The 72,089-nt window shown below is 42.7% G+C and overlaps 1 protein-coding gene across 1 annotated transcript; it reads right to left on the reverse strand.

The window, feature by feature from the left end:
• Window positions 1–6,899: 6,899 nt before the first annotated feature.
• On the reverse strand, window positions 6,900–41,255 carry TMC2 (transmembrane channel like 2; the record flags this gene model as incomplete). The annotated part of the gene is made up of 20 exons (XM_082755356.1): window positions 6,900–7,159; window positions 8,281–8,401; window positions 10,002–10,080; window positions 15,019–15,144; window positions 16,885–17,124; window positions 18,031–18,098; window positions 19,566–19,694; window positions 20,707–20,859; window positions 21,755–21,934; window positions 23,667–23,855; window positions 26,242–26,389; window positions 27,328–27,470; window positions 32,068–32,166; window positions 34,194–34,300; window positions 34,614–34,695; window positions 35,625–35,715; window positions 36,978–37,130; window positions 38,568–38,883; window positions 40,851–40,898; window positions 41,210–41,255. The coding sequence occupies 20 exons, from the start codon at window positions 41,253–41,255 to the stop codon at window positions 6,900–6,902; spliced, it is 2,778 nt and encodes a 925-aa protein (XP_082611482.1).
• Window positions 41,256–72,089: the final 30,834 nt, after the last annotated feature.

Below are 72,089 nucleotides of genomic sequence, written 5' to 3' on the forward strand. Positions count from 1 at the left end.
AAGATAATCTGCTCCATGAGCTTCCCTGGCACTAAGGTCAAACTGACAGGCCTATAGTTTCCCAGGTCTACCCTCCGGCCCTTCTTGTAGCTGGGTGTCACATTTGCTAGCTGCCAGTCAACTGGGATCTCCCCCAGTAGCCAAGACTGTTGATAGATGATTGTAAGTGGCTTGGCCAGCTCCTCCACCAGTTCTCTCAGTATCCTCAGGTGGATCCCATCTGGCCCCATTGACTTGCGTACATCCAAGTGCCGTAGCAGGTTGCCAACTATTTCCTCATGGATAGTGAGGGTCACATTCTGCTCCCCATCCCCTTCCACCAGTTCAGGGTACTGTGTATCCAGAGAGCAACTGGTTTTGCCGCTAAAGACTGAGGCAAAGAAGGCATTAAGCACCTCTGCCTTTTCCTCATCTTTTGTAACTAAATTCAGTCCCCTCCCCTCCCCCCCCCCCCCGCATCCAGTAAAGGATGGAGATTCTCCTTAGTCATCCATTTTGTGTTGATGTATTTGTAAAAACTTCTTGTTGTCTTTAATGGCAGTAGCCAGATTGAGCTCCAGATGAGCTTTGGCCTTTCTAATTTTGTCCCTGCACTGCCTCGCAACATCCTTATAGTCCTCCCGAGTGGCCCGCCCTCTTTTCCAACCTATCCTTTTTTCTCCTAAGCTCAAGCCACAATTCTCTGTTCAGACAGGCTAGTCTTCTTCCCTGCTGGCTCATCTTTGGGCACATGGGGACGGACTGTTCCTGCGCCATTAAGATTTCCTTCCTGAGGAGTGCCCAGCTTTCCTGGACTCCTCTGCCCTTCAGAACCGCCTCCCAAGGGACTGTGTCAAACAGTGTCCTGAACAGCTCGAAGTCGGCCCTCCGAAAGTCCAATACAGTGGTTTTACTGGTCCCCTTCCTGGCTTCTCCAAGAATGGAGAACTCCATTTCATGGTCACTCTGCCCAAGGCAGTTTCCAACCACCACATCTCCCACCAGTCCTTCCCTGTTTGTGAAGAGGAGGTCTAGTGGGGCACCTCCCCTGGTAGGCTCACTAACCAGCTGAGTCAGGAAGCTATCTTCCACGCTCTCCAGAAACCTCCTAGACTGCTTTCTCTGGGCTGTGTTGTGCTTCCAGGTTATATCTGGGAAGTTGAAGTCCCCCCAAGAAAAAGTGCTGACGATTTTCCAACTTTTGTCAGCTGCCTGTAGAATTCCTCATCAGTCTCCTCATCCTGGTTCGGCGGTCTATAACAGACCCCCACCAGGATGCTTCCCTTGTTGGCCTTCCCGCTGATCCTAACCCATAGGGAATCAACCTTATCATTCCCAGTCTCGAGTTCCACAACATCAAAACACTCTAATATAGAGAGCCACACCACCACCCCTTCCGTGCTGCCTGTCCTTTCTGAAGAGCCTATAGCCAGACATTGCAGCACTCCAGTCATGAGTGGTCCCACCACATTTTCGTGATGGCAACCAAGTCGTAGCCTGCCTGCTGCATGATGGGTTCCAGCTTCTCCTGTTTGTTTCCCATGCTGCGTGCATTAGTGTAGATGCACTTCAGTTGGGCCATTGCCTTCTCTCCCAGCCTTGCCATTGTTACCCCTGGCACAGCTCTAACAAGCCTTGTTTCAGCCCTGTCCCCCTTCTTACCTACTTTAAAGCCCTCTCAATGAGCCCCACCAGCTCCTGGCCTAGGATCCGTTTTCCCCTTAGAGATAGGGACCTGTCTGTGGCCATCAGGCTGGGTGCCAAGTAAAGCACCCCATGGTCAAAAAAAAACAAATTTCTGTGTTGGCACCAGACTCTGAGCCACATGTTTATCAGGTGGGCTTTCCGTGTCCTCTCTGTACCCCTCCCTGCCACCAGAGGGATGGACGAAAACACCACCTGTACTCCCGCTCCATCCACTAACCATCCCAGTCCCTTAAAGTCCCATTTGATGGTCTTCAGGCTTCTCTCTTCAGCGTCATCACTGCCCGCCTGGACTATTAAAAGAGGATGATAGTCAGAGGGGCGAACCAGGTTGGGAAGCTTTCTGGCAATGTCCCTAACCCTGGCCCCAGGGAGGCAGAAGACTTCCCTACGGGTAGGGTTGGGTCAACAAATAGGTTCCTCTGTTCCCCTGAGAAGGGAGTCGCCCACAACAATCACCCTTCTTTCTGTCTTGGTGGAGGCAGTCCTGAGACGTGGAGTCGACTTCCTCACCCTAGACATCCTCCTGGCTAGACTTTCTACCTCTTCCTCACCCACCGGTCTCTCAAGCTCCAGGGCCTCAAACCTGTTGCGTAAGGGCACCTGGGAAGGTGGGGCCAGTAGGGGGGTGCATCGCCTGCGATGTCGAGCAGGGACCTGTCTCCATTCCTCCTCAACTCCTAGGTCCCCTCCCTCTGCCCGACAGCAACAGGGCAGGGGGTCCACCTCCATTTGGGGTGTCTCACCCCGGTACCTGTCCTTCAGGCCCTGTAGGGAGTCGCTCCACAAGTCTGTCTCCTGCTCACACTCCCTGATATCCCTCAATCTCTCGACCTCCTCCTTGAGTTCTGCCACGAGGCGGACCAGGTCGTCCACCTGCTCGCACCTCATGCACACAGTCTCTCTGCCCCCCGCAGGTGGTAGCGACAGGCTCAGGCACTCCCCGCATCCAGAGACCTGAACTGCCACAGTTTTGGGCGGGCAGTCGGTCTGGGTGTGTGCAGACTTCCTGGAGAGAGCACTGTGCCTCGTGGAGACCATTGCAGACTAGTTAGCAGCAGGCCGCCGTTAGAGGAGGTGTTCGTATGGGCGGGGGGGGAAACGCTCTGTCCTTCCTGTTCGCCCTGCCTGCGCGAACTGCCGCGCCACTCCCTTCTGACGCGCCCCGCCCTGCTCGCTGTGCTCCCCAGGGGCGGCTTTTGAACGGCCGGGGAGGGGGCGTTGCTGGCTCTGCCTATGCCTAGTTCACCTCCCTCGCGAGGGCTGCCTGGCCCTGGCGGCTCCCTCGAGTGGGCTCGATGCCGGAAAAAAATAGCCCTGCCTGTCCGATCCCCCGCTCCGCTGCAGAACGCGTCTGCCCCGGAGCCGATCTCCTCGGCAAGTGAATCTTTTGATGTGAATCTCCATATCTCCATAGTTCACCCTATTTGCTTTGCTCACAGGGTGTAGCTACAAGCACATTTGGTGAATAACTTTTGATAGCAGTGTTGTCCTTAGTTGACCTGCATATTCTGTACACTGTAGCTTTCATGCTTTCTTAGCAGCCTGAGCTGCACTTGCCACTGTACTGGATCTGGCTGGGATGGAGTTAACTTTCTTTGCAGCAGTCCCATACAGTGCTGGGCTCTGCACTCATAGCTAGAACAAAGTCCTAGTGCTGCCCAGTTAGACTCTTGGGACAGGAGGCAGAGAGGGCTGCACTTCCCACATTTCACATAGTAGCTATGGTTAGGAGCTATGGCACCTGTCCTCCTACAGTTCTTCTTACTTAAAGAGTTGCAATCAATGGCCCAATGTTCACGTGGAGATCAGTAATGACTGATAACCCCTCAAGGGTTAGTACTGGGACTGACACTGTTAAATCCTTTGTTGGTGACATGGATGGTGGGATCAAGTGCACGCTCAGCAAGTTTGCTGATGACATCAAGCTGTGTGGTGTGGTCGACACACTGGAGGGAAGGGATGCTATCTAGAGGGACCTGGACAAGCTTGAGAGGTGTGCCTGTGTGAACCTCATGAAGTTCAACAAGGCCAAGTGCTATGTCTTGCATCTGGGTTGGGACAATCCCAAGCACAAATGCAGGCTGGGAAGAGAATGTATTGAGAGTGGCCCGAGGAAGACCTGGGGGTGTTTGCTGATGAGAAGATGAACATGAAACAGCACTGTGCGTTTGCAGCCCAGAAAGCCAACCTTGTCCTGGGCTGCATCAAAAGAAGCGTGGCCAGCAGGGTGAGGGAGGTGATTGTTCCACTCTGTTCTGCTCTTGTGAGACCCCATCTGGAGGACTGCATTCAGCTCTGTGGCCCCTAGCACAAAAAAGATGTGGATGTATTGCAACAAGTCCAGAGAAGGGCCATGAAGGTGATCAAGGGGCTGGAGCACCTCTCCTATGGGGACAGGCTGAGGGAGTTGGGGTTGTTCAGCCCAGAGAAGAGAAAGTTCAGGGGAGACCTGAGAGCAACCTTCCAGTACCTAGAGAAGACTATATTTCTTTTTGGTTTTGGCTTTGTACATTTTGGGGTTTAGTTGTGGCCTTGTAGGTTTTTCCCTAAATTATTCCTGTGGATTTTGATATGGATTGTTGGGGGATTGGTGGTGCCTTTTCTGTTCAGGTTTTTCCCTTGGATTTTACAAAGCTTTTCCCTTGGATCCTGCTTTGGATTCTGGGGCTTTTGTAGTGGCTTTTCACTAGTTTTTTTTTCCTATGATTTTTCTGTTGGATTTTGCAGGTTTTTTTTTTTGTTGTTGTTGTTGTTGTGTTTTGTTTGTTTGTTTTTCTGTTATCCCCTACAATTTTCCCATGGATTTTGCATTGGAATTTTGGTGTTTGGTGGTAGCTTTTCTGTAGGGTTTTCTCTCAGATTTAGTTTTGGATTTTTGCAGTGGACTTTGGGTGCTTGGTAGTGGCTTTACTGTAGTGTTTTCTCTTCAACTCTGCCCAAGACAGCCCCTGACCACCACATCTCCCACCAGTCCTTCTCTGTTTGTGAAGAGAAGATCTAGCACGGCACTTCCACTAACCAGCTGTGTCAGAAAACTATCTTCCACGCTCTCCTTCATCTTGTTCCCTGTCTCATGTGGTTTGTTTCATTATTGTTTTTTTATTGTTGTGGAGGGGTTGGTGTTTTGGGGGTTGGTGTTTTTTTGTTTGTTTGGTTGGTTTTTAAATATTTTTTCTCTTTTTTTATTCATTTGTGTTGATGGTGTGAAGGTGATGATGTGGGGGTTTATTAGGATTTATTGAGTTTTTTGGTTTTTCTTTTTTTTTTTTTCTTGTGGAGCAGAGGGTGCAAGGGTGCACTGTTTTTTTTTTTTGTTGTTGTTGTTTGTTTGTTTGTTTTTGTGTGTGGTTTCATTTTTTTTTCTTTATTTTATATTAATCAATTCCAGTTCCTCAGTAACATTGAGCAGATGGTCAATCTTTCAACACTCTGACTGGTCACTGTAGTGGGTTTATGTGGCAAGGTTTTGGTAGCTGGGGGCCATATGGGTGGCTTCTTGTAAGAAGAATCCATAAGCTACCCCATGTTAGATAAGAGCCCTGCTGCTGGCCAGATCCGAGCCAGTAAGTGGTGGTGTTTGTGCCCCCATGAGAGCATATTTAAGAAAGGAAAAAAAACCTGCTGCCACCCAGCAGCTGGGAGAGTGAAAGGAGTGAGTAACAGCCTTGCAGGCACCAAGGTCAGTGAATAAGGAGGGGGAGGAGGTTGCTTCAGGCGCTGGGGCAGAAGTTTCCCCATAGCCTGTAGAGAGGACCATGGTGAAGCCGGTTGTCCCCTTGCAGCCTGTGGTGAATGACCACGTGGACACCAGGATATCTTTAGGGATCAATATCTTCAACAATTTTATTGAGGACAAGCTCCCTTCTTATACCATTATCTCTACAAGCAGTCTTTCCCACTAGCTATTTGTTGGTTAACAACTTTGCCCAGCAACAGCAAACATTTAGCAACTTCCATGTCTTAAGGGTTGGAGAACAAGCAGTTTGAGACAGCAAGGGGTCTCCTGAATCACCATACTTTGTTCCTTCTAACTTGTTCACATTCCTCATGGCTTCATCCTTGAGTCCGATGTTATCACCAACCACAGAGCTTCTTGACCCTCATGGCATCATGGCGATACTCCCACAGCAGCCCATGGGTCCCATGGCAGAGCAGATCTCCATGCTGTAGCCCATGGAGGAGACCCTGGTGGAGTAGGTGGATGTGGCCTGGAGGAGGCCCATGGAGAGCAGGAGGAGGCCCCGGGCTGGCACTGCAGCCCGTGCAAAGGAGCCCACGCAGGAGCAGGGGGTCTGAAAGAAGCTGCCACCTGTGGGGAACGCATGCTGGAGCAGTTTGCTCCTGATGGATGGACCCCGTGGTACAGACCTATGTGTGATCTAGAACTCTAGTGATCTAGAAGGAGTGATCTTGAGGGAGCAGCAGAGATAAAGTGCCCATGCTCCAGAGACGAAGAAGGGCTTTGTCATGTAATCAGGCAATTTTAGTCTCTCAACTGTGCTGTGTAATCTTACTAAATCAGAAGTCATATCTAGGAATTGAAATAATGAAGCTACTGTGAGAAGACTGTAAAGAGGAGCAGAGTGAGAACCCAGAGAAAATGGTGGAGAAAGTGTTGCACAGCAGAGCTGAAACAAAAGGGTGAAAATTTGGAGTGCATAGACAGGAGCAAAGCTATCAAGAAGGACAATACAGCTGACAGCCTCCTTTTGTGCTGCTCTGTTAGGAGACCTTTATTCCCAGTACTGGCTGCCATGCAGCTGGAAAGGGATACTCACTTTTATAGACTACTTAATTCCTCAGGTAGGGACAGCAAAAAATCTTTGTTGAACTGACAGGTAAACTCATATTGTTTTTATTAACTGAATAAATATTTAAAGGGTCTGACAGATGCTCACTCCACCAAGTGTGTTCACCATGCAGCTGTTAGTGGCCACAAGGTCATTTTCTACATAGTAATTTAGCAACGCTATGACGGAGTTCCAGTCCAACCCTCTTCCATTCCCTTTATGATCAAAACAAGCAATAAAGGGTTGCAACTTCTAAGAACTTTTTTTTTTTTTTAAAAACAAAACATTTTTAGATAGAATCAATGTTGGGTAGATACAGATCATCATGAGTGGACCAACATATAGTAGTCATTTCTTGCAAAAACTACTCTTGTTTATGCAACACCTCTATTTTAATGTCAAATAGGAACAACGTTGCTGAGCTTATCGAGCAGCATGTGAGTAGCATGGATGTCCTCTCCCCCTTCCAGGGACTAGTCCCAGTGGGTGCGCCCCTGGCCAAGGCTTGTCAGCATAAGAGTAAGGTGCCCAGATGCCTGGTGTCGGTGGCCGTGTCACAAGCAAGTGTGGTGGCGGGATGAGCACTGCTCTTCTCCCACCAGACATGGGACTGCCATTCAGGACTTCTGCTTTTCCTTGTTTCCCAAAAGGGATGACTTGATCAGGAGACTCTATTTTCTTACCTAGAGTAAAGATTATGACTGTTATTTTCCTGAAAGCAAACAGTGCTTTTCTTTCTTTTCCCCAGTGGATGCTGTTTTTTCTGCATGCAATAACCTGTGTCTTGAGCACACCTGAGCATCTGAATGAGGAAACCATAAATAAGGCAGTTAGTCCCTGGACAAGAGCCAGTAAGTCCTCTTTGCTGGTTCTCATTGATGAATTTAAAAGACATAAGTCCTCCTAACTGTGCTGGTATATGTGGCCCATGTGGTGGTCACAGACAATTGCTGATTATAGTCTTTATTTTCAATACACCCACAATGCTGCAAAAACTATTTCAATTTAAATGAATGCTGTGGATCTGCTTCCAGGAAGAATCTGTACTGGGTTGGTCCAAAATTTCCAGTTCATTTTGGCCTCTCTAAGAAACAGCTATCCATCTAAATGCAAGGTGGTTATGATGGTACTAATTTACTTTCCTCATCTGCATTGATATAAATACAACACCTTTTGCATGTGCTGCACAGTTTTTTACAAATGAGAGCAGGAGGCTTTGGCAGGTCCAAGGCAGAGAATGGAAGAAAAATTTCTTTGAAAAATAAATCTCTTTTTCAAGACTGCCCTGACTCTGGTACCAGTGCTGTTTTCTGCACATTTCTGACCAGCCAGGGACCCCCTCATCAGAATTTACCACATATATCTATTTGCCCTAGGACCAAAGCAGTCATATAAAAAGCTTCCATCTCATTCATTACAAGTTTTTCAATGAAAACCTTGATTTGTAAAAGAGGAAAAAAAGTCACACCTGGCTTAATTCATCAGTCCAGAAACAATGTTGAAACTTCATTCTTTTAATGGGTTCTTGGTTTCATGACTGGCATGACTAGTAGCTGGGATTTGGATAAAAAATTTTGTGTGCAACCCCCATGCCTTGATAAGCCTGTGTGACACACACTCTAGTCTAAAAACATGCCTTTCCTGGGTGGATCATGGACTTCTGTAATTGGACAAAAACTGTGCAGTTATACTTATCTGATTCCTTTCAGCCTTGTACTACCCCATTTTCTCAATCCTTCCCAGTCACCATTGGATGACAAAGGGGTTCTTATCAGGAAGGTTGTGGGAGTTGTTTAATTTTTACCTTCTGCTTGTTTGGGATAGATTTCAATCTTTGTACTTGGTGCAAGTAAATCCTCCAGATCTTGCATCATGGAATTATTGTTGGTTTTGTTGTTTCTCTTGTTTTTATCCTCTTCACGTTGCTGCATCAATGAAAATCATTTGGTTTAGTTTGAAAGTGAAGATCTAATCTGTGAAATGGTGGCCTGATGTCATACTTGGCCTGGCTATGTGGTTTTGTTGTTAGGAAAGTAATGTATTTGCCAAGTTCAAAGTGTTGCTGAACCTTGGTCCAGTGACCTAGGGTTAAAAACTTTTTATGGAAAGAAAGTACACCCCAGGCAGGACCAAGAACCTTAGAAGAGATGTCTCTGCTCCTGTTAGGGCAAAGCACTTTCTGATAATGTGTTTTATATCTACCAGACCTTTGGATTTCTGCAGCTGTCCATTTGTCCCCATGGGAGTTTTGGTTTGTTTCAAAGTTGCATTTTAGGTGGTAGGTAGGAGTACCAGTGATTAAAAAACAAACAAACAAAAAACAACAGTGGATGAGGAAGAAGGGAGGAAGGCACAACAGCATGGTGATGAAGAGTAGTATAAGGCTATCTTTGTTGTTTGTTTGTTTGTGTGTGTGTGTGTGTATTTAGGTCTTCAAAAGATTTCCATCTGGATTACAGAGAGAGAGGAAAAACAGGGAGCTCTTCCTGCTCTGGACAGGAAAGAAGAGGTAGGGACAAGGAAAGAATAGGCTTCCCTCTCTTATGCAAAGAGAAAACCCAGATGGATGCCACTCCAGCTCCACCCCTCATCCCAAGAGTTAGATCCCCATTGGAAGGTATTGCATGATGGAGCCACAGTGTCCAAAGTGACTCATGGCCTAAATACAGCTGAGAGGTTCCAAACCACAGAGAGGCCTCTGTCCCCTTGGACAAACCTGGCAGTCATTTGAACAACCACAGCAAATCTTGCTGAGCTCAGTGGGTTGTCATACAACAGTCTCTGGCAGGGTCCAGCAACTCTGAGGGAGACCGCTACCACCAGACCAGCACAGCCCTGGTAGCATTCTTGGTCATAGCTCTGCTGTTTCTCGTTGAGGCTAATTATCTGAGCAGAGCTAGCTCCAGTTCGGCAGATGTTCTGCTTCCAGACCTGATTCATGTTAGTTCAGGCATCTTTGCATCATAGTCCTCTGCATGTTGCAACCTCCCTCAATTCTGAGTAACAAAAGGTCCAAATCCTACCCTGCAAATTCTAGTCACCTCATCTGTCTACATCTTGTTTTTCCCATCTATATAACAAAGACAGATACCAGCCTCCTTTGTAAAGTGCTTTGATAATTACTGGTATGAAACATTATTGCCATGTTGTTATTTAGGGCTCTTTGCTCTTCAGCTTGTGTGAAATCAGGCTACTGTTTTGATAGACTTATCATTGTCCCTGGGAAATCTCAGGCTCCAAAACATTACTTGAACTTTGAGGTAACTTATTTTTGTAGGTGGAAAGTGCAGTTTATGGGAACACTCATTATAGTTCTGATGTATAAAATAGCAATCTATTATGGGATGTGGCCACTTTTTGCAGTTAGCCATTAAATGTTATCAGAGTGGAATGAACAACCATTAAATGCATCCTCCCCTTGTGTCACTAATGTGGTCTGAATGAAAAGTAATTTAAAAGCATACGTCTACATCAAACTTGAAGTACATGGTATTTCAAACATGGCTTGGCAGGGCAAGTACTTACCATTTGCATTTTCTTCTTCAGCTCTGCATTGGCGCGCTGATATGCTTCAGACACAGCATTTAGGTAATAGATAGCAAGGCTACAAAAACAAATGTTGCTGTAGTGTTAGGATCGGGGAGAAAGAAAGCTTCATAGAGAGGAAGCATAAAATTCATGGACGTGCTGCTTTCCTAAGAGCACCAGGTGAAGCTTAAAAATCCAAACTGACTTTCTTTAGGACCCATCGCAACCCATATAGTGGGCCTATGTGCACCCAAATATCCCAGGGAGGACTACCTATGCGACTTAATTAGACTTGATTCCTGAGCCTGGATTTCACTGCCACTTACAGAATCACAGAATGGTTTGGGTTGGAAGGGACCTTAAAGATCACCTAGTTCCAACCGCTCTGTCATGGGCAGGGACACCTTCCACTAGACCAGATTGCTCAAAGCCCAATCCAACCTGGCTTTGAATCCAACCTGGGATATTTGGGTGCAATTCCAGAGATGGGACATTCACAGCTTCTCTGGGAAAACTGTTCCAGTGCTTCACCACCATCAGCAAAATTTTCTTTCTTATATCTAGTCTAAATCTCCTCACTTTTAATTTAAAACCATTATCCCTCGTCCTCTCACTACACTCCCTGATAAGAGTCCCTCTCCAGCTTTCTTGTAGGCCCCTTTTAAGTACTAGAATCCTGCTATAAGGTCTCCCAGAGCATTCTTTTCTCCAGGCTGAGCAACCCCAACTCTCTCAGCCTGTCTTCATAGGAGAGGTCCTCCAGCCCTCTGATCAATCATCCTCGTAGTCCTCCTCTGGACTTGCTCCAGCAGGTCCATGTCCCTCTTATGCTGGGGGCTTCAGAACTGAATTCAGTATTCCATGTGGGGTCTCACAAAAGTAGAGTAGTAGAATCACCTCCCTCAGCCTGCTGGTTACACTTCTTTGGATGCAGCCCAGGATATGGTTGGCTTTGAGGGCTTCTGCCCATTGCCAGCTCATGCTGAACTTCTTTGAACCCAACACCCCCTAGTCCCTGTACCTTAGAGCTGCTCTCAGTCCATTCTCCACTCAGCCTGTATTTGTGCTTAGGATTGCCCTGGTCCTGGTGCAGGATCTTGTGTTTGGCCTTGTCGAACTTCATGAGGTTCACACAGGCCCACCTCTCAAGCCTATCCAGGTTCCTCTGGATGGCACCCCTTCCCTCCAGCATGTCAGCTGTACCACACAGCTTGGTGTCATCAGTAAACTTCCTGAGGGTGCACTCAGTCCTACTGTCCATGTCACCAACAAAGATGTTAAATATTTCCAGTCCCTGTACAGACCCCTGAGAGACACTACTCATCACTGGTCTCCACCTGGATGTAGTTGTTGACTGCAGTTCTTTGTGTGCAACCATTCAATTAATTCCTTATCTACTGAGTGGTCCGTCTCTCAAATCCATGTGTCTCCAACTAAGAAACAAGGATGTTGTGCAGGCCAGTGTCAAATTCACTTGGTGGGGATAAGGGCTCAAGTTCACCATTTAAGTTTTACCTACCTCCTCACATGTACTTTTCTCACTGGCTGTCTCCAAGCTACCTTAAAAGATTCAAGGCTTAGGAAAAACTGAAGCTGCCCTGTGGCAAAGTCAGTTAAGGTGGGCTGAACCAGTCTAACAGCTCAGCTCTGCTTAAATAAAAGAAAAACAGCCTGCCTGCCTCTGCCTTGTCTGTCTTCCTCTACACCAGCCATGGCCCTTAGGTCCTTTCTTGATGGTGAGCTCATTCAGCTTGTTCTCTGGAGGAAAATCAATACAGCTGATAAAACATGTGGCTTTATGCTATGTCTTACAGGAGACAAAACAGATTAGTCAAGGAGCTCAGAAAAACAAATAGGAAACCAGGAAAACCATGACAGAACAAAGACCTGCACACTCTCCTGAAAAGTGCATTGCTCAACTCACAGTCTGCCAGTTGCAAGTGAGCAGAGATGGGAACAGAGAACAAGCAGGAACCAGGTGGGAGCAGGCTTTTGTTTTTTCTTCCTCTGCAAAAAGGACATGCCAAAGCAAAGGGAGAAACCAGCCAAGCTTGTGGGCACTGGAAGGCAAGTGGGTTCTGAGAGGGTATGCTGACAGCCGGTCTTTGGTGAGCAGAGAGGGGCATGCTTCAGAACAAGCCCAAGTGTCTGGGGATGTCTCACTACCACCTGATAATATTTAGGTTGTCAAAAATGTCTCCTCCTGCTTTTGTAGAGAGCTTTTATTCTCCTTAATTATAAACATCATCTGCTTAGTGACTCTGGACCATTCCTGGGAAAAGCACAATCCATTCAGTTCACTGCTACTGTGCTTTGTTTTGTTTAAAAGAAAAAATTTAAAAATCTAATATTTAAAAAAAAAAAAAAAAAAAGGAAAGAAAGAAAAGGGCAGACCAAAAAAAAAAAAACACAACGACAAAAAAAAACTTTTGTCTAAAAAATAGTTCCTGACAGTTCCCAAACACAACATATGGCCCAAGCTCAGCATTATCAAATGAGGCTAGAGGATTTTAGTACAGTGTCTTTAAAAGACGTTTAGATGTTGAACTTAGTGATATGGTTTAGTGGAGGACTTGTTAGTGTTAGGTCAGAGGTTGGACTCGATGATCTTGAGGTCTCTTCCAACCTAGACAATTCTGTGATTCTGTGATTCTGTCTGACTCTAAGCACAACAAGGCACCATTTACCATCATATTGGTTTCCACGTGAGAGATTGGAAGGGGATACTCTGGATGGCTTTTCTGGAGACTTTTTTCAGAGGTCTGTCTGGAGGAAATACATTTATTTCCCTTTGCCTAGAATTAAACCAAAACTCAGTCTTGGTGATCTTGGTGATTTAGGCTCTCTGTCCCAACAAAGCCTTTTAGAGTTGTTATTTTTGTTCTTCTGTAAGGATGTGATTTTTTTTTTTCCTTCTACACTCTGAAACTGATTGCTGAGGAAATATAACACCTCCATAATCCTTTGAGGCTACTTGTACCATAACATAAGCTGAAAACTTTTAGAGAGAAGGAAAGAAATCAGGGTCTTGCATATGACTTATAGTCCAGAGAAAATGGTGAAAGAGATGTAAACCTAAGTTTCTGTCTCTCTGTGTGTTGCCTGTCTTCTAGCTAGTGGTGTATGGCTTTTGTAGATGTACAAAGATCATGCATTAAATGTGATTCTCTCAACTGAAAAGTTTCCAAAATGAGAAAAATCCTTAGAAAAAGTACCTGTATGGTGGCTGTAATTCTGTCTGGAACTTTTTCAAGAAAAGTTTACATGCACATAGTAAGCAGTACTTACACCATGCATCTGATGCTGTCAGGACATGCAGGAGCTACTAGCAGCAGACTGTAGGTCTGACTTATTTAGGCACAGTGGAAGCATCAGCTTTCTTTTTTTCTTTTTTTTTTTTAATGGCTGTGACCCTTTCAGTAGCCACACAACTGGAAGTCACGAATATTTAATATCCCCAAAAGCTGCACGGATAGTGTAGCTGGGTGGGAAGCAAGGATGTTTTAGGTAATGTGGACATGGAGTGGTATCTCTTTTTTCAAAGGGAATCAGGGCAGAGACCAAATGGTGTTTTACGGAGAGATGGATCCATGGAAGACTGTTGTGTGGGAGTGAGCAGTAGCCCTCCTCCTGGAAAAGGGATGATGAAAGGAATGTCTTCAGCAGGTAAATGGGATTCATGCTGTTCACTATCCCAGCTGTCAGTGGAGTAAAGGACAGGAGATTGTCACTGACCAAAATGTTATTTTCAACATTCTACCACTCTCATGACACCTTTTTGGAGGGTTTGCATCAAAGCCGCAAAAAATGATTTGCTGCTCTTTTGTAAAGGTTATTCATTTGGGCTGGATTAGTTTTGCAGTCATATCTGCACTTCATATCAGCAGTAGCATCTGTGAAGCCTACAGGACTAGAGCTAATAATTCAATAATATGCTTGGCCGTACTGGGGATGTGACACGAGACTGTCTTCTGTGTGCATCAGATCTGATTTTTCCAAGTATTCTTTTGTCTGCACCAGTTACAGTAACTGATCATTTTTATTTAGGTTAACGTGAGTAAGGAGTTTGAGGCAAGTAGAGGGATGCTGGTTGATTTTCAGTTTAATTGGGATTTTTCTCAGTCTGTTCCTATAAGAAATTCCATAACACATAAACTTGTATTTGATTTAATTCAATCGTATTATCTTCAGTGTAACCTAGTAAAAACAAAGGATCACAGTGCCCAAGAGAAGTAGACCAGACCAGAGGCCCATCTCCAACATGCACATATGCCAAAGGAAGTGTAAGAGAGGCAAGCCTGTGTAATACGCTCCCTGACCCTCTCCACATCTCCATCTGTTTAGCCTAGCATGTTCAAAGCTGTCTGTAAACTTTGGCCACAGCTTTTCCACTCATTTTGATAGCCCTGAAAACCTCACGAGTAATGCCAAAAATATCTTTTAAAAATACAAGTAAATGAGAACTGCCCTGGTCAGGCTGCTGAAGGAACTGAGGATCAACCATGGTTTCAAATGTGGCTCCAAAGCTGAAATGATCTGATGCTACTGAAACAAATTTCAGATATATTACTTGGAAAAAAAAAAAAAAAAGAAAAAAACACATATTTTTGGAACAAGTAATTTTTGAATGCCATGTATTGGCAGTGTTGTAAATACCACCAGCTGTGACAGAAATTGCTTCTCCACAAGGTACCAGGCTGAGACTGTCCATTTAGTTCCTATGAGCTACTGAAAATTTTAGAGATGGAAGCTGTGACTACCACGAGGTCTATGTCAGCAATGTGTTTCATCTACAAGGTTGTGTTTAATTGGGTTAGGAAATTAAATTTCAGGAAATTGGATCGGGCAAGGGCTGGGGAGGGGGGGTCAGAGAGGGGTGGGAGGCAACAAGGAGTGTGGCTGCTTTCATCCAGGCCATTATCTCCGTAGATGTACCTTGCTAAAGTTACAGCAATTTTTTCAACCTCCTTCCATCCCTGCAAGATGGGCATGTAATATTGCAAGGAAAACTTACACCATGAGTAGAATTGCAGGAATGATCAGTCCTGGGTTTGCCACGTAGCTGAAGATCTTGGCAATAAAAAGAGGGAAATCAAGCTCAATAGTCTCTTGAATGACTTCATACATCCTTTTCTTTCCACTGGAAAGAGAAATATTCAGTTAATGTGTGTAGAGAACTCCTGGAGGGATACTTAATGATGATAAGTAGTATGTTTCCTCTCTGCCAGTGAGCGTGATCTTGCTGTTGGCCAGCAAGGATTTTGAAGTAAAAGTTCTACTTAAAATAACTTCATTTCAAATTACATTGTAGTCCATTCCCTTCTCTCCCTTCTTTAGTTATACAAATAATCTCTGTTAAACCAACTTGCCCCAAAAGATAGTATGTTTATTTCAATGTGCAGATCCTTTATGAATTCTGCCTATTTGCCATCCTGAAATGTATAAAAACCTACAGATTGCAGTAACTATACATTTCTGATCAATTTCTTATTAAATGCAGCCTTCTCATAGTAGATGTAATTTTCCATATGCAAATTCCAGCTTTCTGAAATAATGAATCAACTTGAAGAGCTGTTAAGTAAGGACAAAAATAACAAGTTGTGATTATTGCTTAATAGGAAACTCAGTGAAAGAGTCATTTCAAATTGGATTGATAAAAGAGATGAGAGTGTTCTGTGTGAAAGTAGCACCAATCCGTAAAAATTGGGCTGGATTGCATATCGACCTTCTTCCTCAGTATCTATTAATTCAGCCCTGTGAGTGCTATTCCTCATCTTTAAGCTTGCTTCCTTGTGAGATCTTGCAGTCCCTTCATATTCTGCTCAGGAAGGCATTGGATTCCTTCCTTATAACAAAAGTCAATAAAGTCCAAGTGGCTAAGCGGGACTCCAACTTCATTGGCTGCCTTAAACCTAGGAGAGTTAAGTTTTCAGTCAAGTTATGGGTGGAAAGTTATGCTGAGGGGAGTGAACCAGGCTGAGTAGATTTTGAAGGTGTGATTGGGAATTAAAATAGTGCTCTGATTTCAGGTGAGTCATCTCTTAGGGATAGCATGCAGGCAGCAAGTTTCCTGACAGATGTTCGGATATTGCCTGTTGACACCTATCCTTGTTACTTAACAGATGGAATTCTGGTCTCTTGCCTTCTCCCCAAGTCTTTTAGCTTTCTGATGTCGTTCTCAATCAGCAGATGGATAACAATTTGTTCCAATCTGTTTCTTTGCTGTGTCAGACTCCGTGGGCCTAGGAAATGGTGTTACTCAATCAGATTAGACATTATTGGCATGTTAATCCAGTCCACTGAATGCTCTGAACAGTGCTAATTTCGGAGAGAAGGGAAGGAAAAAAAAAGGCTTTTCTTTTTAAAAGCAACAACTCCTCAGGCTCAGACCTATCAATTTCCTGCTATTTTCCATCAAAAATGCAACACAGTTCATGCTGTGGGATTTCTTGGCTCTATGGAAGGTCTTAGGAGGTTTTAGACTCTAGTTTTGCTACCATAATGTTGATGAGAGCCTTAAGGCTGCTCCTGTTGCTTTTTTCCTGGGGGCTGCACCCGACTGTTCCACCCCTGCTGTCCTCTGATGCTTCTCCATCACTGTGTGTTGGGGAAGCACCATCAATCAGGTATCAGAGGAGGGAGTAAAAAAGCTGGGTTTGTAGAGCCTTCCAGAGAAAAGCAGACATGCTCAGTGGAGACCCAGCACCCCTAACAGACTGGGTGTGTCCTGTGGCTTCACATAACTAGGGATTTAACAAGAAAGAAAATGGAGAAGTATTACGTGTATACCATCTTTGCTGAAGACCAGGCCTTCAAACTTCATGAAATTAATCCTTTGTAGCAAAGCCAAAACCATGCATTATTGGTGTTTTGCTAGTACCTGAATGGTCCACAGTCAAAGGAAGGAGGCAAGGACATGATGGTGTAGGCCACAGGCAGGAGGCTGAGGAACAGGATTAACAGTAAAAGTCCCATGTAAAAGTTGTTAGACTTGGATGCTTTGAATACTCGTTCGTGAGGGACATTGCTACTCATGACAGCCCAACATTGAAAATACATGGAGGTTAATAAGCGCAGCACGTTTATACCCACGAGCCCTGGCGCATAGAAGGATCCCATCCTGAAAAGGAAAGGAGAGGAAAAGGTTTTTTGTTTGTTTGTTTGTTTTTGTTTTTTTGTTTTTGTTTTTGTTTGACAGACTGGAAGGATTTTTATTTTCAAAAGAAGAAAAAATGTTGCTAATGTTGTGGAAAGCTTACCCACAACTAAAGTCCGAGCGGGAAGGCTTGTGCTATCTATCTTGTCTTTCTGGAGGAGAAGTTGCCTGCATCCATGTTAATGTACAGTGACCATAAACTGAGGACCAGACAGATCTCAGACCTCAGTGGTTGTAAGGAAAGACTTGCAGTTTGTGACAAAAATTGTTTGGGGATAGCTTGGAATATGTCAAGTAAAGGAACCCAGAAGGGAGTGACATTCTTGAGTCTGCAGATATGTTGTAGTTGAAGATCATTAAATCCTGGCGAAAGAAACCTCACTCCCAGAGGAGGTGTGGGATTTTGTGTGGTTGCCTGTTGACTCTCATTCTGTCATATGATCAGCCTTTGTTTGCCCTCCACTGGGGCAATTTTGGGATGTACTCTCTTGCCTGACATGCTCAGCTGACTCCAGGGCCAGCCTTGTGCTCACAAGTAAGCTCACAGCACCTTGTTCCCAAGCCTCTTCTGATCTCTTCCCCCAGCACGTGAGCCATCTTGAAAGGATGAAGTACATTTTTGTGAAAAAATGATTTTATTAAAGTGAGACTACGGCTGGGTTTGGAAGACTGTTCTTTGTTTCAGTTGATAACAGTTCTTTGACAACTAAGCTGGCATTTTGAGTTTTCTACTTTAGTAGACAAGAGCAGAATGTCCAGCAATCAGAGAAACCAAATCCCAAATGCTATTCTAGCTGGCTTGGAAGTCTTCTGACTACACTGTGGGTCTTTTTTTCAATAATGCAAAAACAAAGAAGGGAAATATCTTACCAAATCATTCCTTGGTTGAAGACCAAACCCAAAACATTGCCGCTGATATCAAACTCTGCATAGGAGGGCTGCATGGGAAGAGAAAGTCTTTGTTTTTGCTAGAGGTACCCGCTATTGCTTGCTGTTGCTGCTGGGCATAAAAATACTTATTTAAATTTGATATAAAGTGATTTCTGGGAGGGCTCCCACTGTGTGTGCACTGCTTGAATAACCAGCAGCTGGGCTGTGGGCTGCTTCTCTCTTGGCTTGCTTAAAATTGGACAAACATATGGAGGTGCTTAGAGTTGCACGGTGTTTATATGTTCTCTCAGTTAGCAAAGTCAATTGTGTACAGAGGAGCCATGGCACAGGACTCGACTTTATACTTCAGCTGGTGTATCTGGCTGCTGATTTGCAGTTTTATTCTGGTAAAATATTGAATGTTTAAACAGCCATAATGATGATCTGGAGGGCAAATGCTACACCAGATATATCCATATCTGTGGGTCTTGTACCAGCAGGCTGCTGCAGAACAGAAGTGGAGAGCCTAGGGGAGAGGAACGTGAAGGAATATATTACCTGGTCAGTGAGAGGTGGCATTTTGCCCTGTTCTAGATAATAGTTAAAATATTGCTTCCTGTGGACCAGCCCTTCTAATGTGGGTGCTAAAGGTGGTAAGTCCAGAACAGGCAGGTCTAATCTATTGGCAGTATTTGACACTTTATAAGTTATTATTCTGGTAGATTTGCCAGTGATGACACTACTGTTCTATGAGTATATGCTTTTCTGCATAAAAACTCAGGTCCAATTTAGCCGCTTATACTATGTAAAGTTTTTTCTGTTTTCTTGAAAAAATATTTTCATTTCAATATAGAACACAAATCTGAAAGATGATGGGTGATGCCCTCATATGTTTGAAATATCCTGTGTAGTATGTCTGCTTTTGACCCAATTTGATACCTGATTCTGTCTGAATCCATCTGTTTTTGTCACTTAAGTGAAAAAATGAACCTTTTTTTCACAGTTTTGCTCTGTATTTGTGCAGCTCCAGTGCTGGCGGCTTTGTAATGTTGCCTTTATGAATACCAAAGAGTTCAGCACTACTGTGTGTTATGCATACATGATAAGGGAAAGAAGAGCTCTTTACTCCACTGCAGCAAAAGTAACACCAACCTCCAGAATAGATCAGAAGACTGTGCTATGAGTAAAACATCTTACTGCCTGCAGGACAGGCAATGAAGATCAAAGAAGATCTTTGAGAAGAGATGAGTATAGAAGGGCCTAATTATTTGAGGTTATAACAACTGAATGTACATCAGGTCAATTTTTTTCAACTCAACTTCATCATTTAAATTCCTGAGGTGGGAAAGATAACTGTGTTTTTGTAGGGCACTTTCTGGGGTGAAAAGTAGTAGTGATGAGTAGTGATGCAGAGACTGCCTACACAGCTTAAATTATCAAACAAGACCAGAATCAATCATTCAAAATCAATCTGTGTCATATTTGAACAAATGGCCCTGTTTCTTCAGCTTCTCATCTACAAGACATTGACTTACAAATCCAGCCTCTAGGTCCCAGCACCAACAATAATTCACAAATCTGACAAAGCAAGCTCGAATAAAATCTCCCACCAGGATGGTTACATAGGTCACCAGGATATCGGACACTGTGAGCCTTACAAACTCCTGCAATTTAAAACACAAACAAAATATTTAGCTCCTATAATTTCAGTAGCTCATTCTGGGAGTGCATTTTATTTATTAATCTATCTCCCTCTATATGACAGTAACCTTCAGAACTGCATGCTGTGAGTAATCTCCCTACTGGTTTTCAGCCACTTGGCAGTGCGAGACCTTCAGTTTTGTGCTTGGGAATAACAAACTCCCTTACAGCTATTAGCCCTGATAGTTGTTAGTATTATTGACTGTGCTATATGTTGTGGCAGCACATAAAATGGAAGCAGAATGCTAACGCTGCAATAAAGCTGTAAAACATGCAGACAAAGAAGGTAATTTTGACAGTGCTGTCAAAGAAATCTGTGCTACTGTGGTTTACATTTGTGAGCTGTTCTTGCAGGTATTTCACTGTTCTGAAGAACTACAAAACTTTGGTGCATGATGAAAGCTGCCCAAAGCAAGAGAGTTGAAGGGTAGGTTGGTGGGGTGAAAGCTGTGGTGCTGAGGACTTAAAGACCACCTTCCATGCATCTCAGGGTGGGTTATCTTCATCTAGCTCTGCCCTTGTTCCCTGGCCTCATGGTGCATTAGTGGTTGGGATGTGTCAGGAGTTCCCTTGGGAACACATCCTCTGTGTCAGGCTTCATCTGTGTACTCCAAAAGCTCTCTGCAATGCAAATCAAATGCAACAATAATTGGAGACGACAGGTTTATTTCAAAGGTGCTGTCACGATCTGAACCAAGGTATGATGTAGGCATGGCCATAGGCTACCTGGACTTTTTTACTCTTTTGAAGAAAGTGTTGGAGGTCTGTGTGTGTTGGGAGTTTTCACAGCCATAGCTTGAAAACAGTGGTGAATTTATCTTGCCTTGGTACTGCTGTGTGAGAGCTGGGAAAGGAGATGTCTTTTGCAAGTAAAACTTAAATCCTGGATATGCTAAAGACATTAACGATAAAAACAAAAACACAAAAACAACACCCAAATCATCCCAGAGACTTACTGCATAACAAATTTCTTACAATGCCGACAGTTGTCTCCCAGCAGGGTCCCCTGGGCACGTCTGCAGGATCAAGGGAAGGTGGGGTGTCAGCACTGCTGTTCCCCATGGATGAATTGTGGTGGCCAAGCAGCATCCAGCGTGTGATGTTCTTCACAACATCTTCTTCATCCAGCTGCAACAGAGAGATACCTCAGCCAAAAATGTAAGGATATGGGGACCACAGAGGGTGCCAATGGGTTCCCCTCTCTACCAGCTACCATCCCTAATACAAGAAACTGCTTAAAACAGATTTGTGACAGCACTGGAAAGAAGAATAGCACAGAACCTTGCTCCCTTTCCCGGGGTGTCAGGGAACAGCCCCTCCAGATCAAAAGAAGCTTGGGGGCACCATGAGTTTTGTGGAATCAGCAGCCAGCTCCCTGCACATGGAGAAGCCAGACCTCCAGCAAAATGAGACATGGTTTGAGGGCCAGGGAGAGCAAAGAGCAGGGCTGCTGCTAGCGTTCATGGAAGAGGAGCCTCTGTGCAGTCCTTCTTTGCTTTGTTCATCATTTTCAGGACTGAACAAGTCTCCCTGATTCCTCCTATTCTTCTCAGCTTAAATCAGGGTCATTTTTTTCTATAAATCAGTTAGACATTTGTCCTTTCCTGCTGTTATCTGCCTGGCGCATACTACCAGGATAATGCTAAAGAGGAGAGGGCAGGGAAAAAGGGTTATAAATCACACCCTTGGGGTATGCATTAATAGAAATTGCAAATAGTGTCAGATGGAAAAAAAAATAAATTATCCTAGTATTCTGTGATTTTAGACGACAATAATAGACAGACCTAGAAGTTCTCCCTTGAGTCCCTGACCTCTGCTCAGCAGCAGGGAGCTCTGTTCCCAGAATCCATCTCAACCTCAATCTGGGACAGATTGATGCTTAAAATGCTTGAGAGCACTGGGGAGGGGTGGGGGGCACTTGCTGCAAAGTGTGGGATTGCCCCTGGTAGCTATGGAGATGTGCTGCACTCACCCTCTGCTCCAAAAAATGTTAGTGCACTTACCTTTTCATCTCAGCCCTTACTTTTTCATTGACGTCATCCATCAAGGCCAACAGGAATGTGTAGAGGTTCCCCAAGAAGAGGGCAAAGATGCGTCCCAGCTGCCACTTCAACCCGATACGCGGATGGTAATTTTCAAGTGCAGCAATAGTTTCAAACAAGGGGGGACAAAACATTCCCAGCAAGGACATCACAATTTCAACCTGCCAAACAAGGAAAAGGTTACTGCTAACAGCAACAACAGAGACTACCTTACAGTGAGTTGTGACCAAAATTAAGTGTGCATGATGACCATTTTCACTGGGGTGCAAGCTGACAAATCTCTTTAACATCAGCAAATGACTTTCCACTAAAGCAGGGTAGCAAAAGTGGAAGCAGCACATAATAGAGAGAAAGTTGTGTTACGTAATAGTGTTCCACTAAATTAGTTTCTGCTCTTCTCTGCTAACAGAGGCCAGTTACAGCAATAAGGTTTGGACCAAGGGACATGTGGAGCAGAGCAGGAGCTGCCAGCAACCTGTCAGCAACTGGCTGGAGATTCTTGAAGGTTTTATGATTAGGAGGGAGCCAAAATGAGCTCAGCTCTTTGGCTTAGTGTGCTGACAGCACAGCAACAGGCTGCACTGGTGGACTGCAGGGCTTGCTCCTGCAAGAGCACTTTTATTATTATCTCAAAGGGATGAGCTCTGCAGAGTGTGTTCCCTGTCAGTCCAAGCTCATGCATGTTTAGTCTTTTAAGTCACTCATACTATTGCCTGCATCAGCTCCTCATTTATTACTTTAGTTTTAGAGTAAACAAAAGACTTAGGTTAAAAAGCAATTAGTCAATGCTAATGTTTATTTGCCATATTTGGCACGTATCCTTTTGCAATAGGCAATTATGGATGTGAATGGAAATGCATCAAGGACTCAGTGTTGCAGCCCAAGAAAATACGTCCCCGTCTCATATTTATTCCTCTGTATGGGGCAAAGTATTGGGTTGCTGTGGTCAGTGAGATCATTGATGTGTCAGCATTAGCTCAGGCACGGTTTGTAAACACTATCTTATTTTTACAGCCATCTAGTGCCTGTTGGCCTGCAGAGGACTGTGTCTGGACAGCCACCAGCAGGTTCTGACTCACGGGTCTCTTGTTTTTTACTTCTGTATCCAGAAAGAACAACAGTACCCAGAATTGTATATATGCAGATCTTAAGTTATTACCAGGAAAGTATCAGTCACTAGATTTTTTGTCTGTTTGTTTGTTTTGTTTTCCCTTTGGGAAAAGTTGACTAAATTAATCAAAGCATTTTGTGAGTTATTTTGCTAATGTTTTCTGAGGAAATTATGAAAATGCATAGGTTTGAATTTGATTTCCCTTTGATATTTAGATACATGGTAATGGAGTACACATTGAAATTAAGCATTTCAATAGATAGAAATAATTTTGTGTGAGTGTGGGGAGAGCTTCGACTTTGAACAGTTCATTCCAAAATAAGACAAATATTTTTGACAACTGACTTTTTTCTACCGATTATGAAATCTTATTCCCATTACTCAGAAGGAATGAAAAAGATCTGAGTTTAACTTCATGTCTGATAATGGACATTTTCAACACTCAGCTTTCTAGTACAACAGAATTTTTGAGCATTAATATATAACTTGAGGTTGGTGTTTTAAAAAATGACGATGTAAGTACTGAAGACCCATTGAGTCTTAATGCAATTTATTGTGAGAGCATTTTCCCCTGCCTACAGGAGCTGTTAATTTGCCCTGAAAACTCTCTGTGAGACCAGTGTGATTCCTGGCTAACACAAGTACAAAGTCACAGAAGGACTTTTGGACCATGGTGGGGAATCCCTCTGCTTCGGATGCCATCCATTTTGGCTGTGGCAATGATTATGCTGATGTACAAGGAAAGTTATTACATCAGAAAACTGGAAGGAAAGTTTCCATACCTCATTCCTTTCATACCACCCAACATTTTGCATTTTTGAAAATGTCTGGGAGCGTTTCACCACAAAGTAAATGAGGTAGCCACTCCCACACAAGCAGCATATGATGAGGATGTTGGCTAGGACCCGCAGGAACCTCCTCAGGTGGATGTTCTCATCTTTGTTGCTTTCTTGCTCATCCACGATAGATTCCTGGAAAAAACAAACAAACAAACAAACAAAAAAAAACAGAGATACTCACAGAATTGGAGCAAGTAAGTTGTAGCACTGAGCCTAAGGCAACATCAGATAGTTTTCTACTTTATAAAATGTAATTCTGAGCTATGATGGCTATATTGAACATGGTACTTTGCGTTGAGCTCAAACAAAGCTCCATGAAGGCATCTCATTTTGCCTGGAAGGCACAAAGTGGCAGACACATCCCATGGCAATAAGGTGGAGGAATGAGGCTCTAAAATAAAACATTTCCTAGCTGAGTCTACAGCTGGGTTGCAAGGCCTTTTGGATGTCACTGCTAGCTCCTGGACAGGCGGTTACACACTGTCATCAGGTCACCTCTTGCAACTCATCTTCACAAAAAAGAAAACCGATCAAGCCTTTGAAATCCGCAGTAGCTAGGCTTTTTCTTCACTCTATGTGTATTTTTTTTTCTGTGGCTAATTCCTGCTCAGTATCCCAAGCTTTAGCTCTTTTACAGTCCAAGAATTGGTTTGTGCATTTTAGCAAAGATCCTTCTGGTTTTATCTGTGTGCAATACTGCTATTAAATTCCCTTTCTCTGGGATTTTACATGAAGTGTTAGCTCTGAACGAGGTTAAACTGGATGAAATTACTTTTCAGATTGAGCAGCTACATGCTGACTGGCAGCTCTTTTATTTATTGCTTTTTCCTTACTCAATCTGGTATGAATGTGTAAAAGAAAGTGTGGGGTGAGTTATTGTTGGAAAAGTTCTTCCATCCTTCAGCAGATGCTCAATATATTTGGCCTTGCTTTGTATGTGTTTTATAATCGCAAAACTCAGTCCAATTTGTGGAGTATTTTGTTTACTTTTTATTTGTAATTTTTTAATTTTTGAAACAGTTTTTGGTTAATGGAGCTCCTAGTAGCCCAAAGGCAGAACATTATATAGAAATTTCTGTTAACCAAAAATAGTTTTGGATTTATTTTTTTTACAGTTTCAAATAAAACTGTTTTTTACAAACTTTGTTAATTAAAAATAATTAAAAAAAAAAGTAAAGCCCTTTGAAAGTAGGCTTTAAGAGCAAATTTTTTGTCAGAAAAAGATTTTACTTTTTTTTTTTTTTTTTTCTGCACTTACTTTCTGTTTTTCATTGGAGAAATCCTCACTGTCTTCCACATTTTGTTTTTACTTGGTTTCCAAAATTTAAAAAAAAAAATCTATTAAATTGTCTTAGAGTTGTTTTCTTTGAACTTTTCTGAGGTTAGGTTAGCCCAGAATTTATGATTAAATAACTACAAATCTGTTATTATCCACTGATATTAGTGGAATCAGTTTGTATTCTTCCAGCATGCTGGAGATAGGATTTCTCATGCTATGCAACATAACTTTAATAGCAGGTAAGCTTTGTCTATTTCTGTATGTATGTATTACCCCCATACTTACATGTGTGTCATCAGCTAAGCAGCGAAATTGTCTTGGAAGTACGAACTTTTCAGTAGTGCAGACAGCAGCTGTGGTGGGTCACAGAGAGCTTGTGGACATTGAAATGGAAATGAAGAAATCCCTCAACTTCTTTGCTGAAATTTTAAGATAGGCTCCAAATGGGACACTTAAACCTACTGTGTTCAGAGAGCCTGAGGTGTGGGCTTCGTGGTGTTGACAACAGGCTCTGTGACACAGTCCTGGGATCTGGGATGTTACAAGAAACACAGGGCAGTTTTGCTGAGTCTTCAAGAGGGTTTTAGCTTTTGTAGATGAGATGTGGTCATGACTGGGGCAGAGGAACAGAAGAGACAAGATATTTTGGAGGGAAAAGCTGTAGAAATTGCCACCCTGTGAAGCTGCTGCCTTCTCTTGTGCTTTGAGTCACAGAGTAAACGCTGCCTCAGGAGGGGGATGGCTGTGGGCAGAAACTTGCCCTGAACTCAGGGGTGATGGGAGAAGAGTAATGAAGATGTGGTGGCCCCCTGTGCGTATGGCCTTGGCTTCATGCTGCAGGGTGGCTTGTGTCCCGCCTGTCCCCTCTGCTGCTCCTGCTGCCCCAAACATTGGGCATGCAATGGCATTGGGTTCCTACAGTTTATATTCTGCCTGGTGCCAAGGAGAAACAGGTGATGGAGAAGTGATGGAGATGGTTAGGTTCTCACATGACCACAGCAGCTATTTTTTCCCACTTAGTGCTCCAGAGGAAAACAATACTCATCTGGTTTTCCAAATCCTAAAAAGGGGCTTGGGGTGATCCAGGGCATTGGAGCTAGACCTGCTATGATTCAGTGTCATACCCTGTTCATTTTGAGAGATCCTGTACAGATACTCAGTTGTCCTTTTAACCCTCTGCAATGGAAGGTGCTGGGAGCATCCCCAGAAGCAGACAGAGAAATGCCAGTTAGGGGTTACCTTGAAGCTGGTGGTGATGGATGCGAACTTGTTGTCTGCAGTCTCTGGGTTGCCAATGAGGTAGTCCCAGCTTGTGAACATTTTCCAGCTGAAAATGAAGTTGTCATCGTCCCCATCTGCTGTACTCTCATTGGCATTGCGTGCCATCCTGTGTAAGGGTATGCACAGTGACAAGGTCAGGTCAAGTGTTTCACAGAGCCACCACACGTCCTTGAGCTTTGCTGGGGCAGCTGGTTGGTGAGGAAGGAAAGTAGGGTGGTCTTTCATGGGGCTTGGGTGTGACTGTTAGGGATATACAGGCCTTATAATAAAACCCATAATGTATAGAAAAACTAGAATAGATGATGAAAGCAGGCAAGGGATTGCTTCCACCACCTTGTGCATGATGAATGACTATTTACAGTGTTTCTGGGCCTTATGGTAGAGTAAATGATAATGGCTATGTTTAGGTAGTTAAGTTTAGTCAAAAAGCACTGGTGCTGTCCAGTACAGTCATTGCAACACAGCATTTTAGTGATATTTTTGGTAGCTGCACAATGTTGGAGTGAAAGAGCTTGCAGCAAATCATTAAAGGAGAGGAAAGGCATTATTCTTGTTAATCAGCACAGGAGCAGATATGGCTTCTATTGTTTCCTCTGTATTATTTGATCCCTGAAATCTTCGTATGAGACAACAGATGCTGCCTTTTCATAGTAAAAATACAGTAAATCCCCATGCCCCACTCCAGTCAAAGACTCAAGAGATTCTTTCCGCTGCATAGCAATAGAGTCTATTTCAATAGCAATACAAATACATTGGCTTATCCTTTCTTGTAAGGGAAGGATAACCTTTGCATGGTGTGACCTCCAGAGAGAGGCAGGGAGTTTTATTTTTGGCTTTGCAGACTGTCTTCACAGTGTGACATGATAGCTGTGGGGCTCACACTGGCTTTCCACATTTTATTTTATTTATTTATTTATTTTAATCAGTGAAAGCATGTGAAAAGGAAGCTTTGAAACCTACTGCAGGTAAAATCCTCCTTCATGTGAACATGAAGGAGGGAACACAGACTTGGGAACCCAGCTAGGAGACACTGGCCTTACTTACGATCTTATAACGACCATCAGACTGTAGCCAAACACACTGATCCCAACCATGAAATATGCCATTGGTAGCCGATATTTCAACCAGCCAATGGTCCGCTGGTTGTTGTAGTAGCCATAGAAGAGTGCTGAGTACTTGATGTACCCCTAGAGGAAAAGCAAACACAAACCTTTGTGTAAGCCATGTGGCTGTTCCTCTGTAGGAAAAAGGTTCATGGTGAAAACTGAACATTTAAAACAAGGAAAATCAGCTTGGCAATTATTTTAGTGTCTCACTCTGGGCTGTTTGCTGCCTTGTCATTTCTGAAAACCATCAATGCACTTATCCTTTTACAAGAGGGAAGAAAGGGATTGCGTCAGAAGATACTGGCTCAAAACTAAAATGCATTTTTTTTATCTATCACTGTTTTATCCTTACCAGAAAAAACTTCTTACTGTTCTTTGTGGCATAGCCCTCCTACTTCTCTAAGTCAGTATCAAACACTCATGATAGAAATGCTGTAGTAAAGAGGCTTTCCACCATGATATGAAAATTTTCCTATCAGCTAAGATGCAGGTGGTGCTTGGTACCCTGTGGATTTAGCTCCTTTTACTTGCTCCTACCTGCAGAGCAAATATAACTAAAGACTAATATCAAAGTATTCACAATGTATTTTCACATTTCTGTGAAAAGCAGAGCTCAGACAACAACAGCTACGTTGTCTCAAGTAGACCTATTTTTTACTTGCAAACTGTGGGGCATCCAGCAAACATGCAGTTCTCCTAACTTGATCTCCCTATTTTTCTCTTACCTTGTACGTGTATCATTGTATATTGTGCCTTTCATCTCATAAGTTAAGTGTAGTTAATCAGTCTGCCCATGATAATTGAGCAAGCTCCCTTCCAATCAAGGTTTTGGAAAAGCAAAATTGAGACATCACTTGAAAACCATATCAAAGGCTGTGCACTGGGTCTAGTTTAGGGACATCCCTGAGTGCAACATCAGCTGCACATCTGTCCTGCACAAAGAACAGTGCCACAGGTACAGGATAGCTTTGTGTGTTTTTCTTCTGGTGCTGCAGGCTGCAACTTGGGGTAATGCAGCAAGCCTGTGGCTGGCAGACCCACAGCACATTGGCTTGGGTTTTGGATCATGTTATTTATAGCATGTACTGGGTAAATGCAATGAAAAAAAATAAAACATGAAACATGAAGATTATGTTTCTGGAAGGCACTAGTGACATTTTTTTTCTCAGATTGGAATCCCAAACTTTCATCTTATTGAAATTGAAATTGTGGGGACTGACAAATTAGTTTCTCTCTGCACCTTATCCAGTATACTCTTTAAACTCCATTTGTGAGGCATGGTGTCTGGTATCCAAGTGAGATTTATTCCTTTCTGCTCCTCTAGGAATCCATGATGTGACCTCCTTTCTGTCAAAGCATGCTTTTCCCCTGACTCCTCTCTTAAAATGTATTTTTTAGACTCACAGTATTGCCTCGTTGTTTTACCCCTGCTCTGAAATATGTTCCCCACTGCACCTCTCCTGTGGAACACACTGGACATCCATTCATTTTCAAAGGACAAGCCTCTGTGAAGGGCTTTGTTCAACATCTGGCTGCAGAGGGCAGTTTTACGTTGTTGCCCCATAGCTGGACATTGTTTCACAAGCTTGCCAGGTGGGTGGCTGGCATCATTTGGCAGAGACCCACAGGATCAAGCTCTTGATGAAAGAAGGGTGATGTAGGTTTATTTACCAAGCCAAAGGCAGGAGACTGGCAAGTGTTGGTAGCTCGTCTTTGATATGATGGCACAGCCTCAGCAAAAAGAAAACTTCTTTACTGATGTGAATGTGATGTGCATGGTTTATTTTCTACTAGAGAAAACCTACAGCTGTAGTTCAGCAACACACCTGTTTGTTTTTTGTTGTTGCTTGTTGTTTTGCTTTTTTTTTTTAAGTAGGGAGGTGTTAATTTAAATGATGCTTCTTGTATTCTTCCATCATGCTGGTCAGATGAGGTTTTTGTTTGCTACAAACTTATTTGAAATGTTGCTAATTGAACCCTGACTGGTGGATTTTGGATTCTGACAAGCAGGTGAAAAGGCTGGAAAAAGGAAACAAAATGGAGCAGATTATCTTGAGTGTCATCACACAGCACTTGCACGGCAACCAGGTGATCAGGCCCAGTCAGCATGGGTTTATGAAAGGCAGGTCCTGCTTGACAAACCTGATCTCCTTCTATGACAAAGTGACGCGCTTAGTGGATGAGGGAAAGGCTGTGGATGTGGTTTACCTTGACTTCAGTAAGGCTTTTGACACCATTTCCCACAGCATTCTCCTCAAGAAACTTGGCTTGGACTGATGTACACTTCATTGGGTTAAAAACTGGCTGGGTAGACAGGCCCAAAGAGTTGTGGTGAATGGAGTTAAATCCAGCTGGAGGCCGGTCACTAGTGGAGTCCCCCAGGGCTCAGTACTACGGCCAGTTCTCTTTAATATCTTTATCAATGATCTGGATGAGGGCATTGAGTGCACCCTCAGTAAGTTTGCAGATGACACCAAGTTAGGTGCGTGTGCCAATCTGCTCAAGGGTAGGAAGGCTCTGCAGGAGGATCTGGATAGGCTGGACTGATAGGCTGAGGCCAACTGTATGAAGTTCAACAAGGCCAAGTAGCAGGTCCTGCACCTGGGGCACAACAACCCCAAGCAGCGCTACAGGCTGGGATGAGTGGTTGGAAAGCTGCCTGGCAGAGAAGGACCTGGGAGTATTGTTTGATAGTCAGCTGAATATGAGCCAGCAGTGTGCTCAGGTGGCCAAGAAGGCCAACAGCATCCTGGCTTGTATAAGAAGCAGTGTGACCAGCAGGGCTAGGGAAGTGATTGTCCCCCTGTACTCAGCTCTGATGATGCCACACCCCGAGTACAGTTTTGGGCCCTTGTGTCCAGTTTTGGGCCCCTTGCTACGAGAAGGACATCGAGGTGCTCGAGCAAGACCAGAGAAGGGCAATGAAGCTGGTGAGGGGTCTGGAGAACAAGTCTTATGAGGAGTGGCTGAGGGAACTGGAATTGTTCAGCCTGGAGAAGAGGAGGCTCAGGGGTGACCTTATCGCCCTCTAGAGGTACCTTAAAGGAGGCTGTAGCGAGGTGGGGGTTGGTCTGTTCTCCCATGTGGCTGGTGACAGGATGAGGGGGAATGGGCTAAAGTTAGCCAGGGGAGGTTTAGGTATGATATGAGGAAGAACTTCTTTACTGAAAGAGTTGTTAGGCACTGGAATGGGCTGCCCAGGGAAGTGGTTGAGTCACCATCCCTGGAGGTCTTTAAAAGATGTTTAGATGTAGCTCTTAGTGATATGGTTTAGTGGAGGACTTGTTAGTGTTAGGTCAGAGGTTGGACTAGGTGATCTTGGAGGTCTCTTCCAACCTAGATGATTCTGTGATTCTGTGATAATGGGATCCTCATCAGAAAATGGGTAGTGAACACAAGTCTGTCCCTGTCAGCTTTCTTGATGCATCAGTACTTGAAGCTTTGTTAATAAACTAGTTTAAATTGCCTGGTTTACATTAGCTTGTCAATTTGTTTGTTTTAACAAACAAAGTTTTGATGGTGTTTATTACAGAAGGACTGGGTCCCATACACGCAGTGCGTGGGCAAGCACCAACAAGCATTTCATAATTGCTTCTAGAAGCAGCAGCTTTTAAACTCAGATCCCAAGATATTGCTTGCAGCAGCATCCCTTCATGCCTGGCCCATGAGGATGGTAGGGGTGAGAGGATAATTCTCTTCCCAAGGCTGTGAGCAAAGTCTGTGGTATGGGAAGGTGTTCCCTGCCTACCAACCAGGAGTGCTGCTTGCATTTCCTTTCTGGATTGCTGGGTTGGAGCAGCTCTTGTTTTTCTTCTTCATTGTGGCTGCCTTTTCAGTCAAAAGTCAAATGTCTCTTGTTCGTACTAAAGACTTTGGTTTTTCAGGATAAAATTCTATGTTTATGATAGTGAGTTGATACAGATGCAATATTTGTTCTATGCAAGCTAAAGATAAAGCAGAAATGTGTTAATTGGGGTCTTTTTCCTTGGAAAAAGATTTTTTGCCTGAGTTCATAGGGCAACTCTATGAAAGTGGTGTAAGTAAGTTGTACCAAGCTCATGACTGGGCAATTTACATTGTGACTGGCTTCTACTAATGTGCGTGCAAAAATGTAACATCAGCTCTCGTGTTTCATTAGTAAAATTATTGTGTAGACTAAAGGGCATGGGGTTCCTAAATCTGCTTTGACTTCCCTCAGCATGGAGCTTTACAACTCCACCGGCCTTAGTGGATTTTATTTTGCCCCATTGCACCTCATTAGCCCCAGAAAGCACATTTTGGGTGGTGTTAGCCAGCTCTGTTGGGATGTGACACATCCCATTTGGACTAAAAGTGCATTTGCTTTGTTCCTGATAAAGCAAGAAATATACACGTGTGTATACAAACACATATGAGATATGCCAGGAAGCACATTTGTAGATGGAAGGATTCAAATCCATATGCATATGTCTTAATACACATATGCTATTTTGGCCAGGAATCTCTGGGGATCTGCACTATGGCATCTGCACTATGGCACTCATGGGTGCGGGCATCTCTTCATCTTTTAGAAGAAAAAGGTTAATTTTTGGTTTACCTCAAGATAAATTCATCCACGTAGCTTCACTAACTTCTGAAGGGTTTTATTATGTATTAAACTGATCTACTAATCTCTTATGATTAACACCCCTGTACTTACCTCAAAATCCCAAAGAACAGAAAAATCCATAGCTGTTGCTTGTTCAGCCCGGGGTACAGTTTTTCTTGGCATGCTCCCGTATGGCATTCCCATCAGGACCTGGTAAGCATTAATAAGAGAGATGTGTGTGATGTATAACACGCTGTAGTTTTTGTTTGTTTGTTTGTTGTTTATGTTCCCTAGTGAGTTGCTTTTGGTTGATTTTTTAATATGTATTTTATTAGTACCTGAACAGCAGTGTAAAATATTTAGAATTAATTTCACCTGAATAACTAGAGGAGTTCCCTTTCCTTGGTAACATTCATTAAACAGGAAATATTTTGCTAATGAATTAGATTCCTCCATGAGCAGCTCCAGTTTCAATGTCCTTGGTTTAGCAAGAGGCTTCTTTGTTTGAATTTCATGGGTCTAATGCAATAAAGGGATTAGTTTTATCTATTTATTCAGGACTTCCTTTGAGAGAAGTCAATAGCACTGGGTTAAGCTTGCAGTAGATTCTGTATTATACAGTCTTGAATTGAAAAATGGTCTCAAGGTGAGGTGAAGGGCAGTTAGGTTTGGGCAAGAAGCATATGACAAAATGACACGAAGAATAGTTTTCATAGCACAGCCTCTCCTGATGACACCATGCATAGCAGTCCTTGCAGCAAGTCCCACAGCTATTGAAGTCCACACAGAGAATGTCAAGGGCTATGGAGAGTTAATAACATATTTACCAGCAGATTCTGGTGTCCGTACCAAAATATGTCAGCATTCCTAGCCTAGAAAGGTCCTAGCATATCATCTATCACTTATTTTTAGGGCTATCTCATTAATTTCAAAATTATTTGTGACTAAATGTTTATCGCCTAGCTACTCTCCATATTGTAACAGCTCAGTAGCAATGAGTAACTTTATGCATACATCAAAAACAAATTATACAAAGCTGTTTAGTCTTCTACCATACACATAGTTCGCAAAACAAACAAACAAACAAAAACACACAAACCACATTTGTATTTTTCAGTGCTAATGGCTATGTCTCTTCATTCTGGGAGGAAACAGAGCTTTTGCTTTTGATAGTGCAAACAACCCCATCAAGGAGAACAAAAGCATAGTCCTCAAGAGAGACTCTATGCTGCATTTTTGCTCCATAAAAATCTGTGTTGAACAGAACAGATGCCACTGTCTGTGTATGGCACAGCCTTTAAAGACTGTACAGAGTAATTTAGACAGAGGTATAATGGCTACATTAAAAAGTTCTTCAATAAGCGACCACATAAAGTTGGCTATTAAATCCTTTTCCTTCTCAAAGTACAGTGAGAAATGCAAAAACTAGAAATATAGCTCATCCTCGTGAATCATCTGAACTAGAAATACAGAAAAGGGATATTTCCCAAACAAACATTATTTGGCAAAGTGCTCAGGACATCATTTGTTACTTCTCTTGATTGCTCCTTTTCAAGAATCTCCTGTGCTCATTGATCTGAAGCCATGGCCCTTGGAGGGCCCAAATGGGCTCCTGAGCCCAAGGTATTGGTACTATCCATCAGAAACCTTGGCAGTTTTTCCAGTGTGACCTTATCCTTGAGCCTGTGAAAGCTCATGCAATGGCATGTTTGTCAAAGCTGGACTCATCAAATCTGGTGAGGATTGCATTGCAGCTGATGGCTCTGGTCCTTCATAATTATGTAGGAAGTGATATGTGAACCTACTTCATTATCTTTGCTGTGATTCATACAATGCAGAGAGGTGAAGTTTGGAAATGTCCCATAATGTCATTGGGGTTTTCTCAATCTATTTAAGAGCACAGTCCATTTTTTATGGCACTTATGGACATGAACCTGTACCTAGGTTGTGTTTTTCACTTTAGTAAAAACAGGAAAATAGCTTAATGTGAGGTCTCTGAGTTCCCATGTGAGCTGCTGGATGGGCAGGATCTTCAGCAACCTTTTAGGTCTACTGATTTCAATGCGACTTTTGCTCCTGTATCAGTAACATCCTTATAAGTTGTTCTCTGTAAGCAATCGATCCTACACATTTCGTTTTCCTAAAGCACTGCCAGTTACAAATCCTTATTTGAGCCAACAATCTCACATTCATGTTAAGCAATGGGTATGATATTACAGAGAGAATTAAGCACTTTCCTCTGGAATTATAACCAATCCAAATATTAAACCAAAAAGGACAAGATTTACACCGTACATCCATCGCAGAAATATGAAGTAGGAAGCAACTGAGGAGCCAAAGTGACCTTAAAGCAGAAGATACGTAATGGTTAGGAGTTGGGGGGGGTGGGAGGAGGGGAACTAAGCTGTCCTCAGCAAGACCTAGACCCGTCTACCCCATAGACCTTCCCTCATATATTGCCGAAGACCCTCCCAATTGTCCCCACTGCTGGTGGAGAAGCCAAAGATCAATGCTGCCCAGGGTATGTGCTCCTTGTGTGTTACTGGTGCCTGGGGTGAGCAGAGATCAGGGGAACTGGAGCATGGTTTGAATGAATGCAAAACTGCCTTTAAAAATGTCTCACTGCCATCACACAGCATGGAGAAACTTCCACTTACTTTCCACTTCTTTTATCTTCATCTCCCAGGGTATGCACTGTGTTTTAAAATTGTCAAAGTCTCTCTTAAATTTCACCCATTTCTGAAACAAGATAATATGGCTGTGAGTAGAGAGGTGCAAAGTGCGAGGCTGCTTTGTCTGGAGGACTTCCTCATGCCAAGGTTTTGCAGCACTGCTAGAAGTGGGTGTAAAGCCCTGAAGACCAAATCAAAATCTCTGGTCTAGATATAGGTCTGATGTTTTGGACTATTTCAGAAACTACCTTCATCTCCAAAGCCCCTCATCCCCCAAGAGTTCACATTCATTATCTGAATTTTAACCCTTCCCAGGCTTTTAGAAAACTACAGTTGTCCAATGATTTTGCCATGTTATAGAGGGGTGGAAAATTCAGCCCTAGCTCTGGACTGAAAGAACTGATGCAGAGATAACTCTTTAAAACAAAATTTAATTTGATAAAATACAGAGCTTGCGTCCTTCGTTATCAGACCAGCATCTAAATTCCCATTGATTGCATCAGCTCAGGTCTGGCTCTGGTTTTCACTTCTCAATATAACACCCATGACAACATGCAACTTGGTAACCAACCTCAGTCTTAAAACACCATCAATGCCCCCCCATTATCTTGTCATTAACTAGCAGGATGATGTTTTACAGGAGTCCATAGGGCAGTGCAAGAGGCATGGCCTCTTGTGTCTTTAGGGGTGCCTTGTCTCACACTTCAAGGTTTCTGGAGATCAAAACCAGAAAACTGTACTTTTTGCTGTTCATCCAAATCCCTCCTTACTCCAGGGAAGGTGACAATGAGATTAAGGTAGGGGAAAATTTTCCTCTGCTCTTTCAATAATCATAATAGAATTGAAGCTGGCTAGTATTTTTTTGAACATGGACAGGAAGTTTTATCCTGACATCCTAGTATCCCTTTTGTCAATTATGAGTTAATAATCTATCAAAAGTATGCTGAATAAATAAACAGTTTCCATGCTTTTCTCTGCTGTCATTTCCATACTTACTTTTGCCATCATCATCTTATATGCATACAACTTTTTGCCTTTCCCTTTTCCCAGGGCTCCTTCAAACTTCTCAACAAAAGCTTGCGCCTCCCTAATTGGAAAATAAACAAGCATGTATTACTGAAAGAACAAAGGGGCTCCTTAGCTTTACACCTCTGCTTCTTTGAACCCAGCATGACTATGATACTTTCTCTCCCCTCGTGCATTGGTCAAGAAGAAAATTATATTTTCTAGTGAAACAAATTCCAAGAAGATGCAGAATTTCCTTCCACAAACAACTCCATAGAGACAGTTTCATTTAGGTTTCTTAGAAGGTAGTAATGATTGCAGTGGTCCAGAAAGGACAAAGGTATGTGATACTGGGTAGAATTTTCACCCTGGTCCTACCCCAAAGGGAAAATATGTCAGAAATAATATTGCTTTGCTCTTTTTCCTTTTATTGCAGAACTCCAGAATCTGAGGGTCATAAAATTTTATTTGTAATGATCTCAGGATCATAGTGTACTTGTGAGATAGAAATGCTGCTTTAATGCAGTTTTCCTGTACAGAGCTACAATCAGATTTTTAGAAATATTTGGAGGTGTTCAAGGCTCCTGATGCTAAGGGAAGATAGAGCAGGTATTGGTCTTCAGGGTGTAAAGGAGTAGCAAAGGCACACAGGGACTGTCCACCTTCACAGCCCTATTATGGCACCTCTGAGCAGCCATTTGGCAAAAGCAGAGTGGGGACATCACCCACATCCATAGGGGGTTGTATGCACCTTACAATGCTATTTTTGAAGTTGAAATTCTTCTTGGGATAAAGGAGGTTTCGTGTGTTTTTTAACCAAAGATCTGGGATTTGCCTTGACATAGGAATGGTTTAAAATGAGCCCTTTCCCTGTTGGCCTGTGGGCAGCAAAGTTATCTGTGCTCCACAAACCTTTGCAAATAATACACTATTTTTTTTCCAAGCAACACCATCTTAGGAAGTCTGAAGTAATATGACACCTTGCCGCTTTGATTTCTGTCTAGCAATGGGCATGAATAAGCAAAGCAGGGCACAGAGTTTGCTTTAACAAGTAGACTGACAGAAGTGAGTCACTTGGTTTTAAATACAAGTGTAGAATGACCTGGTGGTGGATATCAGTTGAACAGATTTGCACCCTGTCTGTTCTCTGGTTACAGAGACTGAAAATCAAATTCCACATTTTAACTCTGATCCTCTGAGCTCAAATGGACTGGCCAGGTTCAGCTGGTCACTTTTTCTGAGGCTGAGGACTTATGATAACAGCAGCAAAAAAATGTAGTTTCTAGGAAAGGCAAAATGCAGCTGACAGCTGGTGAAGACTCCAGGGGTGACGGTTCTTGGTACCTGAGCACTGAGAGCTTCTTCACCATTCGCCAGGGCTTGTTTCTCATGGCAGAAATCAGTTTTTTCCTTTGCTCTACCTGCTCCATCAGCATCGCAAGCTCTTCCTCTGACAGTGATTCCTCATCAAATGAGTTAGAAGACTCAGAGGAAGTACTGGAAGACATGAAATTAACAGCACAAAATTGAAAAATTCACCGTAGTTAGAGGGAAACTCTCATGGGTGGGGTGGGCATGTTGACTCTGGCCCCCATGGGTCCTGGGGCAATGTGCACAACCATCAGCTGGCCTGCCAGTAACAGTCTGTATCCCACAGAGACTGATGTCTGGAGGAAAGGGTGCCCAGCTTCATGGGAAGTCCTTTGCTTGTTTGTATACTGAAATCTCCAGATCTCGTGGAGCAAGATAAACTGAGGGGGCAGTGCCCCCTGAGCATGCAGCACCCACCAGTATGGCTGATCAAGAGCTGATTGCATTCCACCATAACTCAACCAACATAGTGCTTTGGACCATGTTCCAGCTATAGAAGCACTGCCTAGTGCAACAACTGGCTCTGGATAAATGTTTTTCATGCCTGTGACAAGATTTAACAAGGATGAGGCTTGAAAACATGACAGATTCCTTTTAATTTTAACATTTCCATAGACCAACCTGGAGAACATGCCTGGATCTGAAGAATTTGGGCTGAGAAGCAGTAATAGAATCATAGAATATCCCGAGTTGGAAGGGACCCATAAGGATCATTGAGTCTAACTCCTGGTACTACACTGGTCTACCCAAAAGTTTAGACCATGTGACTAAGTGCACAGTCCAATCGCTTTTTAAATTCAGACAGGCTTGGTGAAGTGACTACTTCCCTCGGGGGCCTGTTCCAGTGTGCAACCACCCTCTCGGTGAAGAATGTCCTGATGTCCAGCCTAAACTTCCTCTGCCTCAGCTTAACACCATTCCCATGGGCCCTATCACTGGTGTTTACAGAGAATAGGTCACCTGCCTCTCCACTTCCCCTCACAAGGAAGTTGTAGACAGCGATGAGGTCCCCCTTCAGCCTCCTCTTCTCCAGGCTGAACAGGCCCAGTGCCCTCAGCTGCTCCTCATACATCTTCCCCTCTAGGCCCTTCACCATCTTCATCACCCTCCTCTGGACACTCCCCAACAGTTTAATGTCCTTTTTGTACTGTGGTGCCCAGAACTGCACACAGTACTCGAGGTGAGGCCGCACCAGCGTAGAGTAGAGCGGGACAATCCCTTCCCTCGACTGATTAACGATGCCGTGCTTGATGCACCCCAGGATACAGTTGGCCTTCCTGGCTGCCAGGCCACACTGCTGGCTCATATTCAACTTGCTGTCAACTACAACCCCCAGATCCCTCTCTGCAGGGCTGCTCTCCAGAGAGAGACATTTCTTTAATGAAAGAAAACTTTGGAAAGAGTTTGATTGCATGGCAATTTACGTTAATGTTTTTTGCCCTTGTATCTTTTTTGGAAGAGCAATAATGTATTTGTAGTTCTGACCCATACGCCGCAAACTCAAGGTGTGTCCATACAGCTGCACATCTGTCACCTGGCATGCTACAAGGATCATCAAATTACCTGTTTTTCCTGCCTTTCTTCTGTTTGTTCTCCCCCTCCTTTCCTTTTTTATTTGTTTTTTTTTCTTTATTTTCTGAATTCTTCTGATCTTTAGTAGAAGCCTTTTTGTCTCTCTCTTTTACTTCTGCCTTTTTTCCATCACCATTTTTCTTTTGGTGTGTTTTTCTCCTCGAAGCTCTGTTTTGTCGCGGACAATTGTGTTCCTCTTTGCTTTCATCTTCTTTGTCTCTCTGTGGCTTTTTTCTTTCAAGTCTACTTGCTCTGACAGTTTCCCTGCAGGGCTGTTTCTTAGATGTCTTCTCCTTTCCTTCATCTTCTGCAAGGGATTAAAACAAAACAAGCAAAATAAAATAAAAAACGAACAAACAAAAACACTTTGGAAAACACTTAGCTTTCCATATTGGATTGGCACAATAAAGATTCATTAGAAAAGTGCCAGCAGAATGCCTGCTGCAAACCTGAGGGATGGCAATGAGCAGATTCCTGTTGACCTGATTGGGTTTTGCATTATGCCCTGACCAAGAGCCAAATACAGCACTTTGGTATGCAACTATTTAAGATAGCAAGGCCCATTTTAGCACATCAGCAGCTGATGTGTAACTATGAGTAAATTGGAGCTTAGTTACAAAAGCAAAAGCCCATCCATCAGAGAGCATAAACAGATATCTTCCTGCCCTGTAAAGACTCCAGAGCAGCAGAAACAGAAACTGCAGTCAGTTAAACAGTATGCAATGTGCTGCTTGTTGCAATGTCCTTGAAAGCTCTTTACTTCTTTAAACTTGGTACAGAGGTCTTCTATTTATATATAGAAAAGGTAGTGCTTAGGCAGCACCAGGTTTTGCTTCTATAAGAATATATATAGGTCTATATCCACACAAGGAAAGAAGAACAGGTAATCTTTGATACATGTTTTATTCTCACTGGCATTTCAAATAAGAATCTCATTTGTCCAGGTTAAGAAGTGTCTCCAGTTTAAAGGATTGAAATGAAACATGTTTTTAATTGCAGAATATCATGGAAAACGGGAAAATAACATTTTAAAAACTCCAAGCCCCTCCATCCCTTTTGCCACCAAGTGCATTAAAAACAATAGTAAAGTTTTTCAGGTTCTTTTCACTTCTAATTGTCCACAATCTGACTGATGAATATAGGGTTCTCATGAAAAATGAAGCTTGTAGTTTTGGCATGGATTTTTTTTCCCAGGGTTGAAGAAATTATAATGGAAGAAGGAAATTGTGCTTGAGTGGGATTCATAGGCAAAGATGAACAGCCTAAGAGGAGAGGAAAATGGAAGCAAAGAGGATATTAGTATTTGTATTTTTATTTTCATTAAAAGATAGAAATTAATAACAAGCAAATAGTTTTTGCTTGCTAGTCAGAAAAAAATAGGAGATGGTAATCATACTTGACTTTGGGAATAAGAAAGAACTTCTCAACTCATTTCTTGAGAGTCATTAGGTAGGTTTCACTTACTATGTAATGTTCCATCTCAGCTGAATTTCAGATAGTGATCTAGATCAAAGGACCAACTATGCTCTTTGAGAAAATGTTCATTTTGTGCAGCCAACCATCACAGTTTTAATTTGCAACCTGTCAAATACTAGGGTAAATGTGGAGCATTCATCTATTACTTTTATCTTATTTCCTTCTTTGCCTGTATGGGAAAGGTAGATATATTAATAAAAAAAAATCATAGTCTTTTAGCTAATTACTTTCTCACATTTTATGGATAGTATAGATCGTACAGACATGGTTGTGAACCATTTTTTCAGTTGTCTAGACACTCGTATCATCTACCCAGTGTTGTTACAATCATAAGTCTTAGCTGTCTCTATTTAGTGGTATAATCCTACCCCTTAGCTATTTCTCCTTATTAAACTGTCTTCAATCCGTTTTCATTTTTATCTTCTTGTGGTCAGAGTTAATCAAGACACCAGTGTATTATAGCAGCATGCATTGCAGGGAAAGCAAACAGGACCTCAACACAATACAAAGCATTCACAGGGTGATGCTTTACTGGAATACCTGTTATACTTGAGATGGCTGCAGAGGGACAAGGGCTACAGCAGCCTCCCACTCTAGGAGCATGGATGAAGAGGCTGCTTAAGCTTGCTGTTTTACATATTGCTATCATAAATCAAACCTCAAGGGAAAAATCTGTGTGCTTACAAGTAGCTCACGAAATGGTTCCCATTGTAGAGCATGTCCCAACCCAGAGAGAAAAAGGAAAGATATCACCTCCTGGATTTAAAACAAGACCATATTGTTTAATCTCTACATTACCTTCACTCTGTGTGTCACTCTCGACTTGTCCATCAATCTCTATTCCAGCTGCAAGACAAAGAATGAAGAGTAATTGCACTTATTGCTGGGACTTACACATGATGCTTTACACAGCGGATCTTTAAGTGCAAGCTGAGCTGGGCAGAACATCCCTTATTGATTACACATAATATTCGTTTTCTACAGTGATGCTCTTAATACTCCCTTTCGTTTAGCAAATAGACAGAAATTCCTTGCATGAGCAAACAGAAATTGCACAGTCTTTGAAAGATAAAACATGGTACACTTGGGAAGTCCTGAGACATTTTGCTAAGTGTGTGGCAGCATCTGAACTGAAATGACCTCACAGTGATACCAACCATCTTCCATGATGACCTGTAACGTGCATTTCTTTTTCTTCCCCATGACAGCCTCTGTCTTTTGCATGGATACCAAAGCTGCTGTGCACCTCGATCATAAGCAGGTTACTCTTTCTTGCAGCACCCATGTGCTCCTTCTCTTAGCATTGTGGGCAGACGGGCACATCCAGCTGTGGCTGGGCTCCTGCGTGTAAGCCATGCGGGCAGGGAAGGCAGAGAGGAGCACAGCTCTGCCTCAGCCCACCCAAATGCTTTCCCTTCTTTTTCTCTCTCCCTCTGAAAGGCAGCTGTCGGCATTATGTTGCATTTCATGATTTAAACATGAAGGAAAGCCCCATGGTAGGTGCTTGGTGATATCGTATGAAACACAGGCACAAGTCATGTCTGGTTCTGACATAAGCATAGGGCTGCAGACTTTGAAAGTATCATCTGTCTTAATGCCATATTCTTTACTGACCTGCCTCAATCTCTGTAGCCATGTTAGTCCTTCTCTTGCACCACAGGAAACATCTTAGTGTGGTGCCTCTTGGCAGTCTTGTTGTCCACCACCTGTGTCCTCTGTAGGGGTCTCAGGAGCAAATAGAGGCAGTAGGGAGCCAGCAGTCAGGATGCCGGCCTCTCTTTTTCTTTCCCTCCTTCTGCTCTGTGTGACTTCTGCAGACTCATTGTGCTTGCTGGTAAAATGGGATAGATTTTCCTTCTAGGTGCTTCGAGGCTTAATTAATTAATGCGAGACCCTCATTCGGAAGGTCCTTTCGTACTGCAAAGTATTGTGTTGCATCCTGCAGCTTGTGTCTTTCGATGGGCTGAGCCTCCAGTGATAGGTTTGTCTGAATTATCTCTGGTTTAAAATCCAGTGTCTGCCCCAGCAGCTTGCTTCAGGAGAAGGACTCAGCAACAGCTTTAGCTTTCACTCAAATCGATGCATCCCCAACCCTGGGTTTCTAGGAGGTGCCAGCCTAGATGGGAGATCCTTTTTTTTTATTTTTTTTTTTTTTTTTGCTGAATTTTGGTCCACAGACACCTTCTGAGTGTCTAAGCCCGATCCCATGGATTGATTGATCTACCTTTGACTTCAGCTCAGTTTAGCCTGAGCTAAATACATAATGCATTACATTTTTAATTATATATATATATTATTTATAATTTATAATATATGTGTCCATACATGATTAAATGCTCTGACTCTACAAGTTCATTACACAGGGAATTTCCAACATGCTTCCCCACACCTGTGGGTCTGACTGGGGCTGAAGTGTTTGAAGGTCTTCCCAGTGAATAAGTTTCACCTGTAACTCTACCTGTTGCAGTAGGCTGAAAAATGTTTGCAGATGTGGTCACTGGACCATTGAATTAATACTGCTCCAGGCCAACTTGCAGCTGCTGGAGGCTACTGGACCAGGTATTCTGTAAACCACTTCAAATGCCTCAGGGCTCAGACCTAATCATCCCTTTCCTAAAGGGAACTTCAATTCCCTTGTTAACTGAAAATCATGTTTCTGGAGAACCAACTGCTCTGTTCAGATTAAGAGATGAAAGGGGTGCAGATGCCCATCACAATCCTGCAGGACTGTTCTGGTGCTGATGCTGCTTCTGATTTAGGGCACGCTACTTCTTCAGCAAGGTGCACCTAGCTGCTGCTTGCATTCTCAAGGTATGTTCATGTGGGCATCTCATTGCTGGAGGTATTCAAAATGCTTCAGGAAGGAGTGACTTGAGTGTCCTGGTTTCTGCCCTGCCATATGGGCAGTCATTCAATATTCATCTGAAACGGGGCAACCATGGGCTGCAGGAGTACTGATGTGACTTTGCATCCCCACAGATACTGGTTACATGATTTTTGGAAGGTGTTACAGACTGCAGAAACATTTTACTGTGGTTCACTGTGTCTTTGAGATCTGCATAGCCATTCATGTGAAACACAGTGACCCCAGAAGAGCTGCTAACACATGCAAGTACATGACCAGGTACTACTGCTGCCTCCTGTGCTGAGCCAAAATGCCTGCCCTCTGATGTTATAATATGTACTCCAGCTTATAGATGTGATGGCAAGGTTGCAGTGTTTTCATGGCAGTTATAGGTGTATTGGGCACAACAAACTCAGAGGAAATCTGTGGCCCCCACATTGTGCCCCTCACTGCACAGAGGATGAGATCCCACCACACCATAGAGGTGTGTTAGATAGACGGTGTTAATGAGGGGTCCCAGGACCCCTCATTCCTGAGGGGTACAGGAAAGAGCACAAATATTAGCTGTATTTAATGTCAGGAAATGCATGAACATGGCTGTTTAGTTGCTCAATTTATTTGCAATAAGCTCTCTATTGATGTGGCTTTCCATTCACTGCACCTACAATGTCAAACATAGCAAAGTTGACCATAACCAAACAGCACTCTTAGAGGTTTGGTGTCAGCATTCTCTCTTTTTTATAAGGAAGCATCATTATCTTTCACACTGCCAACTTCATCAGGCTTGCTCATGTGGAGAAGAGGGAGGTACATAATGCTGGGAAATTATGTCCTAATAAAAAAGATTATTAAAATGTCTGACTGAGTGTTTGCTGGTAAGGTGAGATCCCAACATTGCTTTTCAGATTTGTTGTATTATATTATACATCAGTCTCCTTTGCCTGAGAGTCTCACATCAGCATAAACAAAATAACCACTCCAGCTGGTGTTGCCTTCCTCCTCCAGAAGCAACGGTCCACCTACAGCCACATGAGGATGATAACAAACCTGAAGGTTTTTGACCCTTGTGAAGCATATCCTTGGGGGGAGAGGCAGAGGAAGACCAGGCAGTGCCAGATAGTGGGATGCAGCAGACAGGCTGGGCAGGTGAGCCTGGGGAACCTTGCAGTGGTAAGGTTTGACGTGGTTTTTGATATGTGCTTAGAGATCTGTAATTTTACCCCAGAATCTGGCTGAAGGAGATCTTCCTGTACCTCTGTGCTATTTTGCATGTGTGGCATTTGTAGTGCATTTCAGGTAGGCTGGACAGCAAAGAATGTTGGTCAAAGACAGGAAGAGTGAAAAAAAATACTGTTTATGTATAAAGCTGAACTACTCATGAAAAAAAAAGCTGAGATAGTCTATAAAAATGCTATATGTGAAGTTGGAAAAATATACTTTGTTTCATGCCATTTTGGTGCTTCTCTTTCTTTGAAGATTGCTTCATTAAAGGAAATATATACAAAAAACATTGCAACAAACACCCATCATGGCAGGCCTGAGAGAGCAACCAAGCCATCTGTGTTCTGAGAGAGGTTGCACAGGAGGAACTTCCATGTATCAAACAGATCCTGAAACAGTTTGGGTTAGGACTGACCTGGGCTCACATACCTGTACAGTGGGGAAACACTGCCAAACTTCATCATCAAATATATTATCATCCTCAGCTATGAGTTTGATTTTCCTGAGAGGGTAAAGTGTCTTGCTGGTTTTATGATTTCTTAGGATTACAGATGAAGAGGGATTAATGCATTAGTCTGTTACCTCAGAGTTACTCCACACAAGGTATGAATAAGTAATGCACAATCATGAATCTAGCTATTACTTACGTAAATATCGGGATTTTATCCATAGCATGAGCAATTTATGGAGTTCTATCACTAATTTTCTGGTCCTATACTATTTAGTTTGTTTCTCCTCTCATTGGTGACTTTATGTAATGCTACATAATTTGGCAGTTTCAAGCTTTAACATACAAGGACATTAGACTTCTCACACACCTCCAAGTGTTAAATAAAAAGCCGTTGTGTTATGGAGAGAGGGTAACTGAATCCTGGAGGCACATACAACATGCTCCTAAATGCTTAATGAGATAGTGTTTCTTTCTTGCTTGCTTTCTTATTAACATAGGGCTTTAGCTAATTAATCTATGGATTACATTTATTCAATATTCATCTCATCAATAAATAATCTTGACTTGAGAAGGTTTTTCAATAATAACAGAAATACCTGAACTGTGTGTGGATATTTTGATCAGAGCCTAAAAGTTGAGAATCGTAAGAGCCAACTCTAATGTTAACTTAAATGTCTGAGACAGACATTTAAAAGTTAGAGATCACTTCCCAGCACTCAGTTCTGTGGGACTGATGGTTAAGAAAAGCTACATACTTTTGGGAAGGAAAATAATCATGTTTTCCAGGGTCTCTCAGACATGCTTGATAAAATTGGATCAGGCACAGTTGTGATCCAATTTGTTGACCAAAATATGCATTTTATTTTGGAAAAAAAAAAAAAAAAAAAGAGACTAAAGCATGGAAATGCAGCCTGGGATACATGTTAAACCTGACCGTATATGGATGCAGAGGTCACCCTTGCTCTCACACAGTCCCCGCGATGCTGCAATGTTGCTCTGGACTTTGGTATAGGAGTCTGGAGTGACCTCAGTTAAGGCATCAGGGAAATGCTCATAGTGTAAGGACTCATCTGCAGCACTTGCTGTAAATATGTGGGTAACAGTCTCATTTATTTAACATAATCTGGCAAAGAAATTTCTCAGCTTTTTGCAGTCTCTGAAAATTTAAAAAAGTCCTATGTCTCCCAAGCAGAATGGTTGGCCTTGACTGTGGCTGGAGGTGCCAAACATACATCCTATGCTGTTTATGTACCATGGGCATTAGTTACTTTCAGGGACCATTTGGTCTCACTGAAAGAACATGTGTGAGACTAATCTTATGGTGTTTGGGATGTTCAGCTCAGTGTCTTGCCACCTTGTGCTTTTACCCATGAAAATAACCTTTATCTGAATAATCTCAAGCCAAGGTGGGGAGCACAAGGTCCTCAGAGGCAGAGCCATCACTTTTTCGTTTTCTTTCTTGTTACTATTTCACAGTGTTCTCTTTTTGGCTTTGGCTCACCTCATGCCTGAAGGTGTAACTGAGATTTTCCTGGGAAGGATCATAGCAAGTTCTGAACATGTGGTTGGTCTGTATTTTAGCTAAAGAACAATTACTGCCAGAGGACTGCTAATTCAGGTGGCCTGTCATGGAGAATTGAAGCAATTGAAAAAAAAAAAAAAAAAGTGAGGGTGTGCAATGGCAGGTCCTGGAGCTGTGTCAGGCTGGACAGATATCTTCTAGCTTTACAGAATCACAGAATCACAGAATTTCTAGGTTGGAAAAGACCTCAAGATCTTCGAGTCCAACCTCTGACCTAACACTAACAAGTCCTCCACTAAACCATATCCCTAAGTTCAACATCTAAACGTCTTTTAAAGACCTCTAGGGATGGTGACTCAACCACTTTCCTGGGCAGCCCATTCCAATGCCTAATAACCCTCTCAGTAAAGAAGTTCTCCCTAATATCCAACCTAAAACACCCCTGGCCTGACTTTAGCCTGTTCCCCCTCGTCCTATCACCAGGCATGTGGGAGAATAGACCAACCCCCACCTCGCTACATGCTGTACTTATAAAGAGTGATAAGGTCACCCCTGAGCCTCCTTTTCTCCAGCTGAACAATCCCAGCTCCCTCAGCCGCTCCTCATAGGACTTGTTCTCCAGACCCCTCACCAGCTTCGTCACCCTTCTCTGGACTCTTTCAAGCACCTCCATGTCCTTCTTGTAGTGAGGGGCCCAAAACTGAACACAGTACTCGAGGTGCGGCCTCATCAGAGCCGAGTACAGGAGGACAATCCCTTCCCTAGCCCTGCTGGCCACACTGTTTCTTATACAAGCCAGGATGCCGTTGGCCTTCTTGGCCACCTGAGCACACTGCTGGCTCATATTCAGCCGACTATCAACCAATACTCCCAGGTCCTTCTCTGCCAGGCAGCTCTCCAACCACTCATCTCCCAGCCTGTAGCTCTGCTTGGGGTTGTTGTGCCCCAGGTGCAGGACCCGGCACTTGGCCTTGTTGAACTTCATGCAGTTGACCTCAGCCTATCCAGATCCTCCTGCAGAGCCTTCCTACCCTCGAGCAGATTGGCACACGCACCTAACTTGGTGTCATCTGCAAACTTACTGAGGATGCACTCGATCCCCTCATCCAGATCATCGGTAAAGATATTAAAGAGGACCGGGCCCAGTACTGAGCCCTGGGGAACGCCACTAGTGACCGGACTCCATATGGATTTGACTCCATTCACCACAACTCTTTGGGCCTGGTTATCTAGCCAGTTTCTAACCCAACAAAGTGTAATTCAGTCCAAGCCACGAGCAGACAGTTTCTTGAGGAGAATGCTGTGGGAAACAGTGTCAAAAGCCTTGCTGAAGTCAAGGTAGACCATATCCACAGCCTTTCTCTCATCCACTAAGCATGTCACTTTGTCATAGAAGCAGATCAGGTTTGTGAAATAGGACCTGCCTTTCATAAACTCATGCTGACTGGGCATGATCACCTGGTTGCCCTGTAAGTGCCGCATAATGACACTCAAGATAATGTGCTCTGTGGCACTGAGGTCAAACCTGGCTCCCTGGCACTGAGGTCAAACTGACAGGCCTATAGTTTCCCGGGTCTAATACTCACATCTGTCATCACCAACTCCATGTCTCAGGTTAAGCCTTGAAATTGTCCTGAATCCACAAAAGTACATGCCATTTAAGTGCTCTCCAAACACAGCATGTAGGTTTTTGGTAGCAGTGGTGCTGGACAACCACTATGATTTCTACCTGAGACAGAAACCTCTACCCAACTCCCACACTTTTTCTGCACAAAAGTTTTTCCATTTTCTTTCAGAAGCGTCAATGAAGTCCAAACATGAAGATCGTCATGAAGTTTTCAAGGACAAGAAAACAGGGGAATTATTAAAATAATAGAAATCTCTTGCCTGTCTTCTAAAGAATGAAACTGTCAACATACTCATGCAAGATTTAAGTGGAGAATGATTTCATCATAAAGGATTTCTATATGGAAAATTCTTGTTTAGAGAACATATGTGAAAAACTGGGAAGAAAGAAGTTTTATTCAATGAATTCTGGAGTAAGAGGTTTCTTGTGGAGGAACATTTATCTTGGACTCCCTTCCTACCTTATACATCTGCTCGTCTCTGTTCTGGAGGATAAATTCCAGCATGGCCCCTCAGCTTTGCAGGAGGTACTCAAAAAGCCTGCAACGTAGGGCTCAGAATAAGTCCATGAGAAGAATGTCCTTCACTAGTGTTGAGTCTTTTTGCTGCCTCTTGTCCAGCCCCTCCAGACACAGAGGGATGTGATTGCTGAGTTTCCCTCTCTTTCTTCCTGAATCTGAGAGGATTTCCATGGGGAAAAAAAATAAATCCTTCACTTTTGTCTAGAATCTTTTTTTTTTCCTGAATATATAATATATACGTGTGCATATATACATGTGTGTGTATATATATATATATATATGTATATACAGAGAGAGAGAGAGAGAGAGAGAGACTGAGGGAAAGTTTCCTGACAATCCATTCATAGCAAGAGGATCATACGTGCTTCTTATTTCTTCCTAAATTGCACAAAGCTCCCAGAAGGGCTCTACTATAGGCTCTTAAAGTATTAGAGACTTCCTCAAGTCTCTGACAAGTTACACCAGCCACAGATTTGTGCCAAATAACTCTAAAGCTTCTGCTAAATCCTGGGCTCAGTGATGCACAGGACTTTGAGGGGTCTTGCATTAAAGCGTGTGCAGAGTCAGAAGTACATGTTAAGGGAGGAGTACGTATCAGAAGGGAGGAGGTGAGAGACAGGGAGCAGGGACTGGGAGTCTCTGTTCAAAATTATCTCAAGGCCTTGCTACACAGATAATTTCTATTGGAAAACAAAACAACATAGTCCTGTGCCATTATCAGAAACATAAATCTGTATTAATGAAATGCTTTGACTTATTATTTATTTTTTTTTTTGCTTTCCAGTTAAGTTTTTATAAGGAATTGTTGCAGGAAGAATGGCCGAAAACACGACAGACGCTAGTATGGTCAGATCATGCTCTCCTTTATTATCCGAATAGCCTGACTTTTATAGCAAACTTAACAGGGGTGGATAGTGTCTCACACAAGATTTTTTGTCAAAAGCACCCAGACAAACAACTGCAAGAAAACAACCCCACCTGCAAGAAAACAACCCCCTTGTGATTAGCAGTCACGTAGATCCAGTCCTTGAAGCCAGCTGCTGGCAACAATATTTTTTTAAATTCCTCAATCGGGCAATGTGGGAACACTGTCATGGGAACTTCGCATAGTTGTCCTGGTAGCTTGGTTTGCTCAGCTGCAGCAAGTCGTGGCCTCCTTGCTGTTTCAAAAATCCCTCAACAATTTCCCCTTTTTCTTTTTGAGCAAACCAAGCCCAATGCAACAGTTTTGCAAGTAACCCTTTAACCACATTTATGACAATGCAACACGCAATGATGATTAACACCACAACAAACAGAATCCTTAATTCCTCTTTGATTAATCCCAGTAACCATCTATGCATCATTTCAAACAAATCAGTGAGCCATTGATGAAAAGAATTGATATCATTGAATCTTTCTCATGTGCTCTTTCAGGAAAGTAATGGATTTGTGAATTGACTCATTATGATCAGAAAGGTTTAAACAGCACATTCCCTCAAAGTCCTCACACCCATGCCCTTGAGCCAAAAGCAATAAGTCAATAGCAGCTCGATCCTGTAAGAAAGCATGTTGCAGACTATTTTGATTTGGTAACATCTCCTCAAATATCTCTGTTGTGGCATGGGCTTGCTTCTTGGCCCAGCATACCAATTTTTGTAAGTTGTTAAGTGTGGCCACAGATGCCACTCCTGGCACTAAACTTGCCAATGCTGCTCTAGCTGCAACACCAAGCAATTCAACATTATCATTGCAATCCAGTGCAAGTAATGCCCATTTCTGTCTGATGATCTCACACAACTGCGACAAGCTAGGAGCAAATATAGTAAGTTTATCTAAGTAACATGGACCTCCAATAGCATTTGCAGGGATACCTTGCCAGGCCCTATCCCCGCAAATCAGAAAAACATCAGGAGGTAAGGCCATAGCTGTACGGTTGTTCTAAACACTATCGTTGCTACCCCTTGTCTCCGTGCCATAAGCCCCTAAACCCTGCCTAGCAGTGTCATTGTAATCACAGGTGTTAATTGTATTTCTGTACCGGTATGGCCCTTTCCAAGTTCCTGTAGCAGGATCTCAGTAATTCATTCTTATTTGTGGTAACACATTTGGTGCTGCTATATTTATTGTTTGAAAATGAATACTTGCAGGAGGGTCTTCTCGGTCCCTAGTCAAACATAAGTGATTCAAGACAACCAATGCCTCGGACAATCACTCATCGATGTTCTTGTTCTCTTTTAATCTCACCAATTGTTCCTTTAAAACCTGGTGTGATCATTCGACCATCACTTGGCCCGTGGGAGAAAATGGAATACCTATGATATGCTTTACTCCCCACATTTTCATAAATTTTCTAACCCTTTTGCTAACATACGCTGGACCATCGTCCATCTTGATCTGCTGTGGCACTATATATATAATACATATAAAAATATATATCATTCACCTGGGACAGGGCAACCCTGGCTATACGAACAGACTGGGCAATGAGATGCTGGAGAACAGCCCTGCAGAGAGGGATCTGGGGGTTGTGGTTGACAGCAAGTTGAATATGAGCCCTGGCAGCCAGGAAGGCCAACTGTATCCTGGGGCGCATCAAGCACAGCATCACTAGTTGGTCAAGGGAAGGAATTGTCCTGCTCTACTCTGCACTGGTGCGGCCTCACCTCGAGTACTGTGTGCAGTTCTGGGCACCACAGTACAAAAAGGACATTAAACTGTTGGGGAGTGTCCAGAGGAGGGTGACGAAGATGGTGAAGGGCCTAGAGGGGAAGATGTATGAGGAGCAGCTGAGGGCACTGGGCCTGTTCAGCCTGGAGAAGAGGAGGCTGAGGGGGGACTTCATCACTGTCTACAACTTCCTCGCAAGGGGGAGTGGAGAGGCAGGTGACCTATTCTCTGTAAACACCAGTGATAGGACCCACGGGAATGGTGTTAAGCTGAGGCAGAGGAAGTTTAGGCTGGACATCAGGAAGAGGTTCTTCACCGAGAGGGTGGTTGCACACTGGAACAGGCCCCCGAGGGAAGTAGTCACTTCACCAAGCCTGTCTGAATTTAAAAAGCGATTGGACTGTGCACTTAGTCACATGGTCTAAACTTTTGGGTAGACCAGTGTAGTACCAGGAGTTAGACTCAATGATCCTTATGAGTCCCTTCCAACTTGGGATATTCTATGATTTTATGATTCTATAATTAAAGTGGTGCCCTGCTGCATGTTTTTAAGAGACACAGAGGAATTGAAGGACCAGGAGTGTAGAAGTGCAGGTGAAAGGGAGGCACCTCTCTGCCCTCTTCTGTGCACAGTTCCTTGGGCCAGTCACTTGTTTCTTTTACAAGGGACAAATACAAATATAATTTTGCCTTCTGCCTGAATGTTTTTGAGATCCTGATTCTCATATTCACCACCACACAGCTGTCTGCAGGGGTGCCTATATCAGTAACTTCTCTTCAAATAGGGTGACTTTCTGTGTGAAGTGGGAGTACTAAAGAGCATACTGAGTAGTGTGAGAAACACTCTGTAGCCAATAACATAGGCTCAGGTGAGGATCTCAATTAAATTAATTAATAAATTATTGTCATAATTAAATTAAATTTAGCCTAATGAACTTTAGCAAGTAGATGGACATTGGCCCAGTTCTTAGGGTACTACTATGATCAGAGACATATGTCACATGGACTTCATTTGTTAAATCACTGCTGATTGAGCTTGATTTGGGTTTGAGCTGAAGCTAATTGTTACAAAGATACAAATGCAAATGATTGAAAGATAAGTCATTTAAGGAAGACAAACTGATGCTGATAAAATTAACCACCTATGTGGAAGGCAGAATGGATTTTGTTTTTCATTTTTGCTTGTTCCAGGACCAATTTATTAGCAACCTCTCATTTTCACTGTCAATGTACAGTCATCCTTTTAGCTTAATACCATGCCTTCTGTTTTGTGATTGTATTGTATGACTGCAGGACTCTTGACAATATCAGGATTTTTTCCATTGAAGAGGCAACGAGTAATCTGCTTGTATTAATTAGGACCAAAACTGACTAAGTCTTAAGCAGCCTGGTGTGAACCCAATTTGGAACCCATTTTGAGCAGGGGAATAGACTAGAGAACTTCTCAGGTGCCTTCAGCCTGAGTGCTCTTATAACCGGAAAAATGCCATGTTCTTGTCAGCTGTGAGCTGTGAGGGCAGGAAGAAGGGGCCATTTAGGTTACTTAGTCTAAAGCATATAGTCTAAAACACAAGTTTGGGGGAGGATCTGAAATCCCTCCTAATCTTCACAAAAAGGATGTTGGCATTATTTCTGTCAGAGAGAAATTCTGATTTCGTCTGATTTTTTCTACCCTGAATGCTTTCCGAGTATTCCCAAGCACAAGGCCGTTTGTTTTCTTTGGATTTATGTAATATTTAAAGAGACTTCTCTAAAGCTTGTGTCTTTATGCATATAAAAAGGATTTGATGGCTTTCCTTTTGACCTGCTATACTTGGTGTCCCTCTAGGGTTTGTCTAAGACTCAAGCTTTATCTAGTTAAGTTATGCTAAAAGAGTTTCCACTGTGTGTTACTTTAAGTTACCAGAATACTGCTGCTCTTCTACTTTTTTAATTTCTAAGGGGAACTAAAAGTGAGTTGTGCCCTAGGAGAAACATTGCTTTATTCTTGTTTTGACAGGGAAACTGTTTGAATTGTGCTAAACCATGAGCTCAAGGAGATCAATGATGGCAGAAATGTGGTCTTCTCTTACCCAGATTTGTGTTTAACCATGTTTACAGTTTTTACATCCCACCTTTGGTTTCATGAACCTGTCTTTTCATAAAGCTTTAGATGCTGCAGCATGCTTGAGACCAGCAGCAACACTTCACCTTTACATAGCATTTCACCAGTTACACTATCTATTCCTTTTTGTTGCTATGCATTGAATAAGAATATGTTCCTCCTGCTAGAGGTTTCTAAGCAGAAATACATTTTTTTGTTTGTTTGTTTTTCATTAATTTGTAGTCTTTTTACCCAGAAATTTGTAACATCATTATTAAGACTTTTCCTTACTGAATAGAGTGGGGTGAAAATGCAAACTGGTTAGAGCCAACACTTCTTTTGAAAACAACAATATTAACAGTCTCTGACCACGGTCAGAAGCACCATATTGTGCCAGAGTCAGGAGAAGCTTGTACAGAAAGTCGCTGGAAATCATAGAATCATAGAATCATAGAATATCCTGAGTTGGAAGGGACCCTTAAGGATCATCAAGTCCAACTCTTGACACCGCACAGGTCTACCCAAAAGTTCAGACCATGTGACTAAGTGCACAGTCCAATCTCTTCTTAAATTCAGACAGGCTCGGTGCAGTGACCACTTCCCTGGGGAGCCTGTTCCAGTGTGCAACCACCCTCTCTGTGAAGAACCCCCTCCTGATGTCAAGCCTAAATTTCCCCTGCCTCAGCTTAACCCCGTTCCAAATGGGTGCACTGGAGCTGCATAGAAGCTCAAGCTGAGAGTAGCGGACCCGTGCACACAACTGCCCCTCACTGGTAAGCTGTTGTGCATTATGGGGAATGGTACGTCCTTAGAAACAAAGACTTCCTGGTAACCATACAGCTTATTCTCCTTATTAACAACCAGACAGTTTATGATCCTGAAATATGGGACCCAATTGAGGTTAAGGTGTGGGACTCTGCAACTAAAAACCACAAGGTTGCAGTGGAACTACTGGGCACCTGGTGAGCAATCTCTGAGGCCTTAAAGAGCCATGTGGGCCCACAGTCAGAAATGTGTGGTTTGCTAGATAGTGAGGGAGCTGCTGGCTCGTTTACTGATCCGACTGCTACACCATGGGCCCCTCTGCTGCTACAGCCATCGAAGGCTTTTGCTGTTCTGCCCCCTGGTGACCTGAACGTGCCTTTTGACCCAGGCCCTATTGGCCTTGAAAATATGCTTTTCTTCAATCCAGGAAGAACAGGATACATAAGGCCTGAAGACCAAGTTGCTCAACAACTTAAAGTAAGACATATTGTTCAAAAGGAATGGAAAATGGAGACTGTTAAGTCATGGAACATAAAGGATTGTTTGTTACCTTTCCTGATTGTACTTATGTATAGGCATACTCGAGTTTAGTTTGTAAAAGCGATTTTCTATATATTTAGAATGTTTGATGTTCGTGCGTGCGTGTTGGTGGAGCATAGACTCCCCGCACACCCAGCGCTGTTTACTTGCCTTTTATAGCTTTTATAGCTTTTATACCTTTTATACCTTTTATAAGTATAAATATTACTAAATTCAGATTGAGTTGAGACTTCATTTATAACAATTCCAATTTCTAATCATTATTCCTAATGGACTTTCTGGTGGTATGTCTGGTAATTTGCTCCCTTTCTTCTGGTCCCTGGTCTTTGATTTTGTCTGACCCATCTAGGAATTTTACTATGGCAATTCCCACAGCCCTTGGTTACCTTAGTAAGAGTGTCTTGTAGGGGGTTTAGGACCTATTACCCACTGGAACCATGGTTAGAAGACCTCCACAATCACTTCGTAACTGTTCTGTCTCAGTCACACTCTTACACACACAAGCAACCGAATCCCACCCAACCGAATGATATACACCTTAAATACTTACAACTTTGTCGTCTTCGTTCGGATCTTCGTGCACAGAATTACGGGCAAAATGTAGTGCTGCAGCTGGCAAGGGAGCTCATAAAAATAAAAATTAAAATCTTTGCTTGCCTTTATTCAAGATGGCATTAGTCCCGACCCGACTCGAACAGGAGCCACCAAATGGTAGGGTGCCTCTCCTAGATCAAATCAGAATTCAGGAAACAAAGCCATCCTGGATGAGCCCCCAGTTGTAATAAATGACTGAGTCCCAAATAGGATTGCGATTAAAGTTTACAATTTATTAAATGAATAGAGGCAGGCAAACAGTGCTGGGTGTGCTGGGAGTCTCTGCTCCACCAAGACGCACACCTGTTACATCAGGTGGCTGATTTTTATGCTCCTAGGCTACTGCATATTCAACACCACTTTTGGAAAAGACAGCGTTATTATAATTAGTTTCCCAGGATCCGAACCATCCCACGGATGCATGCGTACTGGTCTCCAGTGGTCCCTCTGGGGGTTGGCTCGTACAGAAGGCTTGTAGTCTTCCTTCCAGGGTTTGTCCTTTGGTCATTCTTCAGCTTTCCCCCCTCTCCTTATCTGGTCATCTCTTAGCTGGATATCAGAGACCCGTGTGGCCCCCCATGCAATAGTTAGCAGTTATTTTGAAACCCCTTTGTTCTCTTATCTCAGATATCAGAGACTTGACCCATGCAAAAGTCAGCAGATTTTGGAAACTCCTTTGTTCTCTTATCCCCTAGACCTGAGTCTCAAGGTTTACCCTTCAAACCTTCTATTGACATGAACTGCTAGACCATTCTTTTGCAAGATACAAGAACTATATACATTAACCACTCTGTTTCTCTTAGACTTGTGGTTATACAAGGGTATGTAAGACAGAAGGTCACATTTAATCATGTGGCCCTAGCATTGTTCCATATTGACATGAATTAGATGAACATATTTCACAGTATGAACTGCATAACACCCACAGGACAACGATGCTTTGGGTCAAAACTTACAGTTAAAGGTGGATTAAACCCTGAGCAGTTCTGGATGGGATGAAAACTTTAGAATCTTTACCCCCGCGATGCTCACATCCTCTCATCCTTTTTTCTTATTCTTTGGCTTAATACAGGAGATGTCTGGGTTCTTTTTGAGCCTGTGCTATGGAAGAGGCTGTGTTTTCTCTCCCTTGTGAAAGGAAAGGGACAGATGCAGTTTTGCACCCCTCTGCTGTCTTGTACTTGAATGTGCCACAACACAAAGACAAATTTAGCCCTCTTATTTAGAACTAAGTGGTAAATTGATGCACAGGGCCATGAAACAAGCTCATAAATTAGTCTACTTAAAAGGATTCACTTTACATATTTAAAGATAATTGGGCCATCATGACTAATTCACAGAATGACAAAATGTCAACAGGAAAGGAGCCATCCATCCCTACTTTCTATCCATAGATTAAATAGCAGAAAATTTTACTTTTTATCCACTTCTTTCTATCCCATTGGGTGTGATCATGAAGCATGGCTTATTTTTTGAGAAAATAATCTTTCTTGACTCCACTATAAAGGCATCAGTAAGGCAACGAATGTGAAGGAGAGACTTATGTCTCTCCTTACGACTTATGTAAGATGTATGAGATGCCAAGGCCATCATTTCTATTGCATCCTGGCCTCATATATCAGTGAAGTTAAAAATATATATATATAATAATCATGCTGTTATTTCTGTTATGAACAATCCAGCAATCCTATTTGCAGGGAGAACATTTCTGTCATTCATACATCAGCTGCATCAAATGAATGACAACAGTCTTGTAAATAGATACCCATCTTGCACAGCTCTTTTTCCCTGACAGTAGCCAAAATATGTCTGTGTTGTTGTTGGGACAATAAAGTAGCCTGTCCATGGGGTGCACCTGGATGGTACCAGTTATCCCTAATTTATTTTTTTTTTTTGAAGATTCTTAATTCTGTGCAGATCCAGAAATGGATATTGGAAAAAAAATGTTATTAGTCTTATCAAAGCATTCTGATGTAAGAAACAGCTACAAAATAATTTTCTCTTACCTCTTTAATGCTGCTCTATAACCTGATCCTGAGACACGATGCACAGCATTCAATTCTACAAAAATTGGTGGAAAAAGGAATGGAAACAAATTAGCAAGAACCTGAAGTTTCTGTGATTTGAGGGAAAATAAGCAGTTTTGATGGTAGACATCGCTATTAGAGAAGCAGCATATGATACAAAATATCAATAACTTTCTTTCCCATCTTATTTTTAATTATTCAAGTATGACCTGTGAGGACTGTGTGCTCAGTTACATATTGGACAAAAAAAAATGAAAGCTAACAATGGGAAAAGATTTTTGTCTCCCTTTGCTGATAAAGTGGGCTAACATGCAAGTTCTACCCTCTATCACCCTTTGGTTTGATTCATAAATGCTAACACTCTAGTACCAGTTCTGACTGTGAAATAGATATTCACTTCTAAGAGTGGGAATTCACAGACTTGGACACTATTAACAGTATTAAGGGAAATAAAAAAGCCAGAAAACTGTCTTTCAGTCATTCTGACGTTGAGTCTTTTTGCAGTTCAAGCTTTATTTTTTTTTTCCTTATTTTTAAAAGCAGTGAAGAACATCCCCATGCAACAGCAGTAATAAGCTGGAAAAAAAAAAAAAAAAAAGGTATTTTAGGAAACAGATTCAGCCAAGCAGCTTGTGGAGACAGGAAGATATACCCAAATATTGTTTTTCCAGCCAGGAATCCAAGAATGAAGAGAAGAATATGAGTTTATGAGCTGAAGAAAAACCTTACTTAAGAGTATCTAGGTTCAATTTTAACTCTACTCAGAAAAAAATAACTGATAAAAACTGGCCCCTCCAGCTTTTCTTGGATCCATGATGCATGTCAAGTAAGTAGGGTGATGTTTCTTTTTGCTTCTATTCCCATTTTTCTCTATATATTTTTTCTCTAATGTCTCTGTATGTACAAATAGGCTTGGCATTCATTCAGCTCCCCCCAAAAAAACAAAAACAAACAAAAAAAATCAAGCCTGTGTAATAACCTCTAGACAAGCACTTGGGATCCTGTTTGCTCTAGGATGTGGAAGTCCGCAAAGCCACACTTCTGAGGTGAAGCTTCAGCTATTTCCACACCACCAACCTCTGCTCTCTCTGCAGTACCTGATAGCACAAGCTCAGGGTGGTAGACAGCTCTTATTGTGTGTACCACCACCCATTTAGACCCAGTGGTCTTCTCCTGCTATAGCTTCCTACTTCTGTAAGTTTTGCATTGAATCCTCTGATCCCGTGCCTGGCTATTCTGTCCTTGACTCCCAGCCGTGTAACCAGATTTGACTCCTCACACCTTCCCTTGTCATATCTGGCATCTCACAGGAAATCATATTATTTTTTTAAAACCCATTAATATCTCTTCAGTCTTTGTTGCATCTCTCCGGGATCTGTGCTGTTGTATCTCTTATGTCCTCATATCTTTTCACACGAAGTTATCTGTTTCTTTCTCCTGATGCTTTTACTCTTTATTCTTCTCAGACCAAACACTGCTTCTCCAGCTTTAACACCTTTACTTCTTCCAAGCTGAAGCTTGCTTACTCTCCCCTGCTTTAACTCTTTCCATCATTTTGTCATCATCTCCAAGATCCTGCTTGTGTGTGTCTCTGTCCATACATGTCATCCTTCTCGGTGTAGCTAGAAGCAAAGCAAGTCACCTCTGTAGCCAAGTTGCATCCTTCCTCCAGCCCCACCCAACTGATTTCTGTCTTTCAGTGGCCAATCTCTAGAAAGAAAATCTTGCATCTTCTCTGCGCAATGCTTCTTGCTTTTAACTTCCAAGCTGAACCAGTGTACCTGATGCTTTTCATACTTCTTCACCAAGTTCCAGTGTCTTTTCTTCTCATCTCTTTACCTGGGAGAGGAGCCACATCACAAGCCAGGTGCAAACATTTGGCATGTGTAGTATTGTGCCCCAAGTCTCCCTGAGCACAGCCCTGTCAGTCACCCTACCATCTCCCATTTTTCTGAGCGTAGTTTCTCTTCCTGAGATGCAAAACCTGCTCGCCAGCCTGTGCAACTTGACTGCTATTAAAGCAATGGGGAGTCATCTTAAGGAGCCAGCCCCTGCTGCAAGCATATTAATTAAGTGATGCCAATATTCAAAGTGGTTGATTTTCTTTTTCTTCTGAAAGTTGTCATACATTTCTGTAGTGTTGCAATAACACTTTAAAACTAGAAAGATAGAAAGAGAGAGAGTTACTCTTCCTTAGCTAATGTTAAACAGATTTACGAGTGAATCCTGCATGAAGTTCAACAAGGCCAAGTGCCAGGTCCTGCACCTGGGGCGCAATAACCCCAAGCAGAGCTACAGGCTGGGAGATGAGTGGTTGGAGAGCTGCCTGGCAGAGAAGGACCTGGGAGTGATGGTGGATAGTCGGCTGAATATGAGCCAGCAGTGTGCTCAGGTGGTGTCGTGGTTCCGCTCGAGTGGGCAGCCAAGCTCCACCACAGCCGCTCTCTCACTCCCCCTCCTCAAAGAGGAATGGGGAGAAAATATGTGAAAAGGGCTCAAGGATTGAGATAAGGACGAGAAAATCACGCAATAATTATTGTAACGGGCAAAACAGACTCGGCATAAGGAGATAGTAAGATTTATTGCCTACAACTAACAAGCAAGAGAAGTGAGAAAACAAAGGAAAAAAAAACAAAAGCACCTTCCCCCCCATCCACCCTCTTCCACCTCCTCCCCCCGAGCGGCGCAGGGGAACGGGGAATGGGGGTTATGGTCAGTCTACAGCACTTCTTCTCTGCCGCTCCTTCTCGGTCACTCTCGTCCCCTGTGCTGTGGGGTCCCACCCTCGGGATGCAGTCCCTGATGAACTGATCCGGCGTGGGCTTCCCACAGGCAGCAGCTCTTCCAGAACTGCTCCAGATATGGGTCCGTACCACGGGGTCCATCCCTCAGGAGAAAACTGCTCCAACCTGGCTCCCCTACGGGCAGCAGCTCCTGCCAGGTCACCTGCTCCTGCGTGGGCTCCTCTCCACGCGCTACAGGTCCGGCCCGGAATCTGCTCCGGCAGGGGTCTTCCACAGGCAGCAGCCTCCGTCGGTGCAGGGCCACCTGCTCCACCGTGGTCTCCTCCACGGGCTGCAGCGTGGAACCCTGCTCCACCGTGGTACTCCATGGGCTGCAGGGGGACATCCTGCTTCACCATGGTCCTCACCACAGGCCGCAGGGGACTTCTGCTCCGGCGCCTGGAGCACCTCTCCCCCTCCCTCTACACTGACCTTGGTGCTGTGCCTCACTCCCTTGACTCTCCCGGCTGCTGTGTGGCGCAGCGTTTTTTCCCTGTCTTAAATATGCTCTCACAGAGGCGCAAAACAACATCGCTTATTCGCTCGGATCTGGAAAACAATGGGGCCCTTCCCAAACATGGGGCAGCTTCTAGATCTTTCTCACAGAAACCACCCCTATGGCTCCCTGCTACCAAAACCTTGCCACGTAAACCCACTACAGGTGGCCAAGAAGGCCAACGGCATCCTGGCTTGTATCAGAAACAGTGTGACCAGCAGGGCTAGGGAGGTGATCGTCCCCCTGTACTCGGCTCTGATGAGGCCGCACCTCGAGTACTGTGTTCAGTTTTGGGCCCCTCACTACAAGAAGGACATGGAGGTGCTTGAGCGAGTCCAGAGAAGGGTGATGAAGCTGGTAAGGGGCCTGGAGAACAAGTCCTACGAGGACTACGGCTGAGGGAGCTGGGCTTGTTCAGCCTGGAGAAGAGAAGGCTCAGGGGCGACCTTATCGCTCTCTATAGGTACCTCAAAGGAGACTGTAGTGAGGTGGGGGTTGGCCTGTTCTCCCACGTGCCTGGTGACAGGACAAGGGGGAATGGGCTAAAGTTGGGCCAGGGGAGTTTTAGGTTAGATGTTAGGAAGAACTTCTTTACCGAAAGGCTTGTTAGACATTGGAACAGGCTGCCCAGGGAAGTGGTGGAGTCACCATCCCTGGAAGTCTTTAAAAGACGTTTAGATGTTGAACTTAGGGATATGGTTTAGTGGAGGACTTGTTAGTGTTAGGTCAGAGGTTGGACTCGAAGATCTTGAGGTCTTTTCCAACCTAGAAATTCTGTGATTCTGTGATTCTGTGATCCTGTGAATTATGGTGAATTTGCTTCTCACTGATGCCAGGTTTAATGTGGCATGAAGAAGAAACATTGAGAGGGCATCTCTGCTCGTGCTTAGCATTGATGCTGAGGAAGTGGGGCTTCAGTGCAAAACAACAATTTCCACTATACTCTGGTGTATTTTGTCTGGAAGTGCTTTGGAGCATTCATCTTCTCCGAAGGCAGCACAAGGTGTTCTTGGGGCAGTCCTGGTGGCATTGGGTGCAGCATCAGCCCCAGCACCCCTGCAGTGGCTGCCCACTGTGCCGTGATGCCAGCTCCCTGCAGGAACCACAGGAGGTGGAGAAGCCTTTGGTGTATTTTTAAGTAATCAGACACAAGGTGGGTCATCACTTATGTGAAATGAAAGGAAATTGGTCTCTGAGGGGCATCCGTGGGAGCATATATTTTTCTTTAAATGAAGAGCTCATGTTATGAGAGCAAGTGATGCCATAGGTAGAGAGTGATGGGCTTGTTGCCATGGGAACTGTGCTTTCTACTTGAATAGCAAAATCAATAATTGCCTAAAACCTCCATGGTGCGTTTGGAGGTTGGGCCTTTTTGTCATGTACATTTTGTGAGAGGGGATATGATGGATTCTGCAAGAAAACAAAATCCCTGTGGATGCTCTCTGCTGGTCCCAGCCCACCTCAAATACTGCAAAGTGATATATTAATGCCATGCCTTAATTTAATAGATGGAAGCTTTATCCTGCCACACTGAAGACATGATCCTGCAGTCCGTGCATTTATTTTAGGGGAACAAAGCCCATGCTCTTAGGAATGGCAACCAAAATACTTGCAGGACTACCAGCACTGGTCAGTACTGCTGGCCTTTGTAGATTATGTATGTAGTCTGACTAAGATGTGAGGAATTTAGGGGCTGCTGAGTTAAAATGTGTTTAACTCAGGTGTTCACGGTAACTACCTATAGCTTTGAATCCCTTTCTATGGAGGAATCTGGGGGGAACTTGTAAGCCAGACTCTCCTTGGCATAGCTTCCCCTTTTGGGGACAGCATTGGAGCTGGCACTTCTCTGCCATAATGATGCCAAAATAAGATGTTTTGTGTATTTGTGCTATGAACGTGCATTGATTTATATGTAAATATTTCTGTGTTTAGCAATTTGATGTATTCAGCAAAATGATTTGATGATGACAAGATATAGTTCATGAACATTCCTACACTCAGCTACTTTCAGTAGCACTCATCTTTCACACCTGGGAACCCCAGGGATCTTTTTAATCCCTGCAGTTTACAAAGTATATCAACAACCTGAAAATAAAAAAAGAAAAATACTTGGAAGAGGACTTTATTTTTCCCTCTTCCCACCACCAACGACTAGTTTATGTTGGTTTTGTTTTCTTCTTTTGGAGTGTCTCATATGGGGGTCATTTGTATTCTTATTTATTTATTTTTTTTCCAGGAGAGAACAGATTTTCTTGTTTATTTCTGACTTAGTTTGAAGGACACAGATGTCAAAGGTTTGTGTCCCATCAGAGCCCCTTAGACACAATCTGACAGTGCAAACAGAGGTGTTGAGAGGAGCAGACCACTAAAAAAATAATCAAAATGTATCTTGCAATTGCTGGTTTTCCAAAGCCATGTTCTAGGCATGCAAACACCTGAAATGAGCCACCTTTCAATGTCTTAGCACATACTGGCCCCAGTTTTACTGTACAAATGTAGTATAGTTTGGTCTGACTGTTTGTTTTGCATCTACAACTGCAGGATACTTCTAGTGAATCTATGAGTTCATTTTCAGCTTCTTAAATTTAAGTTAATCAGTTTTGTGAATTCAAGGTTTATTATCTTTAAAGCAATGAGACAAGAACAATGGCCATGTATTGAGCAGGTGACAGTTGTTCTGAATATGACACCAAAATAAGCTGTTCTACATTTATTTTACCGTGTGAGAGGAATCCACTAGGTTCATGAACTTGCAAAGTTTGGCAGTTGATGTTTAACCTCCAGCATGAAAATGAGTCGTGGCTTTAAATAGTTTAGGGGATTGATGCACTTGTGATTCAGAGTCCTGACCTCTTGCACAACTTTTTGAAGGCTGATCAAACTCCAGATGAGATAAATTCTTACCTAGTGTGAGCCAGCAAAGATCTAAGCTGGGACAATCTGTGTCAGGACAAGCTTTATAATCCCTATAAAATCATTGATGACTTTAAATATCCCCTCTTATTCTGGGTAGGCAAAAATGTGTACATGTATCTGAGGGGAGGGTGTCAAGAGAATGGAGCCAGTTTCCTTTCAGTTGCGCCCAGCGATCAGACAAGAGGCAATGGGCTCAAACTGAATCACAGGAGGTTCCATCTGAATATGAAAGGGCACTTCTTTACTGTGAGTGACAGAGCACTGGCAAAGGTTGCCCATATAGGTTGTGGAGTCTCCTTCTCCGGAGATATCCAAAACTCGCCTGGATACCATCCTGCACAACATGCTCTGGGTGATCCTGCTCAGCTGGGGAGTTGGACTAGATGATCTTCAGAGGTCCCTCCCAGCCTCAGCCATTCTGTGATTCTGTGTATATTTCTCAAGAGCCGGGGAATAGAAGCAGAAGCCTTTTGTTTCTTAGGTTACTTGTTCATAGTATTATTTCAGAAAGAATTGATTTGTCCTTCCGGACCCACTCAATAAAAGTGTTATTTCCCACCTACAACTTCTCAGTTGTGAGAGGGGTCCTCTACTATCCTCTCCAACATCTGCCTTCATATTTAGGTGCTCACTTTCATTATTTCCCTTGGTCTAGCAGTGCTGCCAGTTGAAACATCTCCAGTTGCTTTTAGTGATTTAAACTGTTTATGAAACAGTTGTTATGGTTCCAGAAAGTGAATGTTTATGAGTATCAAATGTGTGGGAGCCTTTTCTTTTTTCTTTTTTTTTTTCTGGGGGGGGGGAGGGTGGGGAGGGGAGAATAGAACAGTATAACACTAATATGCAATTCAGTGTAATGCACACACAAAACAAACAGGGATTTGCAATTATGATACATCAGTCATGAAAGTCATGAGTCATAACAATTGTTACTTAAAAAGAATCCCACCACTCCTTTGGAAGAAAATGGAGCTCTTCAAGTGCACAGCTCTGTCCTGTTCCAATTCCCTACCCAGACATGGACAGGACCAGGAGAATTCTGTTCTCTCTTTCTGAGAGAAAGGACAGGACTAAAAACCACATTGCACTTCATGACTGAAGTCACAACCTGACCAGGTTATGCACATGAAGCTTTCCCTGGCACTTATTCCTTTACATATTAGGACGTGTCCATCAACACTGGACAGAAGCACATCCCTGTGTGTCCTTTTGAAGAAGCAGCTGGGTAGACACAAGATGAAAGAGACATTTTTTCTCCACTTTTCCATTAAGAGTGCTTTTTCCTTTTTGATTATTTATGGATATACACTAGTTTCCAGCTTCCTGGGAGCCTCCCCAAGGAATTTCTGATGAGCTGAGCTAAACCAGTGCCATAGCAGAGCCTCATCCATCCGTCTTTGGAGAACATCCTTTTTTTTTATTATTTTTTTTTTTTTTATTACAGTAGTTATAAAGTTTGCCAGGAAAACTAACAAACTCTATGACACAAAAGCATAAAGCTCATGTGAAGCAAACAATGGTCTGTACTTTAAACCATGCCCACCACCCTCCACCCAGATAACTGGCAGTAATTGAGGTTTTGATGGATGAACTCTGTTACTCCACTCATTTGTTGCAGAGCCTTTTTGCCTTCTTGAAATTCATAGAAATTCCTGTTATTGAGCTTGTTTACTGTGTAGATGATGTATATGTACCTGCCTTGCTGTAAAATGTTTTTGCAGTTTCTCTTGTACTTTATTTACCAGAGTTCTTCACTCTCCTTTATCTTGTTTGCAGAGAGTCAGCGGCTGGAGCTAGCTTCATTTCTGGGGGTGATTAACTCTGATTTTCTTCTTATACACTGTGTGCCCAGTGCCCACACATTAGAAACCCATGTTATAGCCTGTAAATCAAGATGATTACTATCTTTGCTGCTGAACTATTACCAAGTTTGCAGTACATTGCTGTAACTTAGAGGAAATTCCCATCTAAGTTTGTGCAGAGAAGGGAGATAGAGCGAGGGAGATAGTCAAGGAAATTAGACCTGTGCTGGCCTGGGAAGTCATCAGTTCAGATAATTCATTTCAATTTAGAACAGCACTGACATGCAATGTCTGTACCTAGGAGAAAATAGCCTTTTTCTTGGCTATATGCTTCAGATTTGCATATTGCAGTATTTATCAGCAAAGAAGGAATTATGCATTTGCAGAGCAGTCTGTGGCATGGGAAAACAGTGAAAAACTCAGAGTTAACAAGAGGTGGTTATTTCACATTTGCATGGGATCTTAATGCATAACTACATAAACTGGCTGTTGATATAGGACTATCTGAACCCTGATGCTATCTATCTATCTATCTAGATCAGAATCAGGGTGCAGACAAAGCTGATAGTATGCTATCAAGAAAGTCAACAGATATTCACTTATTAATATTTTTGCTTACAGGAATAACATAGAGGAATACTAGTGACTGTATAACATGAAGTAGTGCAGTTTAAAGACAGCACTTTTCCTAATTTCTGCTAACAGCATCCAAGACATTTAGGGACAGGAGAAATAAATTATGTGGAAAGTCATAATGTAGCATCCCCTGACTCAAAAGTCCAAAAATGTATTTGCTCCTTTTTAACATACAGTCTATGCTAAATGACATTTTCCATCTCACTTGGTAGATGAGCCAGTGACTTTAGTGAAGGTACAATGTTTTCACCTTTTAAAATGTGATAATATTTCCTCTTATTGCCTTCACAGAGTACTTCAGCCCTGCTCCCCAAGGGAGCATGAAAGGAGGTATTTCTAAAGACTTACCCTGTTCTTGCACTCTCTCTTGGACACTCATTGGTGAAAACACTAGCTAGGGATTAGTGGGCCTCTGGTCCTACACAGTACAGTCATTCTTGTCTTCCCTTTCCTGACCTACAACTGTGTACAGTCTCCATTAGTGTGCAAAATAGAACTTTCTACAGCCACAGGCCTGAGCCATTACTGCTGCAAACAACCACATTGAGTAATCCCCACTGTCAATGACTGCAGATCCACTTTAGACTGTGTTTTTCATGTGGTTTGGATTATACATGTGAAAATATAGTAGTAGGCTTTGTTTGGTTGTTTATTTTTCCTGGAGGAAAGACTCATCAACTCAGAAGCAAAGAGGAAATCAGGGTCTGGAGATGACTGTAGTAAAATTCATTGCTAGTGATCTGGGCATAGTTGCAGCCTCACTGTTGAAGATTTATAAAGTGAACACATAAAGGTTGTAAATTTGAAAATTTATTAGTTCCAGTTATTTGGACCCTCTGTTTTATTTTTGATACAGCTTCAAACCATGAGTGCTCTAATTTCCAAGCAAGATTTATCACTGTCCAGATCATATTTGTGTGTTCTTTTATTAAGAGCAGCATTGTTCTTCTGACCCATTGCCTATTGCCTTTCTTTTTACTGTGGGGAGCTGTGTCCACACACTCCAGTCCTACCAGCAACTAGAAATAACTACACCCTTAGCTAACAATTATAAAAACAGCTCCCTAATCCCACACTTATATGTGTCTGGTTTACTAGACTATTGAAGTGCGTGATCTGGCACTTTTTACAATTAATTTTCCATTAGTCCTATCTTTGAGGTTGTCTAATGTTTTTTATTTTTTTCTTAGACAATTTTCTTATTGTCTTAGCTAGCAGTGGGTTCCCACTTTGACATCTTGGTAGGAAATCTGTTGATGATGCAATGTAATTAATTAAAACATTGATGAATGTGAATAGAAAAAAATGAAGAGATTAATCTGTAATGAATCCTGCTTCTAGTTTTCCTTTTGCCTGATGAAATCTTTCTTCAGCCCAGCTGGCTATAGTCACTTTAACCACTTGTGAATTAAGTGTGTTAATTAAGAATTAACACAGGAGTGTTAATTCTTAATTCATTTAATAATCCTCCATAGTGATTTAATAAATTTCCAATGCAAAGAAGATGCAATTTACCAGATTACCTTTTTCTAGAAAATAAGTATTTCCAGAAATAAATTTATTTATTTCTCCATTTTTGCTTTTGTGTGTTGTGCCCACAAACTAAAATTCATTTGTGTCTCTGATCATTTAAAGAGAATCAGCCCAGCATTGTTCTGTTCGTCTGTTTTCTACAAGTGGCTCTCTATAGTGCCCTCATTAAGTGCCAAAAAAAAAATGAAAAAAAAAAAAGTATTTTAAAATTAGGATCACCTCTTGTCAGCTCTGCTGTCTGTCAACCACATACAGACACCATTTCCAATACAAAGGGCACACAGAACAAAGCCTTTTTCACAGTTGTGCTCAACACAACAGCTACAATTGATCTTTGCAGACTCCCTAGTTCTTCAGCAGGAGGGTGTTATTATGATGACTTACCAATTTTGTCAGCTGAAGTCAAAGTATATCACTGTATGTAGATGATTATTTTCCATACTGAGTATTGGAGGGTATCATCCAGAGCAAAACATCTCAGGTTAAGTACAGGGAATAAGGCTGATTCAGTGATGACATCCACTGTGTTGAGTAAGCAAAATGTCACAGCTTCTTGACAAGGCTTCTGGAGCTAAGTAACACCAGTGGCTAAACTAACTTGAGGTGGCTGAAGTTGTGAAATATAATTATGCTAATTTTGGAGAGGCAATAATATTAACTGAAGTCTAGGATGACTTGTTGAATTTGTCAGATTAGTGCAATGTGTGGATGTAATTATAGTTTGATTAATTATAATTTTGGCTTGGAGTATTTAATTTCATGTGTTTATTTAATTCTGCATTGCAATTAAATCTCATATTTAGCATATTCCTAGTTTAGGCTCATAGACTTTTGGAAGGAAGAGGATGTGATTTTTACCCAATTTGGAAAATTTCATATGCTGGCTGGGTTTTCAAAAGTTCTTCTGTGATCAGGGACAAAAAGTCCTACTCACAGACTTCTGGAGAGTTTGGTTATGGCTGAGAACTCCTGAAAAGTCCTCTGCACCACTCGGTGGTATATGGATACATGTTGCATTCAAAGTACCTTGTGACACAGAAAGATGGATCTGCTTCTGTCCAAGAAAAGCTCTCATCTCCAAGCAGCTCTATCTGTCTTTCAGGAAGCAGGTATCTCTTGATTTTGAAGGGAGGGAAAGCCTGGCACATACGCTGTTACTTCTTGGATGGTGGAGTCACAGGTATGCTGTGCAGAACACTGGGCATGCAGTCAGCAGCTAGAGCTCGTCCTTGACCATTGGAGAGGCTGTGTGTCAAGGGAGTAATGCAATGCACAAAGGAGAGTAGATAATATGAAATGCATTTTTTTTTTCCCTTCCCTCCTGGAACATCCTTAAATAAAAACCAATGGTTTGAAAGGGTGTATGACTTCAGGGTGCTATAAAGCTAAACCATCATGTTCCCTTGAAATCAAAATTTGCACAAAGGCAGCTTTCATTATATCCCTTCCTGGATGCTTTTTAGATAGAACTCCCCCGATTCAGAAAACTCTTGTAATTGTTTTCAGTCTGCTTTTCCATTGCTCCAGGTCTAATCCTTGTCTTCCACGCAGAGGCAGCATTTGCTCAAACCTACATGAGATATTCAGTTAAAAAAATATATATAATTTTTTGTGGTTCATGTTACTCCCTAAAATCTGGGGGGTTGGCTCAAAGAACCTTCACTTCCACTTGAGGGGGTACACTTGGTCATTGATAAAGTCATGGCAAACTCACCAAAGTCTGCTGGAACCTGCAAGTAACCAGGGTTACAGCCCTGGAACTAGTCCTTTTATCTGCAGATTAGTTTTTCTTCTATTAAAATAACTGAGTATTGGAGAATGAAACAAAAGTTTACTTTCCTTTGGGGCTTGCTTTGACAAAGCTGCATTTGAGAGTTCCTACTTGAGATCTTTTTACCGTTCTTCAGATAGATGAATCAAGAATAGGATTATATCTTCAAGAATTTGGAATGTTGGGGTTTTTTTTTGATTCTTAAATTTCAAAACCTGTGAAGAAATCTGATTCCCTGAAAAGACAAAAGACATACTAAAAAACATGTCAAAATCATTCCTTTACCATTTGAGGTATTCCAGAATTGGTACCTGAAAAGTAGAGACACCTGAAATCATTAATTGTTTCAGAAATTATGTTTTGTGTCCCTTTTTTTGTTGTTAGTAGGACAAAATTTGATGGACAGATCTCATTTGTGAGAGGGGAAAAGAAAAAGAATATTATAATGTTGACTTAAAATCAGGTCTAGTGATATTGTATAGACTCACTTTAGGATAGAATAAATCTTGTGGTTAAAAATTAATGAGAACAAAATAGATGACATCTTTTTATCTGTCGACCTTTTGTTATGTTGAAGCATCTTGTTAACTGAGACATCCCGTTACCTGTCGACCCTCAGTCAGGCTGAGACTTGAGATAACTTGAGTCAACCTTCTGTTATGTCTTGTTAACTGAGACATCCTGTTATCTGCCGACCCTCAGTTAGGCTGAAAGCCAACTCAGCTTGGAAAACAACTGATTCATCCTATCTGGCATTTTTTAAGCAAAAGGTGAAAAGTGCATCACAAGGAAGACCTACAGTCTTCCTCCCAAAGACCACTGCCCACGTCCTGAAGACCCCGGCCCACAATTCTTGGAAGGCTTTGCGCAAGTGCAAGGACTGATAAGGTAATTAGCATACGAAGCGAGAATAGGCGGGTTTAGGTAATGAATATGTATAGGTGTTAATAGAATATTCATCGTTTTGCTGTATAAATATGAGATGGTTTGTTACTTCGGATATGCACGATAGGTGGAAAGATCCCCCATGCATCCAGCGCTGCAATAAAGAATATACCACTTAAGGAAATTTCGGCTTCGATCTTTGAATCACTAGTTTCAACTTGATGTGAAAATTGCATAGAATAATTTAGTTTTACATTGATGCCCCAGGGTAATAATTTCTCTTAGAAGTATTTTTTATACTCATACAAAAACCTTTCTATTGGAAAGGAAGACCAAATAACATTCAAATCTAGTTTCAGAGCACTTCAAACCTGGATCTGAAATTTGCCAGACATACCCTTCTTGTCACATCCCCAGTGATTTTCCTACACGATTTTGCAGTGAGGACAGTGTGGTGTCTGTATGTGACCTCCCTGCCACCACTGCCTCCTCAGCAGTGTGTGCTGTGCCTGGCTGTGTCCCAGCAATGAGAAAATCTCTTGATTAAATTACCATCTCCTCATGTGCTTCTCCATGGTTTGTTACAAGTTCAGCAGAACACTGTCATAAATGAAGTCTCAACTCAATCTGAATTTAGCAGTATTCATAAAAGAAATATTTCTAAAAGGTATAAAAGGCAAGTAAACAGTGCTGGGTGTCTGGGGAGTCTACGCTCCAACACGCACACATGAACATCAAACATTCTAAACATATAGAACATTGCTTTACATACTAAACCCGAGTATGCCTATACATACATACAATCAGGAAAGGTAACAAACAATCCTTTAAGTTCCATGACTTAACAGTCTCCATTTTCCATTCCTTTTTTTAATTACAAACAAGTCTACATTTTCCATTTCTTTTGAACAATATGTCTTGCTTTAAGTTGTCAAGCAACTCAGCCTTCAGGCCTTATGTATCCTGTTCTTCCCGAATCGAAGCATATCCATCTCCTTTTCAAGGCCAATACGGCCTGGGTCAAAAGGCATGTCCAGGTCAGCAGGGGACAGAACAGCAAAAGCTGTAGTGGTGGTGGGGCCGATGGTGTAGCAGTCAGATCAATAAAGGAGCCCGCAGTTCCCTCACTGTCTGGTAAACCACACGTTTGTGATTGTGGTCCCACATGGCTCTTTAAGGCCTCAGAGACTGCTCGCTAGGTGCTGAGTAATCCCACTGCAACTTTGTCGTTTTTAGTAGCAGAGTCCCACACCTTGACCTCAGTTTTGTCCCATATTTCAGGCTCATAAACTGTCCGATTGTTAGTAAGGAAATAAGCTGTAAGGTTACTGGGACAGTCTTTGTTTCTAAGGACGTATGATTCCCCATAATTCGCAGCTGCTTACCAGCAAGGGCCAGTTGTGTGCACAGGTCCGCTTCTCTCAGCTTGAGCTTCTTTCCAGCTCCAGTGCCACCTATTCCCAGCGACTTTCTGTATGAGCTTCATTGAGCAGTTTGCTGAGTCTGGCCAAACCTATCTTCATGAGGCAACCAAAGTGCCTGTTCCCGTCCCAGTCTCCGTTCTGCTGGCCTGTTCCTTTTCATTCCTTCTTTCTGCTTCTTTATTGATGACATAACTTCATTACATCGTGTTGTCTTTTTTTTTATCTTGAGGGCAGGCTCCCCTCTTATACCCTTCTTTATTAACATCAACCATCTTCTTGACACAAATTATTACTCCATGTATCACAGCATGATATCAGAAGGGAAAAAAAAAAAGGAGAAAAAAACACAGAACAACAACAACAAATCTGTAAACATGGGAGATATCTTGAGGAGGAAGAATCAGCAATCTGTGAGGAGAAGGAAGAAGCTCCAAGTAGGGGTGACAGGATTTCACAGCTGAGCCCAGCTGAATGTTGGTAAGACATTTCCTTCACGATTTATATCTGCATAAGCTTACAGCTTATTCTCTTTATTAACAACCAGGCAGTTTAGGATCCTGAAATATGGGACCAAACTGAGGTCAAGGTGTGGGACTCTGCAACTAAAAACGACAAGGTTGCAGTGGGATTGCTCGGCGCCTGGCGAGCAACCTCTGAGGCCTTAAAGAGCCATGCCCTCCCCGTCCCCTTTCCCTCCCCCCCCCACCCCCCGGGCCCTATTGGCCTTGAAAAGGAGGTGGATATGTTTTTCTTTGATCTGGAGGATCAAAGAAAATAGGATACATAATAGGATATGAATAGGATACATAAGCCTGTAGGCCGAGTTGATTGACAGCTTAAAGCAAGACATTTTTTTCCCACGACATTAATAGTAATAGACTTAAAGGATTGCTTGTTAAACACTTTACAGAATTTGGAGAACTTTGCCATGTTTATGTTTCAATTGA

The sequence above is a fragment of the Aythya marila genome (genome assembly GCF_965140915.1).
Source record: "Aythya marila genome assembly, chromosome: 2".
In the NCBI taxonomy this organism is placed as follows: Eukaryota; Metazoa; Chordata; class Aves; order Anseriformes; family Anatidae; genus Aythya; species Aythya marila.